Source organism: Theropithecus gelada, chromosome 3 (genome assembly GCF_003255815.1).
Source record: "Theropithecus gelada isolate Dixy chromosome 3, Tgel_1.0, whole genome shotgun sequence".
In the NCBI taxonomy this organism is placed as follows: Eukaryota; Metazoa; Chordata; class Mammalia; order Primates; family Cercopithecidae; genus Theropithecus; species Theropithecus gelada.
This window is the reverse complement of record NC_037670.1, coordinates 110,860,482-110,932,570: the sequence shown is the minus strand read 5'-3', so window position 1 is coordinate 110,932,570 and position 72,089 is coordinate 110,860,482. Positions and strand designations below refer to the sequence as shown.

At 37.0% G+C, this 72,089-nt stretch overlaps 1 protein-coding gene across 2 annotated transcripts; it reads right to left on the bottom strand.

Moving 5' to 3' along the window:
- Positions 1 to 51,145: 51,145 nt before the first annotated feature.
- On the bottom strand, positions 51,146 to 69,761 carry SAMD9 (sterile alpha motif domain containing 9). Of its 2 annotated transcripts, none has more exons than XM_025379807.1 (2): positions 69,600 to 69,761; positions 51,146 to 57,744 (listed from the first exon to the last, which is right to left on the bottom strand). In XM_025379807.1, the coding sequence occupies exon 2, from the start codon at positions 57,734 to 57,736 to the stop codon at positions 52,970 to 52,972; it is 4,767 nt and encodes a 1,588-aa protein (XP_025235592.1). In that variant the 5' UTR covers positions 57,737 to 57,744; positions 69,600 to 69,761; the 3' UTR covers positions 51,146 to 52,969. The 2 variants fall into 2 exon arrangements, with proteins under 2 accessions (XP_025235592.1, XP_025235593.1); XM_025379808.1 differs by lacking the exon at positions 69,600 to 69,761 and adding an exon at positions 66,514 to 66,602.
- Positions 69,762 to 72,089: the final 2,328 nt, after the last annotated feature.

The following is a 72,089-nucleotide window of genomic DNA, read 5'->3' as shown; positions in this document are numbered from 1 at the left end:
CAGCTGACAGTTCCAGTTTCCACACAGGCAAAAACAAAAACAAAAAACAAAAACAACAAAAATAGCTGCATTTAAATATATATTTAAAATTTATGATGTATATGGAAGGATGTTTATGGCAGCATTATTGATATTACTGATGAATTTAGGATAACTTTAATGACCGTAAATATGGGAAGGATTAAATAAAACACCATACACTGATATTCTGGAATATTATGGAGCTACTAAGAATAATATAATACTGGTATTAAAGGCTATTCATGAGTATATTTCTGAGTAAAAAGAAGGAAGTTATAGAATAATATGTTTAACAAGATCCCATTAAAAAGAAGTGATCCTCTCTCTATAGGTATATTAAATATATATTGCATGTATACAAACATATGCAATACACACATATATTTTATACACACATATATGTTATACAGTATATGTATTTGTATGTTTTAAAAGACTGGAAAGATACTTGTTGGATTTGTAAGTGATCATTCCAGGGGAGTGGGAATGGGGGTAATTTTTACTTTTAATTTTAAACATTTCTGTATTGTTTTTTCTTCTTTAACAAGGAGGTAATACATTAATAATTTAAAACTTTTTTTAAAGATAGGGCATATCTGCTATTGAGAGTGTACTTTATAAGTGATGTCCACTTTTTTTTCTCTTTCTCTCTCTCTCTCTTTTTTTTTTTTTTGTAGAGATGGGGTCTTGCTATGCTACCCAGGCTGGTCTAAAATTCCTGTCCTCAAGCAGTCCTCCTGTCTTGGCCTCCCAAAGTGGTAAGATTACAGGCATGATCCACTACACCTGGCTGGATGTCCATTTTTATGTATTCTCTCTAAAAATGCATTATGTGTACAACTGGGTCTTCAGTATCTGACTTTTCATCCCAGGCTCATATGTTTCCTAGACTCTTAAACCTGCCATCGTCACTTCTGAAGCATAGAAAAGGCACAGAGCGATAAAATGATTTTAAAAAAAGGCATCATCCAAGTTCTTGATAGTGGTAAGTCAATAAACTAAATCATAATTAATATTTTGCTTAGCTACTGATGCAGTGATATCAAATTTTATTAAATATGATTAATTAAAATATTGTTGTAAATAAACACAAGTCGCTGACCCCCTCAAAGTCTTTGCAGCGACTTTTGAGAAGTGCAGCTCCAAGACTGACTTGGGTTTTTCCACTCCCAGTCTCATCCTCTGACAGCCCAATTACTGGGAAACACAAAGCTGAATTTGAAATTATTTTATGGGGGCGATTTTTCTGTCCCCCTACTCCCACTTTCAACTCAATTAAGAATGCTTTCTTGTTTGGCGATTGCCTGATTGTGGGATATCTTCATGTAAACCCCCCCGAAATGGAATCATGGATAGATATGTTGTAACAAACTGTACATTCCCTGATGTTTGCTTTTTTCGAAAATGAGTTAGTTCTACCTTCTTTTAAAAAATTCATTAATTCGTTTATTTCTGCAAAGAGGGACTGCCTTTATCTAAGTCAACACACACACAGACACACACACACACACACCCACACCCACACCACACACACGAATACCCAGGTATTCAGGCCCATGCAGTCAGTCATTTACTAAACCAATCTAGGCCGGAGAGACTGTCATCCTTCAGCTCTACAGAGGGGCTCAGTGTGTGCATCTTGCGCGGAATTAGTGCAGGCAAACAGTTCCTGGAAGGGTGAACAGCTAGCTCATGTGTAAAATGATCGCACATCAGTTCCCCAGCTGCCGCAGCCCAGCGCCGGAGCCGGAGAGGCCAGGGAAGAGCTTTCCCCCTAGCCAGCCAGGCAGAGACGCGGGAACATAAAACACATTCCAGCGGTTGGCATCTGGGCGCGCAGCTGCCAGGCGCAGCCACTGTGTGGCCGCCGGGGCTGCGGGGCGGGCGGGGGCAGAGCAGGTCCGGCGCCAGGCCTGCAGAAAGCGGCCTGCGGGCCAGTTTGGCTCTGCAGGCTGTGGCCTCATTACTGAGAGCAACAGTTTTATCTAGAAAGTGTGCTGCAGGGGGTTTTGGAATCCCTCTCTGGGGCGAGGGCTTGGGGAGTAGCTTTGGCACTCCCAAGGCTCTGGGGTCGGGGAGCATTCCATGTACTTTGGTGTTCATGACTCAGGCAAAAGGGAAACCCCAGAATTACCACAAAGCCATCCCAATCCTGGCTTGGCATCACCAATCAGCTAAAAGCAATGTTTTCATTTAGCATTTAGGAGTGCACGTTTGTATCTGTGTATGCGTATGCATATTTTTAAGAATGAATTCTACTCCCGATTTTCATCTTTGCAAATAGATTGGGGGTTGGGGGTAGATGGCCGGTAATGCCTATTAGAACTTCAAGGGATTGGTTTTCACATGAGAGAGCTTCAGAAATGAGAAATCGCTGAAATTATCTGGTAGCAGCTTCTGAGGGACATTTACCGTGGATTCACTTTTACATTTCAGTTCATTTGAAAGCCAGTATGGTTAAATTAACCAAAATCTAAATTAAAAAAAAATTCCACGATTCTTCCAGGCCTACTTCACATCATCAAACCAGGCCCTGCTGGAGGCCCCATTAAAATGGCAGCTCCCACTGAGAGAGAGACAAAAGCCCCCTCTCTGAATGGGGATGCTGAAACAGTGATGGACTCTCAGAACTGCTTTTTTTTTTTTTTTTTTAATCCATTAAAAAAAAGTTACCTCTGCATTGACTGTGAGAGAGTATTTATTTCGCTCTCCACACTGTGGGAAACAGAGGCGATCTCCCTTATAAGGACACCCAGACCTTCTAGGGAGAGGAGAGAAATATGAATCCATAACATGGCTGAACAAATTCCTCCTCGCAACTGAATTCATGGAATGTTTCGGACGTGAACAGCTTAATTTTGGTGTGGTCTGGGACAAATTAATATGACTCAAATCCCACCTCACAGAGGAAGCATCTCCTGATGAAGTGGGTGGAGTGAGTACACTCACTTCCTTCAAAATTCTGTCGAACAATCATCTCTATTAAATTTAAATATGTCTCACCCTCTTCCCCAGCAAGAAAAAAAAAAAAAAACTAAAAAAGAAAAAAAAATAGGGAAATCAAGAACAAACTGAAAATATATCTAAAAAGCCTAACTGCAAAGTGTTCAGCAAATGATTATGTGAAATTTTAGGCTATATGAATGATAATGAGTTTGTATACAACAGAATAAAAGCTTCTAGAGGGTAGTCCAGAAACTTTGTATTTTGGGAGTGAATACATTAAACAAGATTACTCTTCTAGGTTCTCACGAAATCCCAATTATTGTTATTCCAACCCGGAAGGCTTAGGGATGAACAAAGACGTATCACTCTCTTCTTCCAGAAGATGAACTGGACTTTTCACTTTAACACTTAATCGGACATCACTCTTCTCCCATGGAGATGCTCAGTCTCTAGCAGGGAAGGACATTTATATATGAAAATGAACTGTGATGTTATCCTCTCCAGGACTAAGTTTATTGACTTTTGCAAAATGGGAATAATTTCTTCACTCTTTCAAAATGGAAAAATGATTTCTAGCACATATGGGAGTAGGTTCTCGAGTGAAAGTTACCGTAAATATTAGATAGACAGTGGGATTTAGGAACCCACTTGCATGTGGCTCACACACATTACCTTGTATTTATAGAAGGCAGTAGTGAGGAAGATTACTTTTCAATGATCAGAAATAGAAATCATGTTTATTTGACTCTGAACTGCATGATATGCTTATTCTTTCTACATATTTAGGCATGTAATTATGTTTGGGTTTGGTTAGTGTTAAAAATTAGATTACATTTCCTGAACCGCTGATAATCAGCAGAAGTTCTTCAAGAAGCAAGATGGGTTGTTAGGCACTTTGAGGTGGAATGCCAGCCAAGATGACATTTTTGAGATGCCCTTGGGCTGCATAAGCACATGAGATCATTAGAGACCATGAAATGCCGACAAACCCAGTGCGATAACAGAGTGTGTGACAATCTCTGTAGTGGTAAAGGCTGTATACGTACTCTCGAACAGTGCTCCCATTCTAGAGTGGGGTTCTCAGAATGCATGTCCCTTTCCAGATGCATCTGCTATACTGAGTTTTTCTATAAGAACACTATTTTGATCAATAATCAATAGGAGAGACATTTAATTTAATATCAGTGTTAAGAGCCTTTGAAAATGCTTATTAATAAAAGATACAAATTTATGCATTCCCTTTTCATTACAAGAATCATACACCATCAGAGGTAAAAGGAACATCCTTCAGAATCGGTTTTCAAATTTTTTTTTTTTTTGCTTGAAATAGACTCCTTTTAAAAATGGAATAAAAAGAAATAAAAGTCTACATGGCATTCCAATATGTAAAATAATACCAGTATGTCTTACTGAATGGGGGAAATAAATAGAGTTCCAGAAGTTCATTTTGAAAATCACTGTGTTAACATGTTTCCTAAACTTCCTGAAGAAGAATCTGTATGAATCATCTGAGGATGCAAAGGAATAGTAACAAACACAGAAATCGTAAAATATCGGGGAAATGGTATCATTGTACTAAGATGGCACCTACTCGTATACAGATGAAGAAATGGGAGTCTGATTGTTTGTGACAAATGGCCAAAGGTTGCACAGCTCCTTTAGGACAAATTCAGGACCCAAATTCATTGTTTTTTCCCCAGCTTGCAGTTCACTCTCTGATGCCACCTCTGGAGTCTGGAATGCCTTTGAAATCAGGCTGTATGACACTCTAATCAATTTTAATGATCTAAAGCTTTTATAAATTGGTGAAAAATTTTATAGCACAAAACAACTTTCTACATTGTTCTGCGCTGCCACAAAATCAGTCATGATTCTCAGGGATATTTTTATGTCCATATGTTGATGATAATCATTCCTTATATTTATGTGGCTCAATATGCATGGCTTAAACACCACCACATGCATTCTGGAATTGGACATAGGACATGACATCCCTGACCAGTAAATCCCTTGAATGAGTGCATTTTCCCCCTCTGTGCATGTCTCCTTCTCGTCCATTGTCTGTCTCCTTTTCATGCCTGTCAGGCGGTGGCCATGACTGTGCACTTATAAAGGTCAGTGACCCAGCAGAGAGGGCAGGCCCTGCAGAAGGCGTGTTGATGAAGCATTACAATGCACACTGAATTTGTTAGCTCTCTGGCTTACTCCCAGGGGCAGGCTACAATTGTTTCCTGTGTGGCATGGCACTCACCCGGAACTCTTATGGTATGGGCCATTCCAACCAGGAATCTCTAAACCACATCCTACAAAATAAACACCCATATTTCCCAGCTCACTAGATTCTTATACCTGGCTCTCCTTCCCTCAATTTGTACACTATACCCAGTGAAATGAATTAAAACAGAGTTATCTCTTATTTATATAAACAGTCAGCCACAGGGAGGTTTTTAAGGGATTATCTGCAAAACTGGGAGGCCACATAGATGATAATAAACTCACATCTTTCAGGTTGAAAATTTTAGAAGGCTGAGGTCCTAAGCCTCTTTATATTACAAATACTAAATTAAACAAAAACAGACATGGCATTTCCTTTGAGATTGTCTTAAGGAAGGCGAGCATTTATTTCTCTCTTTGGAGCATTTACCTTTTAGTAAAGCAATGATGATCTAGAAATGAAAACTTGTAATTCAAAAGTAAAAGTTTCACTTAAAATTTCAAACTTGCTGTAATTTTATGCTACATGTGAAAATCTTTTTACTTAAGTGAAATAGAATGAAAAAGTTGCCTGCATATGTTCTGGTTCTGGTTATGCTGCAGTAGTTTATATCAGACTGCCCTTCCTATAGATAACAATTGTGAACTCTGGACAAAATATTAAAAGACATCAATTTAAACATACTGGGGAGACAACAAAGCAGCCAAAAACTAGAGAGAATTTGATCCTTGAATTAAGGAACCAAATTAGATAAAATCAATGTATTTATTGATGTTTTTATAGGTGCTCTACAGTCCACTTGGTGCAGGACAGCTAGAATTGAAGCAAAAAGTTAGTCTTATTGACCTGAGGAGTCAAAGGATAGTGTTTGGAGCTATCACAACATCTGGAAATTGAGGGGTAAAAATCCCAGAGAGAAAGATCACAGAGCAGATAGGTAGGCCCCAAATCTGCTCATCATCTCCTCTCTAATCTTTGGTGAGCCTCACCTGCACATGTGAAAGGGAAACTCCAAGGTGACCAGTGAAAACCCGTAGCTGAGAGACTGAAGGAACAGAACAGAAATTTTTAAACTCTTGTTCACTGCACCAAGACAGAGTTTAGAGTTTGAGTCCTGCCAAGTTTGAGGAGCTTGGTAGTTTTTCAAGATTACCACTTAAACTCTCGAAAAGTCATGCTTTAGTTATAAAGGCTAGTTATCAGATTCCAGAGATTTGCTTTAGGACTAATAACACAATGGAAACAGACCCCATCAAAGCATAAAATCAAGCCTCTAAAAGTTCATGGTGAGCTGCTAGTAATTTAAATGCTATGGACCACAAGATTCTGTACTGTTGAGAGGAAGAAACAGAAACTAGAGTTTATAATGTATTCTTTACGATGTCCAGTATACACTAAAATAGTACTAGACATACATATGAAGAAATGGGGAAATGTGACCAAACAGTAAATGATCCAAGATGACTTGGATGTTACAAAGACTTAAAATTAGCTATTATATATTTGTTTAAGGAATTAAAGAATAAGATAGTTATAATAAGTGGACAGATGGAGTATTTCAGCAAAAAAAAAGGAAACTAAAAAAGAATGAAATATAAATTTTCAAGCTAAAAAGCACAGTGTTTGAAATAACATTTACTGGATGAATTTAAGAGCAAAGGATTAGGGAATTAGAAGACATCCATAGAAACTATCCAGTCTGAAGAATAGAGAGAAGAAAAATTATATGAAAAAGTGTGTGAAGAGAGCTTTAAGGTCCTGTGGGAAAGTATCAAATAATCCAATCTATATAAATTGGCTTCCTGGAAAAAGAAGACAGGGAAAAGGAAAAAATTTAAAAAATAATAGATGTATAATGGAAAATAAATCAAGTTATAAAGCCACGCAGCTCAGCAAACCCCAAGCAAGGCAAGTACAACAAAACAAAACAAAACAAACAAACATCTAGGCACAGTTTTGCCAAAGTTGTCAGAGGAAAAAGATCACATACAGGGATCAATGATATAATTAATCACCTTCTTTTCAACAGAAGCAATGAGACAGATACAATGTAACAACATCTTTAAAGTGCTGAATGATCATACCTGTCCATCTGGAATTCTACATCCAGCTGAAATATCCTTCAAAAATGAAAATAAAGGCTGACCTGCTAAAGGTATATTAAAGGAACATTTTCAGACCAAAGAAAATAAAACTACGAACTCAGATCAGCAGAAGAAATAACACCAAAAATTTTTTTTCAAAAGAGGGTAAATATACAATATTGTTTCTTCCTTTTTAAAAAAATGTGGCTCATTGTTTAAAGCAACATTTAATTGTGGCATTATAATATATGTTGATATATAGCATGTGCCTGGGAATTAATGGAATGCTACAGTTTCTGGGCTTTTACATTTCACATAAGGGGGTCAAACATTCACTCTAAGTAGACTGTGGTGAGTCAATAATGCATGTTATAATACCTAGAGTAATTACTTTAAAAATACAAAAATGTATAGTTAAATCCATGGGAAAACTAAAACGAATACTATAAAAATGTGATTAAGCAAAAATAATGTAGGAAAGGAGAAACAAAGGAAAATGATGGGGTAAATAGAGAATAAATAACAAAATGGTAAACCTAAATCCAACTATGTCAATACTTAACACTAAACATAAATGGATTAAACACTAACTAAAAGACAAATATTGCCAAATAATATAAAAAGCAAAATTCCACTATAAACAGTCTATCAGATATGCACCTTAAATATAAAGATACAGATAGGTTGGAAATAAAAGTAAAAATATATACCATGCAAACTGTGAGCAAGAGAAACGTGGTGTGACTGTGTTAACCCTAGAGAAATGCAGACTTCAAGTAAAGGATTATTAGTAGAACTTAAAGGCATTTCATAATGCTAAAGGATCAATTCATCAGAAAGACGTAATAATTATAAATGTATATGCAGTTAATAATAAAACTTCAACATATAAGGAGCAAAAACTGACAGAACTAAAGAGGGGACTAAAACAATCCACAATTATAAAGACCTAACATCACCCTCCCAGTAATTGAAAGAATAACTACATGAAAAATTAGGCCGGGCATGGTGGCTCACGCCTGTAATCCCAGCACTTTGGGAGGCTGAGGCGGGCAGATCACGAGGTCAGGGGATCAAGACCATCCTGGCTAACATGATGAAACCCCCGTCTCTACTAAAAATAAAAAAAAAAATAAGCCAGGCATGATGGCAGGCACCTGTAGTCCCAGTTACTCAGGAGGCTGAGGCAGGAGAATGGTATGAACCTGGGAGGTGGAGCTTGCAGCGAGCTGAGATCATACCACTGCACTGCAGCCTGGGCAATAGAGTGAGACTCCATCTCAAATAATAATAATATGGGAGATTTTGATACTAAGAACCATCTTGACCTAACTGACATTCACAGAATGCTGTAACCAGTAACTTCAGAAGATATATTCTTTTTAAGTACATAAAGAGCATTCATCAAGATAGACCATATGCTGGGCCATAAAATAAGACTCAAATTTCAAAGGATTGGCATTTTACAAAGATGTTTTCTTACCACAGAGGAGATAAATTAGAAATTAATTACAATAAGATCTCTTGAAGACTGCTAAATGAACTGTAGGTTAAAGAAGAAATCACAAGAAAAATGAGAAACTTTCAAAATGAATGATAATGAACATATAACATATCAAAATTTGTGGAATGCAGATAAATCAGTTCTTAGAAGAAATACACTTTGAAATGTTTATATTTTAGTTGGGCTGGGAGCGTGGCTCACACCTGTAATCTCAGCGCTTTGGAGGCCTAGGTGGGCAGATCCTTTGAGGTCAGGAGTTTGAGACCAGTCTGGCCAACATAGCGAAACCCTGTCTCTACTAAAAATACAAATATTTTTATTCTGGGGCATAGTGGCACATGCCTATAATCCCAGCTGCTCAGGAGGCTGAGGCAGAAGAATTGCTTGAGCCGGGGGGAGTGGAGGTTGCAGTGAGCTGAGATCGTACCTCTGCACTCCAGCTTGGGAGACAGAGCCAGACCCTGTCTCAAAAAAAAAAAAAAAAACTGATAGTTTAGTGAAAGAAAGATGTCAAATCAATGATGTAAATTTTCATTTTAAGCTACTACAAAAAGAACAAATTAAACTCAGTTAAACCATATATATGTAAATAATAGAAATAATAAATGTGGAAGTATAAATCAATGCAATAGAAAAGAATAAAGAAAATTAACAAAAGACACAAGTTGTTTCTTTGGAAAGAGTAATAAAATTTATAAACTCCTAGCAAACAAATTACTAATATCAGGAATAAAATAAAACTATAGAGCCTATAGACCAGCAGTCCCCAACCTTTCTGGCTCCAGGGACCAGTTTTGTGGAAGACATTTTTTCATGAAACAATTGGGGAGTGCGTGGTTTCGGGATGAAACTCTTCCACCTCAGATCGTCAGATATTCAATTCTCATAAGAGGCGTACAACCTAGATCTCTTGCATGCACAGTTCACAATAGGGTTAGTGCTCCTAATGAGAATACCACCGCTGATCTGACAGGAGGCGGAGCTCAGGAGGTAATGCTTGCTTGCTCACTGCATGCCTTCTGCTGTGTGGCCCAGGTTCTACACAGGCCACGGACCAGTACCTGTCTGTGGCCCGGGGATTGGGAACCCCTGCTATAGGCATTAAAAGAATAATAAAATAAGGGTGACTTATGTCTTTATGACAGTACTGGAAAAATTGGGTAAATGTATAGTAAACACGATCCTCAGCTTCTACCTCACATAATACACAGAAATTAATCAGATGGATTATTACAGATCTGAACCTAAAACCTAAAACTTGACCATTACTAGAAGAAAACAGGACAATATTGGATCCATTAATTAAAAACGGTAAGCCACAGACTGTGAGAAAATATTTATAATACCCATATCCTACAAAGGATTTATATAGAGAATACATAAATAACTCTTACAAGTCAACAATTGGAAAAAAAAATAAGAAGTATAATAGATAGACAAAATACTTGAACAGATACTTCCCAAAAGATATGTACAAGAATAAATGCTCAAATATCATTAATTGTCAGGGACATAAAAACAAACTATAATAATATATCATTTTATATAAAATGTTGGTGAGACGGTGGAACCCCTAGAAATTTCATACAGTGCTGATTAATATATAAAATGGTACCGTTTGGTAATTTCTTATGAAGATAAACATAGAACAGCCTTATCACTCAGCATTTCTACTCCTATAAACTTAGCCAAAGGAACAGAAAATATGTCCACAAAAATATGTACAGGAGGGTATTCATGGAAGCTGGGATTTATTGAAGAGAGTATATGGGAACTTTCTGAGGTGATAGAAATATCCTCTATTATATTTAGCAAAACTCATTGACTTGTATGTATACTTAAGATCTGTGACCGTCACTGTATGTTAATTTTAGCTCCAGCCATCACAAAGCCAAGAAACAAACCTCATGAATGCCACTATTTCCCCTTGAGAAAAAGCAACAATGTCACAAAACATTGATAAAAAGGAGTGGAAAGTATTCTTAAATGAAGATCCTGAAACCTTTGTGTACTTTCTAGTCATTGCTCCCATTTGTCTTTTTTGTGAGATTTATGACAAGGTTTAAAAGAAAGCTAAAATAATAACTGGTAGAAGCATAACTTCTAGAACCTTAGGAAGACAACTTAGCAATGTCTGAAAACTCAAATTGCTCTTACCTTTGACCAGCAACCCCCCTTGTTGACACCTATTCCACAGAAATATTCACATTAAATGTATAAAGATAGACATGGACAAAAATTTCACTGTAGCATATCTTGGAACAGGAGTGAACTAGAGACTGCTAAATGTCTACTGATAGGGGAATAGTTAACAAATTATGGCACATCTATGCTAACAAATACTGTGCAGCTGTTAAAAGAAAATATAAATATTAGATGTCTACAAGACAGTCTTGTGTGAAAGAAGCAGGCTGCAGAACAAAATGCACAATATTATCTGTTTTGAAATAACTTCCTCCATTCTCTCTTCTTTTTCTCTGCTTTTCTCCTTCCTTTTGCTTTGTGAATGCATAGAAAATGACCCAAAGGATACACATTAAACTTTTATCAGTGGTTACCACCTGGAGGGAGGGTGTGGAGAGATGGTGAGAACTTTTTTTTTTTTTTTTGCTTTCTATATGCCTATATTGTTTGATATACACATAATGGATGTGTGGTTGTTTTGTAATTTAAAAAAGAAAAGAGTAGCTTGCACCTGTAGTCCCAGCTACTTCTTCGAAGGCTGAGATTGGAGGATCACCTGAGCCAAGGAGGTGGAGGCTGCAGACAGGATCTCACCTCCATACTCTAGCCTAGGTGAGAGTGAGACCCTGTCTTTAAAAAAAAAAAAAGAAAGAAAGAAAAGAAGAAGAAAAAGACAAAAGGAAATGAAGGAAAAGGAAAGTAAAGGAAGGAAGAAGAAAAAACAGAAGGAAGGAAGGAAAGAGAGGGGAGGAGAGAGGAAGGAAAAGAAGAGCCGGGAGAGGAAGGAGAGGAGGGAAACATAGGAAGGGAGACTGCAGGCCTCTGAAATGCAGAAGCAGAGACAATCATATGGTCAATGTTCTGAATTGCTCAGGGCTTGGCAGAATGATCCCTCTAGTCTATGGACCATAGATTTGATCTCTGCACCTTGAGAAGGTAATTAATATTTCTTAATTTTAAAGACAGAGTAGTCGATTCCACAACTTCCCTTGGTAACATTTTTATGTATACTGATCTTTACCTTCAGGTTATTACTTCCTTATATCTGAGGACTTCTGTCACCGGGCTAGAAATGGAATCACTGATCATCACATATCATTACACACAATGTTAACTTTCAGTTAATCTTGTTAATGTTAAAAGAGGAACAATGACTTGGACGAGGAAACTCCCCCCTCATAAATAAATAAATATATATATATGTGTATATATATCCTATCACATTATATATATATCATATATATGATATACATATGCATATGATATATATATATATATATATCCTATCACGTTAAAGCCAGAAGAACTTGAAGAACAGTGGTGTACTGTACCTGCATAGCCTTGGAGTCAGGCAAGAATGAAAGCCAGCTCTGTCTCCTACCAGCTGTTTGCTTTGAGCAAACTAATTAACTTTCTTGAGCCTCAGTTTCCTTATTTGGAAAATAGTTAGAATCATAATAGTAACGATGATAATAACAACTCCTAACTTGCAGGCCTTTTGTGAGGATTACAAATAATTAATTGGCCAGGACTTTGAGTATTATAAAGAATTAATTGGCCAGGTTCACCCCTGTTATCCCAGCAATTTGGGAGGGTAGGGTGGAAGGATCGGTTGAACCCAGGAGTTCGAGATCAGTCTGGGCAACATAATGTGACCCCATCTATGAACAACAAACAAACAAACCTGGGTGTGGTGGCACATGCTTGTGGTCCCAGCTACTCTAGAAACTGAGGCAGGAGGATGGCTTGAGTCCAGGAGGTTGAGGCTGCAGTGAGCCATGATTGTGCAGTGGCACTCCAGCCTGGGTGACAGAGTGAGATCCTGCCTAAGAAAAAAAAAAAAAAAGAATTAATGAAAGCACCTGTGTTTAATCATGATTATATTTAATGGAACCCCATAAGGTAACCTAAAATGCTACTGGAGATAAGAACCCATCTCTCTCTACTTCACGGTCATAACTCCGTAACTGTTCCAAGGTTGGATCTCTTTGCAACAGGCTTTTGTGAGATAGTCTCTTAATGATAACATTTGGGCTATTAGTAATTTACTGACAGTTGCTCATAGCTACCTGCCTTGTTGGGATCCACTTTAGAGTTCATAAGAGCCTAATATGCACCTATTCTGGGATGTGAAGGGTTATTCTCTAGATGAGGATTGTGGGCAGCAGATGTCCTTCAACCTCAGTGGAAAGGCCCACACTACAGGCAATGGGATTACACTTCATCAGGAGAGATTTAGGTTAGATGGGAAGAGAACTTTCTGACTGATGATTTCCTTCCTTGAAGTCTTTAAAAATAGACTAGTTCCTCGTCTGTCAGTTTTCAAGATGCTGGGGGTTAGAACAGACGGTTTTTCAAGATCCCTTTTAATTCCATGTGTTGCTTACGTCACAGGGCTGTATTTCTAAGAGCCATATGCTTTATTGCAAATGTGTATAGAGACAATTTAGAGACCTTTTATTTTTTTCCCCAAAGCAATGGGAAATGCTTTCTGTCTTGCCTGCCTCTCGAAGGGCCTATAGAATAACACAAAATTGTTTTAGCAAGTTAAAGAATAATTAATGGAAAATATGCAGAAAGAGATTTAAAATAACAATTGTGTAATAAAAATTTATATTTGCATTGCACATTAAAAATGTTACCGTAAGTATTATTATTTCCTCATTATTAGTTGTTTGAGTCAAACCTAAAACAGCATCGAACTGAGTCTGAAATCTAATTCGTTGAACGCCATTGAGTCTGACCCCACCAGGCTGAAAAATGAGAATAAATATAAAGTAACACTGCCATCTAATGGATTCTATGTGTTACTGCCATTGTCTGAGGTAGTATTTACACTCAGATCTAACTCTAATGAATCATTGATATATTCTACCACCTTATTTTGTGTTTTTAATTCACCGTTTTTTTCTTTGTATTTTTTTCCTATAATCTGTTGGATTGGTTTTTTAAATTCTTTCTTTTGTCATTTTAGGATATATTGTTATTACTGTTTTCTTTTATATTTTATCTCATACTATTTTTATTATTAAATAGTTCAAATATACAAATGAGTATATGGTGACCTATGTGCCCACACCTTAGCTTTATGGAGTTTTAATAAACCTAACTTCCTTCTATAAGTGCTTCAGATTTTTTAAAAGGAGAAAACATTACAGATTTAGTCGAAGACTGTATATTTCTTCTCAATTCTATTTCCCTGTCTCCAGAGTTAATCTTTCTCATGAGTTTGATGGTCATTAATTCCATACATGTTTTAAGGTTTTATTCTGTGTTTTCTAATTAAACAATATATTTCAGCAGTTTTAAATTAAAAAGTGTTTATACAAATATATCTGCTGCTGCATTAACGTTATATTTTTGACATTCATTCATGTTGATTCGTGTACCTCTGGCTGATCATTTTAATACCTGTATAGTAATATTTCATTTATATGTGTACATTTTTTCCAACTTAGTCCCCTGTTGATGGACATTGAGTATTTACCCCAAGTTTTCCTTTTTTCAAGCAATGTTAGAATAACGTTCTTTTACATTTCTTCCTGTACACGTGTGTGAGAATTTCTGTAAAGTGACACTTTTGCTTATGCATCCCCTAAAGTAATCTTCAAGAACTATGTAATTCCTTAAACAATTTATTTGAGAGACAGGGTCTTGCTATGTTACTGAGGTTGGAGTGCAGTGGTGTGATCACAGCTCACTGCAACCTCAAACTCCTGGGTTCAAGTGATCCTCCCACCTCAGCCTCCCAAGTAGCTAGGACTACAGCTGTATGCTATCACACCCAGTTAGTTTTTAAAAACATTTTTTGTAGAGATGGGGTCTTGCTATGTTGCTCACGCTTGTCTTGAACTCCTGGCCTCTTGTGAGGCCAAGTGATCCTCCTGCCTCAGCCTCCCAAAGTGCTGAGATTACAGGTGTGAGCCACTGTGCCTGGCTTCCTTGAACATTTTCAAGATAACATGAAAAATTTTTTATTTTACATTTCAATAGTAGTAAATGATGTGATTTTGGGTTTATTAAAATATTGATATTTTAAAACAATAGTTCAAATATTGAGGCAGCACCACCATCACTGTAAAGAAACATGAAGATGCTCTACTGGAATAGTCAAATTTTACATTGTTCCTTTTTCTCCTTACACTCACATTTCCATTTCACTCCACAGAGTTTTATCCCAATGCATTCCTTTAATGTATGGACATATTTTCTCAATCATCTTCATATTTCTCCATAATACACTATAAATCAAAAATTAACAAAACATTTTTTCTCTGTGATTAAAAGACTGAAAGGTAAAGCATTTTATTCTGTATTGAATTATTAGCACTATTATTAGTATTATAAAATTGGTCAAAGCAAGACAATAATTATTTTGATAAGTAGTTATTAGGCATAAATATTAAAACTGTAAATATTAAAAATATATTTTGATGAAATATATTTGAGCTTCTTTTTCAGTTACGGGCATACCTCAGAGATAGTGCAGATTTAGACAGTAGCATTCTGTCTGAAAACCAATGTATATACTTAAATTAAAATACTTTATTGCTAAACAATGCCAACAACCATCTGAATCTTCAGTGAATTGTAATCATTTTACTGGTGGAGGGTCTTGCCTCGATGTTGATGACTGCTGACTGTTCAGGGTGGTGGCTGTTGAAGGCTGGGGTGGCTGTAGCAATTTGTTAAAATAGGATAATGAAGTTTGCTACATCCATTGACTATTCCTTTTATGAAAAGTTTCTCTGTCATACAATGCTCTTTGATAGCATTTTACCCACAGTAGAACTTCTTTCAAAATTTGGGTCAATCCTTTTAAACCTGTTGCTGTTTTATCAACTAATTTTATGTATAATAATATTCTAAATCCTTTGTTGTTATTTCAACAATGTTCACAACATCTTCACCAGGAGTAGATTCTATCTCAAGAAACCACTTTTTTTGGCTCATCCATAAGAAGTAACTCCTCACTGTTTCATCATAAGATTGTAGCAATTCAGTCACATCTTCAGGCTCCATTTCTAAATCTAGTTCTCTTGCTATTTCCACCTCATCTGCGGTTACTTCCTCCACTGAAGTATTGAGCCCCTCAGTCATCTACCAGGGTTAGAATCAACTTCTTCCAAACTCCTGTCAGTGCTGGTATTTCAGCTTCCTCCCATGAATAACATACGTTCTTTCTTAGTGGCATCTAGTGTGGTGAATTCTTTCCAGAAGGTTTCAGTTCGCTTTGCCCAGCTCCATCAGAGGAATTGCTGTCTATGACTGCTATAACCCTACAAAATATACTTTTTTAAATAATAGGACTTGAAAGTCAAAATTAGTCCTTGATCTGTGGGCTGCAGACTGACTGTTGTGTTAGGCATGGAAACAGCATTAATCTCCTTGCATATCTCCATCAGAGCTCTTGGGTGGCTAGGTGCATTGTCAATAAGCAGTAACATTTTGAAAGAAATTTTGTATTCTGAGCAGTAGGTTTCAACAGTAGGCTTAAAATTATTCAGTAAACCATGCTATAAACAGATGTGCAGCCATTCAGGCTTTGCTGTTCAATTTATAAAGCCCAGACAGAGTAGATATAGTACAATTCTTAAGGGCTCTAGGTTTGTTGGAATGGTAAATGAGCATTGGCGTCAACTTCAAGTCACTAGCTGCATCAAACCCTAACAAAAGAGTCTGCCTGTGTTTTGAAGCTTTGAAGCCAGGGATGGACTTTTTGAAGGCTGTTTGATCTACATTGAAAATCTGTTGTTCAGTGTGGCCACCTTCATCAGTTGTCTTAGGAAGATCTTCCAGTTTACTTGCTGCAGCTTCTACAGCAGCACTTGCTGCTTCACCTTGTACTTTTATGTTATGGAGATAGCTTGTTTCCTTAAACCCCATGAATCACTTCTTTTTCAGCTGCTTCACTTCTCAGCCTTCATAGAATCGAAGAGAGTTAGGCCCTTGCTCTGGATGAGGCTTTGGCTTAAGGGAATGTTGTGGCTGGTTTGATCTTCTATCTGGACCACTCAATTTTTTTCCATATCAGCAACAAGTCTGTTTTCTTATCATTCATGTATGCACTGGTGTAGCACTTGTAGTTTCCTTCAAGAACTTCTCCGTTGCATTTACAAGTTGGCTAACTGGTGCAAGAGGGCTTTTGACATGTCTTCCTCACTAAGCTCAATCATTTCTAGCTTTTTTGAAAGTGAGAGATGGGTGCCTTCTTTTCACTTGAACACTTAGAGGACATTTTAGGGTTATTAGCTGGCCTCATTTTAATGCTGTTGTGTCTCAGGGAATAGGGAAGCCCAAGGGGAGGGAGAGAGGTGGGGGAATAGCCAGTTTGTGAAGCAGTCAGAACACACACAGCGTGTATTGATTAAGTTTGCTGTCACGTGGCACCCCAAAACAATTACAATAATAAGGTCAAAGATCACAGATCACCATAAAAGATATAAGAACAATGAAAGAGTTTGAAGTATTGCAAGAATTACCAAAATATGATGCAGAGACGCAGTGCGCATATGCTGCTGGAAAAATGGTGTCAATAGACTCACTTGATGCAAGGTTGCCACAAACCTTCAATTTGTAAAAAATGCAATACCTAGAAAGTGCAATAAAGCAAAGTGTGGTAAAACATGGTATGCTTGTAGGTTGTGTAGTCATGAAAGTTCAAAATAAATTATATTTCTGATTGTTATTGGTATAGCCAAAGCTGCTAAGAAATCTTGTTCACATAAATAAGTGGATGGGGTTGGAATTATTTTGCTAAACTATGTCAATTATTTGAACTCATGATGAGTCATATTGTTAAAAATTAATGTAATTCTCATTAAAATTATGTTAATGATCTGTCAGCTGACAACTCAGTTAGGTCTGCCTTCAATTATATTGATAACAAAGATTTGGAAATGACTTGCAAAATATTTTGTTATACAGACAGTGTAAATACTTTCCCAGTTTCTTAGAAATATACCAAAAAAGGGTTTAGCAGTTTAATGGAAAAAATGTTAATTATATCTATTGCTGTTTTATTTAATGGCACCTTGTTTAACTGAATATAATCAGAAAGTTTTGGGAAAATAAATATGTTTTTAATTTCAGTACAGCTTTGCTAACAAAGTAATTTTTGATAAAATTGTGTAATCTCGTGTACAGATATTTTCATCAAAATCTTAGAACTACAGATTCATCTAATTTGATTCATTGAAACTGGCAACTTGAAATTTAATTTGCATAGTTAGTCCTCATTGTCAGGCTTATCAGTCAAATTATACTTTCTGTCAAAAAATGTAATTATTTTTAATTCAAGTAAATGTGTTAATACATATTTCAAGGTACATTATAAAATCCTATGAGAAATAAAAATGTATCTTGTAAAGTAGACTAATAAAAGATGTTAAGATAAAGTTAATGTGATGTAGCTCTAATATAAATCATTCATTTTATAAAGTCATAAAGTAGGACTGTAATGGTGTTTTCATTACTTAATCTGAAATAACACAATGTATTATGTACCCCAAATTACATTCTTTTTGTGAAACAAGGGGTAAGCAAGGACATGGGATTTCTTTTGGTAAGAAAGTGTGACCCTGAGTGTGTGTGTTTGAATGTGTATTGAATTCCAGTTTAACTTTTGGAAGTGATTAAGAATCATGTAAAAATTAGAAATAGCTTCAGTAATTTTAATAGACATTATAACCAAACATTACCTATCCATTTAATTTAAAAAAGGGCATATTTGCTGTAAATATATTGGACCACAATCTAATGGGAAATGAAAAAAATTAAACATGTTATAAGGTGGTATCAGATCATCTTATATAATCATATATATTTGTTATCATATGATTATGTAATTGTTATAACTCATAATTTGATAAATGTGCTTTAAGTATTTCATGGAATATTTTACTAATGTATTTATTATTTAATAAAAATAGCATTTACTGTGCTCCCAAAACTCTGAGAATATTAACTGATCTATTTCTTATAACAACTCTATGAGGTAGCTACTCTAACATATTTTATAACTGAGGCACACGGATGTATCTTAAATACCAACATAGGTAGTGAGAGGCACATTCTAAGTTTATACCAAATAGCATACATTGAATCTGAAAGATAGCCATAAAATTTTCATCCTTAAATTTTATCCAGCTATTAAAATATTAAATATATTAGCTATTTCTGAAAATCTTTTTTTCAGCGCAATTCATTTCAATTTCTTTGAAATGAATCAGCATCACTAACTTGTCTTGTTTCAGTTGTTCAAAGACTCTTTTTTTTTTTTTTTTCAGATAAGGGCATGTTTTAGGATTTTGAGACTGGCTGATAAGAGTTTATTACAATTAAATATGTGAAAAGGTCCTTTTGGCATTATTTCCTACTAACCTTCTCCTTGCACTGCTCTTATGGGACCCCTCCTCAAGAAGGATTGTTTGATAATAAGAGAGAGATTGAAGAGATAAGGTCACTAAATGAATGTTATCTCTCCTATTTCCCCACAGCACAATATATTTCTATTCACAATGACCCAACATGGGCCAAAATACTCTGTTCCTAGCACCTTGTGTCTCAATCTTAAAAGAAATATGTACAAGACAGAAAATAACTTTGGGTTATAGTGCATTGGTCAATTACTAAAGGAAAAACCAATATTTCTAATTGCTTCTTTGTTTGGTGGCCCTGAGGTTTTTATACAAGGGGCAACATAGTATAATAAAGTTTAGAATGGCTAGAAGCATGTCTCTGTATCAGTCAGGATAGGTAATTTGTGCTGCAGTAACAAACAACCCCCAAATTTCAGTGACTTAAAGTGGCAAAGCTTAATTATTTTTCATTCAGCATGCCATCTTGCATTAGCTAGGCGCTCTGCTGTACTTTATCCCCACTCTGGAAACAAGACTGATACAGCTACCTCCAACCAGGTTGTTGTCATTTATCTTAGCAAAGAGAAAAGATCTCTGGAATGGTTTGCTCTGGTAGTTCAGTCCTCTGAGAACTGTAAAGTGGAGAGGATATTTGTAAAAGGGGAGGAAGGAAAGGACTAACTATATGAGCCTGAGAGTGAATGGGTCAGGCAGTTTTCCAGGTAGATCATTTTTAGGAAGGAAAAAATATGAAAGCTGAAAGTCTAAAGCTGATTTTTTAAATCCCAGTTTAAAACTCAGCGTCTTCACTTAGATGTCTAATATGAATCTCAGAGCTACTATGGGCAAAAATGGAATTCCTGATTTTCCCCCTACATTGCCTCCATCAACAGTACCCCTGTCTCAGTTATTGGCATCTCCATCCTTCCAATTAAGTTAGGCTGAAACTCTTGGAATCAATATTCACTGTTATTGTTCTCTTTCAATCCATATCCAATCTGCCAGCAAATTCTGATGATTATACTTTTAAAAAAATGCCAGAATCTGACTACTTTTTGCCATCTCTATTGCTTCCATCCTGGTGAAGGCCACCATCATCTCTAGCCCGGAGAGTCACAATAGCCTATAACTTATCTTCCCATTGCCTTCCTTGACTGCCACCCTCCTCCCTACCAGTCTATTCTCAAAATAAAGGTTTGGGATAAAAAATTTCTAATTTCAATAAAGCTTTGCTAATATAATACTTTTTTTGATAAAAGCAACCTAAGAGGTACATTGGTTCCCATCTTATCCAGAGTAAAATCCAGTGTCACCATGGCTTATAAAAAGTTATGAAGTCTAGCCTCTGGCTACTCTCCAACTTCATGGCCTTTCACTTTCCCACTTGCTTATTCTGCTCTTGCCACACTGGCCTTCTTTTTGTTCTTCAAACGTGCTAAGCCAATTCTCACTTCAGGGCCTTTGCACTCACTGTCTTCTCTGCTTGGTGAGTTCCTCGTGGCCTGATCCCTCACCTCCTTCAAATCTTGCTTTGGATCATCTAATTATCTTTTCAGTAAGGCCTTTGCTCAGCATTCTGCTTTAAATTGTAACTGATTTAATGTCTAGAACCAACCCAGAGGTAGAAACTCAATAATCTTGATGAAATTAATGAATCAACCAACAATATTTTATTTTTATACAAATATATGCATATTTTCTTTCATAGCTTCCAGTTTATTGTCTTGTTTGAGTAGATTCTTCCTACACTTAGATTGCACTTTTAGTATTATAGATTTTGTTTCTACCTTTTAATTACTTTGACATTTATTTTGTATATGGTATGAGATAGAAATACAATCTAATTTAATTCCAAATGAATGACCACTTATGCTAGCATCATTTAGTAAACAATTCATTGTTTTCCTACTCAATTGAGCTGATGCATGTGTCTCATATTAAAAATTTCACATATTCTGGAATCTATTTAATGAATCTTTGTTCTCAATTATCTATTTGTTTATTCCCTTACCAATATAATATTGATTTGATTAAAATCACTTAATAGTATATTTTGATATCTATTAAAACAAATCTTCCAACATGATCCTGTTTTAACATTGTTTAGGGGAGGGTTTTGAGGGGATATTTTCTCTTCCATATTAATGTATCAATCAAAATAATTGAAGTTTTAATGGTATTACATCTTTACATCCAAGAATGTGGGTTTTTTTTTTTTAACATATTTCAGATCTTATATTTTGTCCTGCAATAAATGTTACAGTTTTTAAAAGTGGTGAAATATTTTGTATATGTGAAATATCTTATTGATCTTATCCTTTCTTGTTAAACTTATTCCCTAGTATTTTAAGTTTTTAGTTTTAATCACTTTGCATTCAACAGCATCCAGCAAATATTTGTTGGGTTTTCTGCCAACTGCTGTTAGTTCATAGAACAATACCAGGCCAAAAAAAAAAAAAAAGAAGAAAGTCTTCACCCTCATGGAGCCCACATTCTAGTAGGAAAAAGCAAATTAAAAAAGCAAAGTCAACAAAAATATATAATATGTTAGAAGATGATAAAGTTAATGGAGAAAAATCACTGTGTTGGGAGGGGATGACAGTTTTCAGTGGGGAAATTTTTACTGAGAAGATGATGTTCTGGTAAAGATTATAGATAAGGGAGATAGTCATCTAGGTTTCACAGGGAGGGGCGTTTCAGGTAGAAGTCTCTGCAAATGGAAAGGCCCTGAGAAGAGAGCTGGCCAGGTGTGAATGAGGAACAGTGGTCATTGTATGTGGAGCAGAGTGAACTACATTAGAAGGAGAAGAGGTGAAAGTAATGGGAGTCAGACCCTACAGGGCCCTGGGTGTCTCCATAAGAAGGCTGGCTTTATTCTGAGTGAGTTGCAAAGTCATTGGCGGGTTTTGAACAGAAGAGTGGCATGATCTGACTTAGGCTTTCATGGAATCCCTCTGATTATACTGAGAATAGACAAAAAGAGGAGTGAGGTTGGAAGCAAGAAAGCAGCAATCCAGATGAGAGGTAATGGAGACTTGGCCAGGGCTGGGAGCAATGAAGGTTAGGAGATGCGATTAGATTCTGGATACATATAGAAAAAAGAGCCAAAGGAATTTGCATATAAATTAGATGTTGGGGGTGAGAAAAGGAGGGAAGTTAGAGATGAATCTATGGTTTGACAGACTGGAAGAGTAGAATTGTCAGCAATTGATTTGGAGAACACTATGGAAGGAGCAGGTTTGGAGGAAAGCTGAGGAACCTAGTTTAGATATGTTTGAGATTTGCCATGCCTGTTAGACATCTAAGAGGAAATACTGGGAAGGAAATAAGAAGAAAGGTCCAGGATGCAGATATAAGTGTGGAAGTCATAGGCATGTAGATTTAGTATTTAAAGCCAAGAGCCAGGATGGCATCATTGAATAAATGAGTGTAAGATAGAAAAGAGAGGAGGTCCCAAGACTTGAGCTCTGGGACACTCTAACTTTAAAAGGTCTTGGACTTGGGAGCTCTTAGGGTGATGGAAATGTCTATGTTGATAGGTGTGCAGGGCATATGCTTATATATGTTTTTCATCATATTGGACACAAGAATTGTGCATTTAACTATATCACTGTCTATGAATTTTACAAAAAAATTATTAAGCATACAAACAAAAGCTCTCAAAGATAAGGAGGGACAACCAAAGCAGTCTAAGTATGAGCAGCCAGTGAGGTTGGGAGAAAATCGAGAGAGTGAGATGTCTTGATAGCCAAGTGGAGAAAATATTTCAGGAAGGAGGAAGGGATCATTTGTGTTAAATGCTGCTGAGAAGCAATGTTATAGCAATATTTCCAATGGAGTAATAGTGGTTATAGATTAAAGTGTGTTCAAAAGAGAATGAAAGGAAGGAAGACAGACAGTGAATTTCTACAAGTTTTTGAAGGAGTTTTTCAATAAAGGGCTGTAAAGGTTAGGAAAGGCATGGATATGTTATTTGGAGAAATAAGTCAAGACAGGATTTCTATTTAAACATTTCTCATAAAATTTCAAAATATATATACCGAAAAGAGTATTACACTTATATATATAGTTTTAAACTAGTTATAAATATAGTACTCATCTCACTACTAGCTCAATCAAGAGTAGAACATTTCGATACCAAGAAAATATGAACGTCCTATTTTTCCCAAACTGTGCTTACCCCCGTAGGAAGATTTACCTTTATAGTAGTCATTTCCCTGCTTTCCATTACTTCCTGCCCATGTAAAGATCCCTAAAACATATGCTTTTGGTTTTTTTCTTATATATAATATATATGGGATCATAATGTATATTCTTTTTTGTAAAAACACAGGATTTTTTTTTCACCCAATATAATGTTTGTAAGGCCTATATTGTTAATGAATCTAATTTAAAAAATTTTAATTGCTATATAGTAACTAGAGTTTGTATGTTCTACACTATAATAATTTATTTCATTTTTGATTAGCACTTGGATTGTTTTGTGATTTCGGCAATTAGAAATGATGCTTCAGGAGACTGGTTCTCAACTAAGGAGATTTTGCTTCCTAGGAGACAATGGTCAATGTTTCGAGACTTTTTTATTGCAACAACTGGCAAGTGCTACTGGCATCTAGTAGGTAGAAGTTGGCATCCTGCTACACAACCTACAATGCACAGGACAGCCACCCATGACAAAGAATTAACACACCCATTAAGTCAATAGTGCTGAGCCTGACAAACCCTGCTCTGGGTTATATTTTTGGGAGAGAAATTGCTGGCTGATAAAGTATATTTATCTTCAAACTTATACAATACTACCATTCTGTTTTCTAGAGTGATTGTACCAATTTACACTGCCATAATCAGAGTGGGAGGCTTCCCGACGCTGTATATCTGCACCAATGCTAAATATCACCAGCTTAAAAATATTTTGCTCCAGGCACGGTGGCTCACACCTGTAATCCCAGCACTTTTGGGAGGCTGAGGCGGGTGGATCACAAGGTCAGGAGATGGAGACCAGCCTGACCAACATAGTGAAACCCTAGTCTCTACTAAAAATGCAAAAATTAGTTGGGCGTGGTGGTGCACGCCTGTAATCCCAGCTACTCAGGAGGTTGAGGCGGGAGAATCGCTTGAACCCAGGAGGTGGAGGTTGCAGTGAGCCGAGATCGCGCCACTGCACTCCAGCCTGGGTGACAGAGCGAGACTTTGTCTCAATAAAATAAAATAAAGTAAAATAAAATAAAATACAAAACTATTTTTCCAATCTAAAAAGGACATGAACAGACACTTCTCAAAAGAAGACATACAACAAACATGAGAAAATGCTCAACGTCACTAATCATCAGAGAAATGCAAATGAAAACCACAATGAGATCCCATCTTACGCTAGTCAGAATGGCTATTACTTAAAAAGTTAAAAAAGAACAGATGCTGGTGAGACTGTAGCGAAAAGGGAACACTTACACAGTGTTAGTGGGGATATAAATTAGTTCAACTCTATGGAAAATAGTTTGGAGATTTCTCAAAGACCTTAAAGCAGAACTATCGTTTGACTCAGCAATTGCATTACTGGGTATAAACCCAAAGGAAAATAAGTCATTCTACAAAAATGACACATGCACGTGTATGTTCATTGCAGCACTATTTGCAATAGCAAAAACATGGAATCAACCCAGGAGCCCAACAGTGGTGGATTGAATAAAGAAAATGTGGTACATATACACCATGGAATACTACACAGCCATAAAACAGTGACATTGTGTACTTTGCAGCAATATGGATGCAGCTGGAGGCCATCATTTTAAGATAATTAACATAAGAACAGAAAACCAAATAGTGCATATTCTCACTTCTAAGTTGGAGCTAAATATTGGGTAAACATGGACATAAAGAAAGGAACAAATAGACACTGGGATCCATGGACTGGGGGTAGCAGGGAATGGAACAAGGGCTGAAAAACTACCAATTGGGTGCTATGCTCACTACTTGAGTGACAGGATCATTTGTATCCCAAACCTCAGTGTCAGGCAATATACCCATGTAACAAACCTCCACGTGTACCTCCTGATCTAAAATAAAAGTTAAAATTACATGAATTAGGCCGGGCGCGGTGGCTCAAGCCTGTAATCCCAGCACTTTGGGAGGCCGAGACGGGCGGATCACGAGGTCAGGAGATCGAGACCATCCTGGCTAACACGGTGAAACCCCCTCTCTACTAAAAAATACAAAAAAAAAAACTAGCCGGGCGAGGTGGCGGGCGCCTGTAGTCCCAGCTACTCGGGAGGCTGAGGCAGGAGAATGGTGTAAACCCGGGAGGTGGAGCTTGCAGTGAGCTGAGATCTGGCCACTGCACTCCAGCCTGGGTGACAAAGAGAGACTCCGTCTCAAAAAAAAAAAAAAAAAAAAATTACATGAATTATTTTTGCCAATCTAATTATATTTCATCAGAGTTTTAATTAGTATTTCATTATTAGCTAATGGAATTAATCACTTTTTCAAGTCTTTGTTGGCCAAGTTGATGATTTTAAAACATTGGCTTATCTTCCTCATCCTCATTTATTTGTAGGTATTCTTTATGTAATCTGGCTCCTGGACTGTTGTTGGTTATACCTTGTTCATATCTTCTCTGTGGCTTGTCTGTGTATTCTTATGTGATATTTTTTAATGTATAGAAATTCCTAAGTTTAAATAACAAATATTTCTCTTTAGTGCTTTTTGTGAGGTGCTGAAGAAATCCTTATGTACCCCAGATTTATGATGATTCTTCTAAAATCTTTGGCATTTTACCTTTTTCATTTAGATATTTAAATCACCTGGAAATGATTTTTGTGTAGGGAGTGTGATATAGGGTTCAATTTCACTTTTTCCATACAGATAACAAATTTACCTTTCATGACTTATTGGAAAATCTGTGCTGCTCTTCCATCTTTCTCATAAATCAAGAATCCATATATATGAGAGGCTTGGTTTCTGGGCTGCTGAATCTGTCCCATTGGTCTTTTTGCAGGTTCAGCCCTCCAGGAAGCAGACTTTGAGACTCTGATAGAAGGGAGTTTATTAAGGAGGGTGATCAGGATCAACACATGTGGAAGGGAAGGAGCAAAAGCAAGATTGAGCAGAGAGAGAAGCTGGGCTGCAATTGAGTCTCAACAAAGCCTCAGTTGACCATATGGGAAAGTTGTTCAGAGTCGGGATGAGAAGGGCATGTTTATATTCCATATCAATTATTGGATACAAGCTCTCTTCAGCTGAAATAAATCATTTACTCTGGCAGCACCCCCGGCTTCTGGGAAAATAAGTTCTTTGATCTCAAAGGGATTTCAGCGGTACATCACAACATTCACTACAGCCCACCTCTTGAGATGTTTGGATTTATTTCTTCATTTGTAGGAGCAGATCTTCCAGGATTCTGGAAGACCTCTTTTAGAAACCAATAAGAGGAAAGCGAATGGGACAAACCACAACCTTTGCAATGTAGGCATTCTTAGGACTGAAACTGATACTCATAATCTTCCCTCTCTGCTCTCTATTCTAGATTTTCTCACTCTCATCTAGCATCTCTGCTGGTCTTGGTGGCTAACTTGGTGTCACAAAACCTTAAACCCTGAGGGTTCTGAATCCTTGGTTACCACGCCCTTCTCAGGCCATGACTGCTGCAATTGTTCACCTACTGTCAAAATTGACAAGAGAATACTGATTCACCCAAAGGTATTACTTACATGTAAAACATTCTTCTCTGCTATCACTGTATAACAGCAGCTTCACCTCTCCTGAAGGCAGGGTCAATAGCTGTTGCTGTAACTCCTCTCTTACCTGCTGACCTTTGACACAGATGTTCAAGTGGCTTGAGCAGCAACCATAGCTTGTGTTTCAGTGGTACTCTTGCTGTGTGTCAAGCACTGTGGAGGGTCTGAAATTTTACACTACTTGAAAACTAACAAGTTAGCTTGCTGTAGTTTCACAGACCATAGTGGAAGACTTAAGACTCCAATTCTTAAAGGGCAACATGAAAAAGACCAGGTGACACTTGCACATGCTGTAGGTTGCATTCTAGGAGAGCAATCCCAAGTGTAGGAAATCTGAATCTTTTATAATAGTTAGCAAGCCTCCTGAGGGAGACACTATTTCCAAAACTACTCACTGTAAAAATAGTCTTAAAAAAATATTCTGGATCAAAGGAAATTAGTGCCACTTCTCAGAACAGCTTCAGAAACATGAGATACCCATGGAGAATTTTCTCCTGGCACTATTGTTGTTTTATGTTTTGCTTTTACATGTTATAAACCCCACAGTATTTTTGTCATTATATTTGCTAGGAAAAGTAATTTTCTTTCAAAAATGTTTTAAAATTCTCTTATATTACCTATTTTAAAAATTATTTTTGGTGCTCCCTGTATCTTTCTGTAAATCAAAATTTGCATTTGGTATTATTTCTCTTTAGACTGAAGAATTCTCTTAGCCTTTTTTTTTTTTAGTTTTGAGTCTGCTGGCTATGGATTATTTTAGATTTCATTTACCAGAAAATGCATCTCTTTGGATACAATTTTGAGGATTTTTTTTTACTGGATATAAAATTCTAGATATAGAATTCTGGATATAGATTTTTTCTTTCAGCATAAAATTTTTTAACCTAATAATTTATTTAATTCTTCTCAAGTAGAGATCATTTTTCTCCCTTTCATTTTTAGTTGACATGTAATAATTGTACATATTTGTGGGATACAGAGTGATATCTCAATACATGTAAACGTAATGATCAAATCAGGGTAATTAGCATATCATCACCTTAGACATTTATCATTTCTTTGTTTTGGAAAGATTCAAAATTCTCTCTTCTAGCTTTTTGAAAATACACAGCAGATTATATTACAGTTAACCGTATTTGCCCACCAGTGCTATAGAACACTAGAACTTATTCCTCCTCTCTAGCTGTAATTTTATATCTGTTAACTCTCTTCCTATCCTCCCCTCCACCCTACCCTTTCCATCCTGTAACAACCACAATTCTAGTCCCTATTTCTATTAGCTCAACTTTTTAAAACTACCATATATGACTGAGAACATGTTGTGTTTATCTTTCTGTGCCTGACTTACTTCATTTATCATAATGTCCTCGAGGGTCATCCACGTTGCCATGAATAACAGGATTATATTACTTTTTATGACTGAGTAGTATTCCATTATGTGTATATAACACATTAACTGGATTTGTTTGTCTATTGATAGACATTTAGGTTGATTCCATATTTTGGCTATCGTGGATAGTGTTTCAATAAACATGAGGGTGAAGATATTTCTTCCATATACTGACTTTCTCTCCTTTGGATAAATACACAGTCATGGAATTACTGGATTATATGGTAATACTATTTTTAGCTTTTTGAGAAAACTCCATACTACTTTCCATAATGACTCTACTAATTTACATGACCAGCAACATTGTATAAGGATTCTCTTTTCTCCACATCCTCAACAGCATTCATTATTTTTTTGTATTTTTGATAAGAGCCATTCTAAATGAGGTGAGATACTACCTCATTGTGGTTTTGATTTACATTTACCTGATAATTAGTGATGTTGAGTATTTTTTCATATACTTGTTAGGCATCTGAGTATCTTCTTTTGAAAATTATCTATTTAGATCCTTTGCCCATTTATTAATCAGACTCTTTTGTTATTGAATTTCATTAGTTCCTTGTATGTTCTGGATATTAGACTCTTGTTGGATAAATAGTTTGCAAATATTTTCTCCCATTTTAGGTTATCTCTTCACTCTATTTGATTATTTGTTTTCTTGTGCAGAAGCCTTCACATTTGATATAGTCCTATTTATTTCTTTTTTTGTTGCCTGTGCTTTTGAAGTCTTACTCATAAAATATTGCCTAGGCCACTGTCCTGAAGGGTTTTCCCTATGTTTTCTTCTAGTAGTTTTATATTTTTGAATATTATATTTAAGTCTTTAATCAATTTTCAGTTGGTTTTCATATATGGTGAGAAGTGGTGGTCTAGTTTCATTCTTCTGTATAGGGATACCCAGTTTTCCTAGCATCATTTATTGAAAAGGCTGTCCTTTCCCAAATGTATATGTTCTTGGTGCCTTTGTAAAAAACATGTTGGCTGTAGATAGCATGGATTTATTTATGGGTTTCCTGTTTTGTTTCATTGGTCTATATATCTGTTTTTATACAAAATACCATGTTGTTTTAGTTATTATAGCTTTGTAATATATTTTGAAGTCAGGTGGTGTGATGTCTCTAGCTTTGTTCTGCATACATAGTATTGCTTTGATTATTCTGGGTCTTTTGCAGTTCCATATGAACTTTAGGTTTGTATTTTTCTATTTCTGTGAAGAATATAATTAGTATTTTTATAGGGATTGCATTGTATCTGTAGATTGCTTTGGGAATTAAAAGAATTAATATTGTTATAACAACTTTACTACCCAAAATAATCTACAGATACAATGGGATGTCTTTCCATTTGTTTATTTCCCCTTCAATTTATTTCATCAGTGTTTTATAGTTTTCATCATGTAAATCCTTCACTTTCTTAGTTACATTTATTTCTAGGGTATTGTCTGTTTTTTTCTTTTTTTGTACAGGTACTGCAAATGGGATTGATTTCTTGATTTCTTTTTCAGCTAGTTCATTATTGGCGTATAGAAATACTATTGATTTTGGTATGCTAATTTTGTGTTCTGCAACTTTACTGACTTTATCAGTTATAAAAGTTTTTTGATGGAGTCTTTAGGTTTTTCTATATATAAGATTATGTCACCTGCAAAAAGGGACCATTTAACTTTCTCTTGTCTAATTTGGATGCCCTTTATTTCTTTCTCTCACCTAATTGCTCTGGCTAGGACTTCCAGCATTAGTTTGAATAAGGAAGGTAAAGTGGGCATCTTTGTCTTGACCCAGTTGTTACAGGAAAGGCATTCAACTTTTTCCCATTTAGTATGATGTTAGTTGTTGGTTTGTCATATATGACCTTTATTGTGTTATGATATACTCCTTTTGTTCCTAATTTGTTGAAAGTTTTTATCATGAAGGGATGTTGAATTTTTCAAATGCTTTTCCTGCATCTATTGAGATGATCATATGGCTTTTGCCCTTCACTCTGTTTATGTGATGTATTACATTTATTGATTTGTGTATGTTGAACCATCCTTGCATCCCTGGGATAAAGCTCATTTGAGCATTGTATATTATCTTTTTAATGTATTATTGGATTGATTTTGTTGCAAATTTTTGCATCTGTGTTCATCATGAATATTGCCCTGTAGTTTCTTTTTGGTTGCATCCTTGTCTAGTTGTGATGTTAGGGAAAGAAAGAAAGAAAGAGAGAAAGAGAAGAAGGAAGAGAGGAAGGAAGGAAAGAATCAAATAGACACAATAAAAAATGATATAGGGGATATTACCACTGACCCCACAGAAATACAAACTACCATCAGATAATACTATAAACACCTGTATGCAAATGAACTAGAAAATTTAGAAGAATGGATAAATTCCTGGATACATAAACCCTGCCACCCTAAACCAGGAAGAAATTGAATCCTTGAATTGAATCCAATAACAAATCTGACATTGAGGCAGTAATAAATAGTCTACCAACTAAAAAAAGCCCAGGACCAGACAGACTCACAACTGAATTCTATCAGAAGTACAAAGAGGAACTGGTATCATTCCTTCTGAAACTATTCCAAACAACTTAAAAGGAGGGACTCCTCCCTAACTCATTTTATGAGGCCAGCATCATGTTGATACAGAAACAAAGCAGAGACACAACAAAAAGAAAACCTCAGGCCAATATCCTTGATGAACATTGATGCAAAAATCTTCAATAAAATACTGGTGAACCAAATCCAGCTGCACACCCAAAAGCTTATACACCACGATCAAGTTGGCTTTATCCCAGGGATGCAAGGCTGGTTCAACAAATGCAAATCAATAAATGTAATCCATCACATAACCAGAATCAATGACAAAAACCACATGATTTTCTCAACAGATTCAACAAAGGCCTTTGATAAAATTCAAAATTGCTTCATGTTAAAAACTCACAATAAACTAGGTATTGATGGAACATATCTCAAAATAATAAGAGCTATTTATGACAAACCCCCAGCCAATATCATACTGAATGGGCAAAAGCTGGAAGCATTCCCTTTGAAAACCAGCACAAGACAAGGATGCCCTCTCTCACCACTCCTATTCAACATAGTATTGGAAGTTCTAGCCAGGGCAATCAGGAAAGAGAAAGAAAGAAAGTGTATTCAGATAGAAAGAGAGGAAGTCAAATTGTCTCTGTTTGCAGATGACATAATCCTATATTTAGAAAACCCCATCATCTCAGCCCAAAAGCTCCTTAAGTTGATAAGCAACTTCAGCCAATTTTCAGGATACAAAATCAATGTACAAAAAATCACAAGCATTCCTATACACAACAATAGACAAGCAGAGAGCCAAATCGTGGATGGAATCCCATTGACGATTATTATAAACAGAATAAAATACCTAGGAATATAGCTAATAAGGGACATGAAGGACCTCTTCAAGGAGAACTACAAACCATTGCTCAAGGAAATAAGAGAGGACACAAGCAAATGGAAAACAATTCCATCCTCATGGATAGGAAGAATTGATATTGTGAAAGTGGCCATACTGCCCAAATTAATTTATAAATTTAACACTATTCCCATCAAACTAACATTGACATTCTTCACAGAAATAGAAAAAACTACTTTAAAATTCATACGGAACCAAAAAATAGTCTGTATAGTCAAGACAATCCCAAGCGAAAAGAATAAAGCTGGAGGCATCATGCTACCTGACTTCAAACTATACTACGATGTTACAGTAACCAAAAGAGCATGATACTGGTACTAAAACAGACATATAGACCAATGGAACAGAATAGAGACTTCAGAATAAGACCGCACATCTACAACCATCTGATCTTCAACAAACCTGACAAAAACAAGCAATGGGGAAAGGATTCCCTATTTAATAAATAGTGCTGGGAGAACTGGCTATCTATATGCAGAAAACTGAATCTGAATCCCTTCCTTAGACCTTATACAAAAATTAACTGAAGATTGACTAAAGACTTAAATGTAAAACCCAAACCCATAAAAGCCCTAGAAGAAAACCTAGGCAATACCATTGAGGACATATGCATAGGCAAAGATTTCGTGGTGAAATTGCCAAAAGCATTTGCAACAAAAGCTAAAATTGACAAATGGGATCTGATTACACTAAAGAGCTTCTGCACAGCAAAAGAAACTACCATCAGAGTGAACAGGCCACCTACAGAATGGGAGAAAATTTTTGCAATCTACCCATCTGACAAAGGGCTAATATCCAGAATTTACAAGGAACCTAAACAAATTTACAAGAAAAAAACCCAAACAACCCCATAAAAAATGGACAAAGGGCATGAACAGACACTTCTTAAAATAAGACATTTATGTGACCAACAAACATATGAAAAAAAGCTTAACATTACTGGTCATTAGAGAATTGTAAATCGAAACCACAATGAGTTACCATCTCACACAGGTCAAAATGGTGATTATTAAAAAGTGAAGAAAAAATAGACACTGGCAAGGCTGTGGAGAACTAGGAATGCTTTTCAACCATTGGGGAAGACGGTATGGTGATTCCTCAAGGATCCGGAACCAGAAATACCATTTGACCCAGCAATCCCATTACTGGTATATACCCAAATGAATAGAAATCATTATATTATGAAGATACATGCACATGTATGTTTATCATGGCACTATTCACAATAGCAAAGACCCAACCCAAATGCCCATCAGTGATAGACTGGATGAAGAAAATGTGGTACATATACACCACAGAATACCCATAAAAATGAATGAGATCATGTCTTTTGCAGGGACATGGATGAAGCTGGAAGCCCTCCTCCTCAGCAAACTAACACAGGAACAGAAAACCAAACACTGCATGTTCTCACTCATAAATGGGAGCTGAACAATGAGAATATATGGACACAGGGAGGGGAACAACACACACTGGAGACTGTTGGAGAGGGGTGAGGGGAGGGAGAGCATCAGGACAAATAGTTAATGCATGCGGGGCTTAAAAGGTAGGTGATGGGTTGATAGGTGCAGCAAACCACCATGGCACATGTGTACCTCTGTAACACACTTGTGCGTTCTGCACATGTATCCCAGAACTTAAAGTAAAATAAAAATCAATCAATCAATCACTCAATCAACCAGTAAAATAATCAAAATCATATCAAGTATTTTCTTGGACCATAGTGGAATAAAATTAGAAATCAATACTAAGAGGAACTCCAAAACTACACAAATAATGGAAGCTAAACAATTTGCTCCCGAAATATCCTTGGGAAAACAACAAAATTAAGGCAGGAATCAAGACATTTTTCAAAACAATTGAAATTGGAGACACAACATGTGAAAACCTCTGAGGAAACAGCAAAAGCAGTGTTAAGAGGGAAGTTTATGGTGTAAATGCCCACGTCAACAAGACAGAAAGATCTCTTATTAACAACCTAACATCAAACTTCAAGGAACAAGAAAAACAAGAACAATTTAAACCCAAAGCTAGTAGAAGAAAGGAAATAACCATGATTTGAGCAGAACTAAATAAGTTTGAAAGTAAAAATCCACAGTATAATGGATCAATGAAACAAAAATTTGATTTTTTGAAAGGATAAACAAAATTGACAGGCTACTGACTGGATTAACCAAGAAAAAATAAAAGAAGATTCAAATAAGCACAAGCAGAAATTAGTAAGGGGGCATTATAACTGATACAACAGAAACAAATGGATCATCAGAAGCCCACCTATGAACACCTCTGTGTGTGCAAGCTAGAAAACCTAGAGGAAACTGATAAATTCCTGGAAACATACAACCCCCCAAGATTGAATCAGGAAGAAATAGGAATCTTGAACAGACCAATAATGAGTAATGAAATTGAATCAATAATAAAAAAAATCTTACAATAACAACCCAAAAATCTCAGGACCGGATGGATTTATAACCAATTTTTACCAGATTCACAAAGAAGAACTGGGACCAATCTTACTGAAACTATTCCAAAAAATTGAGGAGAAGGGAGCCCTTCCTAACTCATTCTACAAAATCATATTACCCTGATACCAATATCAGGCAAGCACAATTAAAAAAAAGAGAGAGAAAAAGAAACTACAAGCCAGTATCCCTGATGAACACAGATGCAAATTCCTCCACAAAATACTAGCGAATTGGCTCCAACAGCACATTAAAAAAAAATAATAATAATCCAAGTGGGTTTTATTCCAGGGATGCAAAGATGGTTCAATATCCACAAATCAATAAATGTGATTCATCAAATAAACAGAACTAAAAACTAAAATCATATGATCATCTTAACAGATGCCAAAAAAGTATTTGATAAAATCCAACATCCCTTAATGATAAAAACCCTCAACAAACTAGGCATCAAAGGAACACATATCAACATAGTAAGACGCCTATGGGAAACCCACAGCCAACCTAATACTGAATGGAGAAAAGTTTAAAGTATTCTCTGTAAGAACTGGAACAAGACAAGAATGTCCATGGTCACCACTCCTATTCAACATAGTACTGGAAGCTCTGACAAGCGCAATCAGACAAGATAAAGAAACAAAAGGCATCCAAATTAGAAAAGAGGGATTCAAATTATCTCTGTTTACTGATGAAATGATCATATACCCTAAAACCCTATAGACTCCTCCAAAAAAACTTCTAGAATTGATAAACTCAGTAAATCTTCAGGATACAAAATCAAACTACAAAAATCAGTAGCATTTCTATACACCAATAACGTTCAAGCTGAAAATGATATCAATAACTCAATCCCATTTATGAAAGCCATAAGAAAATAAAATACCTAAGAATACATATAACCAAGGAGATGAAATATCTCTACAAGGAGAATTATAGAACACTGATGAAAGAAGTTGAAGATTACACAAATAGAAAACTTCCCGTGCTCCTGGATTGGAAGAATCAGTATCATTAAAATGACCGTACTGCCCAAAGCAATGTACAAATTCAATGCGATGTCTATCAGAATACCAGTCTAATTTTTACAGAGTTAGTAAAAATAATCCCAAAGTTCATATGGAACCATAAAGAACACTAAATAACCAAAGCAATCCTAAGAAAAAAGAATAAAGTCAGAAGCATAATACTGCCTGACTTGGAATTATACAACAGATCTATATTAACAAAAATAACATCATACTGGTGTAAAAATATAGATCAAAGGAACAGAATAGGGAGACCAGATGTAAAGCCACACACCTACAACCAGCTGATCTTTGACAGAGTCAACCAAAATAATGGGGAAAAGACACCCTATTAAATAAATGGTGCTGGGAAAATTGGCTAGCCATATGCAGAGTAATGAAACTGGACCCCTATCTCTCAACATATACAAAACTTAACTCCAAATGTTCGAAGGCTTAAAGGTAAGACCTGAAACTATAAAAATCCTATAAGAAAACCTAGGAAAAATGTTCTGAAGACTTAAATGTGAGATCTGAAACTATAAAAATCCTGTAAGAAAACCTAAGCCAACTCTATTGGCCTTGGCAAAGAATTTTTTTAAAGACCCCAAGAGCAACTTCAGGAAAAACAAAAACAGACACATAGGACTTAATTAAACTAAAAAGCTTTTGCAAAGAAATAAGCAACAAAGAAATAATTAACAGAGTAAGCAGGCCACCTACAGAATTGGAGAAAATATTAACAAATTATGCCTCTGACAAACGACTAATATCCAGAATTTACAAGGAACTCACTCAAATGACTCAATAAAAAAAGAAAAAAAAAAAGCCAAAAACAACCCCGTTAAAAGCTAGGCAAGCATATGAACAGATATTTCCTAAAAGAAGACATACAAACAGCTAACAAACCCATAATGTTCAGCATCACTAATTAGCAGATAAATACAAATTAAAACTGCAATGAGAATATCATCTTACACCAGTCAGAATGGCTATCATTAAAAAATTGAAAAGCAAAAGATGTTGGCATAGATTCAGAGCAAAGGGAACACTTACACATTGTTGGTGGGAATATAAATTAGTTAAACCTCTATGGAAAATAGTATGGAGATTTATCAAAGAACTAAAAATAGAGCTACCATTTGACCCAGTAAATCCAGTACTGGGTATTTACTCAAAGCAAAAGAAATCATTATGTAAAAAAGATACCTGTACTTGTATGTTCATTGCAGCACTATTCACAGCAGCACAGTCATGGAACCAACCTAAGTGTCCATTGACAGTTGAATCAATAAAGAAAATGTGGCATATATACACCATGGAACAATACTCAGCCACAAAAAGAATTAAATTGTGGTTTTTGCAGCAACATGGGTGGAGCTGGAGGCTATTACCTTAAGTAAACTAATTCAGAAACAGAAAGTCAAATACCACATGTTCTCAGTTATAAGTGGCAGATAAACAATGAGTACACATGAACATAAAGATGGAAATAATAGACATTGGGGACTCCAAAAGGGAGAGGGTATGATGTGAGTAAGGGTTGAAAAATTGCCTATCAGGTATAATGTTCGCTATTTGGGTAATGAATACACTAGATGCTCAATCCCAGTGTTCAGTATACCCATGTAACAAGCATATGTACCCCCAAATCTAAAATTAAAAAAAAATTTTTTAAATTCTTTTATATTTGAATTATCTTTTAAATAAAAAAGATTACCTTAATTATATTTTTATTATTATTCAACAAAGAATATATTTGTGGAATTTCTTATTGAAATTATGAATTATTTTCCCAATTCCTTTGTATGACCTGTGTTCTCTTGTATTTTACAGAGTTTCCTTAAGATCATTACCTTGAATTCTTTTTCAGGTATTTCATAGATTCTCATTTATTTGGGGTCTGTTACTAGAGAATTATTGTGTTCCTTTGTGGAGGTGTCATATTTCCTTGCGTTTTCTTTCCTTTCCTTTTTCTTTCTTTTTTTTTTTTTTGGTCCTGCACATTGATATCTGTGCATCTGGTGTAACAATTGCTCTTCCAATTTTATGGAGTAGCTTTGGCAGGAAAAAACTTTGCCCTATACATGTATCTATAGTGTCAGTTGGGTAAGGTGCTTTGGCTTTGGTTCTGGGGGGCTGCAGTGCAGTCCTTGTATGTTCTCTTGGGCTATAATCAATATCAGTGCTGTCTGTGAGTTTCTCAGTGACTTAAACTGTAGTTATTTGTGAAGGTTCTGATGCAGCTTTGATGGGGACAGGGGCATGAGGCAGGTCAGTCCTTGGGACCATGGGGAACCCACGAAGGTGTGTGATGACCCCATTTCTGGAAAGGGAGGGTTTGCCAGTGGTGGTGATGACAGACCCTGGATGGGCTGGTCCTCAGGCCCCTGGGTAGCATGTTCAGGTGCCAGTGGTTGTGGTGGTTGTGATGGGCCTGGGTAGGCTGGTTTTTGTACCCCTGGGTGGCACATGTGGGTGCTGGCAGTGGTGGCAACAGGTTTTGGGTGAGTTGATCCTTAAGACCCTGGCCAGCATGCATGGTGGGCCTGCTGCTGGAGGGAGTGAGGTCACTGGTGGTAGTGGTGTTATGCCCCAAGTAGTCCAGTGCTTGGGTCCCTGAGTGGTGCTTTTGGCCCTGCTGTTGAAGGGGTCAGGGTCACTGTTGACAGAGGTGGCTCTGGGCAGATGACTCTCACGTTCTTGGGAGTACATGTTTTGGCTCCCTATATCCTGGGGACAACTTCCCTGATGTGCAGGACGATGTTTCACAGGGCATAAGGTGCTACATGGGATTCGGTACTAGGGATGTGGCCGCACCACTGGGTCCAGGTGGTGGTGTAATGCTGCGTCCTTCTGGGTAGATTAGGGAGGTATCTCCATATATTTTCTTTATTTATTCATCTGTTGATGAACACTTACGTGGATTCCTCATCTTGGTTATTGAGGATAGTGCTTCAATAAGCATGGGAGTCTAGATATCTCTTTGATACACCAATTTCCTTTCTTTTGGACATATACCCAATAGTGGTATTTTTGAATCATATGGTAGTTCTATTTTTAGTTTTTTGAGGAACCGCCATGCTACTTACCATAGTGGCCATACTAATTTATCCACCAGCAGTGTATGAGGCTTCTCCTTTCTCTACATCCTCACCAAAATAGTTGGTTTTTGTCTTTCTTTCTTTTTTTCTTTCCTTTTTTTTTTTTTTTTTTTTTTTGAGTCTTGCTCTGTTGCCCAGGCTGGAGTGCAGTGGCACAATCTTGGCTTACTGCAGCCTCTGCCTCCTGGGTTCAAATGATTCTTGTGCCTCAGCCTCCTGAGTAGCTGGGATTACAGTCTGTACCACTACACCTGATTAATTTTTTTTTTGTAGAGTTGAGGTTTCACTATGTGGGCCAGGCTAGTCTCGAATGCCTGGTCTCAAGTGATCCACCAGCCTCAGCCTCCCAAAGTGATGGGATTACAGGTGTGAGCCACCATTCCCGGCCTGACAAATGTCCTTTTAACTGGGGTGAGATGATATCATGTTTTGGTTTTGATTTGCATTTATGTGATGCTTAGTAATGTTGAGCATTATTCATATATTTGCTGGCCATTTGCATATCTTCTTTTGAGAAATGTCTGTTTAGATCTTTTGCCCATTTTAAAATCAGATTATTTGTTATTTTGTTATTGAGTTGTTTGAGTTCCTTACATATTCTGGATATTAATCACTGTCAGTTGATTAGTTTGCAAACACTTTTTCCCATTCTGTAGGTTGTTTCTTACTCTGTTGATTATTTCCTTGCTGCATGAAGCTTTTTAGCTTAATGTGATCCAATTTGTCCATTTTGCTTTGGTTGCCTGTTCTTTTGAGGTCTTACTTGAGAAATTTCTGCTCAGATCAATGTTCTGGAGCATCCCCTCAATGTTTTCTTGCAATGATTTCATAGTTTCAAGTCTGACATTTAAGTCTTTATTCCCTTTTGATTTGATTTTTGTATATAGTGAGAAATAGAGATAGAATTTCATTCTTCTGCATATGGATATCCAATGTTTCCAGCACCATTTATTGGAGAGACTGTCCTTTCCCCAATGTACGTGCTTGGTGTCTTTTAAAAAAATGAGTCAATTGCAAATGTATGGATTAATTTTTGGATTCTCTATTCTGTCCACTGTGGTATATGTGTCTGTTTTTATGCCAGTACCATGCTCTTTTGTTAATACAGCTTTGTAGTATTTTAAGACAGGTAATGTGATGCCTCTAGCATTTCTCTTTTTGCTCAGGATTGCTTTGGCTATTCTGTCTTTTGTGGTTCCACATAAGTTTTGGGATAGATTTTTTTCTATTTCTGTGAAGAATGTCATTGGTATTTTGATAGGGATTGCACTAAATCTGTGGATACCTTTGTATAGCATGGACGTTTTAACAGTATTAATTGTTCCAATTTATAAACAGAATATCTTTCCTTTTTTCATTTCCTGGATTATTTTTCCTTCCTGTCCTCTTGATTTCTTTTATCAATGTTGTATAGATCTTTGGCTTTTTTGGTTAAATTCATTCCTAGTTATTGTATTTTATTTGTAGCTGTTATAAATAGGGTTGCTTTCTTAGATTCTTTTTCAGATTGTTTGCTTTTGGCATATAGAAATGCTACTGATTTTTGTATGTTGATTTCATATTCTGCAAGTTTACTAAATTTGTTTATCAGCTCTAATAGCTTTTTTTTGGTGGAGTCTTTAGGTTTTTCCAAATAAAAGAGTATATCAGGGCCAGGCGCGGTGGCTCATGCCTGTAATCCCAGCACTTTGGGAGGTCAAGGTGGGTGGATCACGAGGTCAGGAGATCAAGACCATCCTGGCTAACATGGTGAAACCCCGTCTCTACTAAAACTACAAAAAAATTAACCGGGTGTGGTGGCGGGCACCTGTAGTCCCAGCTACTCTGGAGGCTGAGGCAGGAGAACGGCGTAAACCCAGGAGGTGGAGCTTGCAGTGAGCCGAGATGGCGCCACTGCACTCCAGCCTGGACGACAGAGTAAGGCTCCATCTCAAATAATAATAATAATAATAATAATAATAATAATAATATATTATATATATTATATCATCTGAAAACAAGGATAATTTAACTTCTTCCTTTCCAATTTGGATACCATTTCTTTCTTTCTCTTGTCTTATTGCTCTATGACTTCCAGTACTATACTGAATAAAAGTGATGAAAGTGGGCATCCTTGTCTTGTTACAAATTTCAGAGAAAAGGCTTTCAGTTTTTCCACATTCAGTATAATAGCTGTGGGTTTGTCCTATATGGCCTTAATCATGTTGAAGTATGTTCTTTCTATAACCAGTTTGTTGAGAGTTTTTATAATGAAAACATGTTGAATTTTATTGAATGCTTTTTATAGCATCTATTGAAATGACAATATGGTTTTTGTCCTTCATTCTGTTGATGTTGTATATTATGTTTATTGATTTTCATGTCAAAGCATCCTTGCATCCCTGGGATAAATCCCACTTGATCATGGTGAATGACCTTTTTAAAGTGTCATTGAATTTGGTTTGGTACTATTTTTTTTCAGAATTTTTGCATCTATGTTCATCAGATATATTGACCCGTAGTTTTCTTTCTCGGTGTGTGTGTCTTTGTTCTGGTATCGGGTAATACTGGACTCATAGAATGAGGTCAGATGTATTCCCTTTACCTGTGTCTTTGAATAGTTTATGGAGTATTCATATTAGTTCTTCTTTAAATATTTGGTAGAATTTAGCAGTGAAATCATCAGTTTCTGGGCTCTTCTTTGATGAGAGACTTTTTTTTTTTTTCAATTATCATAGCTTCTATCTCATTACTTGTTTTTAGTCTATTCAGGTTTTGTATTTCTTCATGGTTCAATCTTGGTAGGTTTTATGGTCTAGAAATTTAACCACTTCTGGGTTTTCCAATTTATTGGCATGTAGTTGCTCACAATAGACTGTAATGATCCTTTGAATTACTGTGGTATCAGCTGTAATGTCTCTTTTTCATCTCTGATTTCATTTATTTGAGTCTTCTCTCTTTTTAGTTAGTCTGGCTAAAGGTTTGTTGATTGTTAATTTTTATAAAAACCACCTTTTCATTTCATTGATCTTTCGTATTTTTAGTCTTGATTTTATTTATTTCTGCTAAGATCTTTATTATTTCTTTCCTTCTACTAATTTTGGGTTTGGTTTGCTCTTATATTTCTAGTTCTTTAACATGCATCATTATGTGGTTTATTTGAAGTCTTTGTACTTTTTTGATGTATGCCTTTATTGCTATAAACTTCCCTCTTAGCACTGATTTTGCTGTGTGCTCTAGGTTGTGGTATATTGTGTTTCAATTTTCATTTGTTTCAAGAAATTTTTAATTATTCTGCTTAATTTCTTTATTTGCTGAACAGTCATTCAGGAACATGTTATTTAATTTCCATGTGTTTGTATAGTTTTTAAATTCCTCTTGTTTTCAATTTCCGTTTTCTTCCATTGTCATCAGAAAAAAATACCTGATACAATTTCACATTTTTTGAATTTTTTGAGATGCATTTTGGTACATCCTTGAAAATGTTTTATGTGCGGAGGAGAAAAATGTGTATTCTGCAGCTATTTGATAAAATGTTCTGCAAATGTTTTAGGCTTATTAGGTATATATTATAGATTATGTCTAATATTTCTTTGTTGATTTCTGTCTAGATGATCTGTCCAGTGCTGAAAGCAGGGTGATAAAATCCCCAGCTATTATTGTATTGGGATCTCTCTGTCTCTTTCTCTCTCTCTTTTTCTCTGGCCCTAATATTTGCTTGTTATATCTTCTTGCTGAATTAACCCCTTTGTCATTGTGTAATTACCTGCTTTATGTCTTTCACAGATTTTGTCTTGATATATATTTTATCTGATATGAGTATAGCTACTCCTTACCTTTTTTCGGGTTTACATTTATAGGGAATATCTTTTTTTTTCTATCCCCTCATTTTCCGTCTATGTGTGTCTTTATAGGTGAAGTGAATTTGTTGTAGGCATCACATAGTTGGGTTTTACTTTTTAATACATCCATCCACTCCACCTTTTAATTGGGTAATTTAGTCAATTTGTACTCAATGTTGTTATTGATAAGTAAGGACTTACTACTGTCATTTTGTTTTCTGGTTGTTTTATTAGTCCTCTCTTCCTTTCTTCCTGTCTTCCTTTGTGTATACGTGGTTTTCTCTGGTAGTATGTTTTAATTTCTTGCTCTTTATGTTTTGTATATTTAAGTAGGTGTTCTCTTTGTGGTTGCTATGAGGCTTGCAAATAACATTTTATAACCAATTATATTTAACTGATGATAACTTTGTTCACAAAAAAGAAAAGAAAAAACAAACAAGCAAAGAGAAAATTAAAGAACTCTACACTTTATCCCCTCTACTTTTTGACGTTTTGTTGTCTCTGTTTATGTCTTTTTATATTGTCTATCTCTTAGCAAATTGTTGTAGTTATTATTATTTTTTATAGATTTGCCTTTTAGTATTCATACTAAAGATATGAGTGGTTTATCCACCATAATTACAGTATTACAGTATTCTGTATTTACCTGAGTACTTAATTTTATCAGTGAGTTTTGTACCTTCAGATGATTTATTATTAGACATTAGCATCCCTTTTTTTCAGATTGAAGAACTTCCTTTAGCATTTCTCATAAGACAGGTCTGGTGATGACTAAATTCTTCTATTTTTGTTTATGTAGAAAAGCCTATTTTTCATTCATGTTCAAAAGATAACTTCACCGGATACAATATTCTAGTTTAAAACTTTTTTCCTTTAGCACTTTGAATATGTCAATCCATTCCCTCTTGATCCGTAAAGTTTCCACTGAGAAGTCTGCTGCCAGATATATCGGAGCTCATTTACATGTTACTTGCTTCTTTCCTCTTGCTGCTTTTAGGATCCTTTCTTTATCCTTACTTTTGAAAACTTAGTTTACTTCTTGAGGTAGTTTTATTTGGTTTAAGTATGTTTTGTGTTCTTTGATCTTCTTGCACCTGGATATTCACTTTTTTTTTTCTCATAGGTTTGCAAATTCTTTGCTATTTCTTGGAATAAATTTTCTATCCCAATCTCTTTTGTTACATCCTCTTTAAGGCCAATAACTCGTAGATGTGCCCTTTTGAGGTTATTTTCTAGATATTGTTGGCATACCTCATTCTTTTTTCTTCTCTGGTGGTATATTTTCATATAACCTGCCTTTGAGCTCACTAACACTTTCTTCTGCTTGATCAGTTCTGCTGTTGAGATATTCTGATGCATTTTTCAGTTTGTCAATAAAATTTTTTAGCTTCAGAATTTCAGTTTCAATTTTAAATTATTTCAATTTTTTTAAATTTCCCTGATTGAAAATTCTGAATTCCTTCTCTGTGTTATCTCGAAGCTCATTGTGCTTCCTCAAGGGAGCTATTTTGAATTCCCTGGCTGAGGTCACATATCTCTGTCACCCCAGGGTTGATCACTGGTGACTTATTTAGTCTTTCTGATGAGGTCATGTTTTCCTGGATGTTTCTGATGCTTGTGGATGTTTGTTGATATCTGGGCATTGAAAAGTTAGGTGTTTATTCCAGTCTTCACAGTTTTGTCTTGCTCATACCAGTCTTTCTTGAGAGGGTTTTTCATGATTTCAAAGGGTTTTGAGTATTGATACTCAAGCCTATGGTTACTGCAGTCATTTCAACGCTAGGGAGTGCCCTAAGCCCAGGAACACTGAAGCTTTTGCAGACTCCTAGACACACCATCTTGGTGGACTTGGGGAAGAGAAAGGAGAATTCCCTGGGTTCCTAGACAAAGTCTCTTACTCTCTTCCCTCTCTTTTGCTTAAGCAAAAGTCTCTCTTTCTGCACTGGGCCTTCTGGAATTGTTGGAAGGGTGACATGGGCACTTCTATCTATGGCCACCCCAGCAGACACTGCTCTGGGTTGTGCCTGAAGCCCATGGTCTCCCAGACCAGCACAGTTTTGGTGCTTGCCCAAGGCCCATGGCCACTACTGCCTGGTGGCCACTGATGTTTATTCAAGGCCCACAGCCACTTTAGTCAGCAGGTGGTGAATCCGTCAAGGACTAGGTTTATCCTTGGTTCTCTACACTACAGAGCCAAACCATATCACCAGGTCACTTTAGTTGGCTGGTGGTGAAGCTGGCCAGGACTCAACTTTCTCCCACTGAGACAGAGAATTTCTCTCTGACTCAGGGCTAGTCTAAATGCAGAATTCTACTTGGTGTTGTGTTCCACTGTGACAGAGTGGCACTGATTTCAAATGCAAAGTTTCTCGCTCACTTTGCTCTTTCTCCTTCAAACACACAGATTATCTCCCCACATTGTGCTGCTGGGGTTTGGGGAGATGTGGTGTAGGCAATGTAAGACTGTCCTTCCTACCTTCTTCAATGCCTCTTCCCTTATCAGTATGCTAAAACCAGGTACTAAGATCACTCATCTGATTTTATGTTCTTATGAAGGTGGATTTTTATATGAACAGTTGTTCAATTTGCTGTTCCTGCAGGGGGATGATTGCTGGAGGGTTCATTCAGCCATCTTGCTCCTCTTCCTCCTCCAAATTACAGAATTTAAACATTCTATAATTAAGTTTGTGAGGCCAGCCATGGTGGCTCACATCTGTAATCCCAGCACTTTAGGAGGCTGAGGCAGTTGGATTGCTTGAGCTCAGGAGTTCGAGACCAGCATGGACAACATGGCAAAACTCTCTCTCTATAAAACATACAAAAATTAGCTGGGCACAGTGGCATGTGCCTGTAGTCCCAGCTACCGGGAGGCTGAGGTGGGAGGATTGCTTGAGTCTGGGAGGCAGAGGTTGCAATGAGCTGAGATCATGACACTATACTCAAGCCTTAGCAACGGAGTCAGACTCTATCTCTCTCTCTCTCTCTCTCTCTCTCTCTCTGTGTGTGTGTGTGTGTGTGCATCTCAAGTCTGTGATCCTTCTAGAGTTAATTTTTGAAAAAGATGTGAGATTCAGGTCGAGGTTCATTGTTTGGCCTATGGATATTTAATTGCTTCATACCATTTGTTGAAAAAGTTATCCTTTCCCCATTGAATTGGTTTCATATCTTTGTCAAAAATCAATTGAGCATGTTGTGTGGGTTTATTTATGGAGTCTCCATTCTATCCCATTGTGTCTGTCCCTCTGCCAATACCACACAGCCTTGATCACTATAGCTAAATAATAAGTCTTGGAATCTGGTAGACTGGTTTTGTCTACTTTCTTCTTCCGTATGTATGTATGTATGTATGTATGTATGTATGTATGTATGTATATATTATTTTAGAGACAGGGTCTAGCTCTGTCACCCAAGCTAGAATGCAGTAGTGCAATCATAGCTTCCTGCAATCTTGAACTTCTTGGCTCAAGTTATCATCCCACCCCAGCCTCCCAAGTAGCTGGGACCACAGGTATTTCCCACCACTCCCAGCTAATTTTGGAAATTTTTGTAGAGAAGGGGTCTCACTCTGTTGTCCATGCTGGTCTCAAACTCATGGCCTCAAGCAAACCTACTGCCCCAGCCTCCTCAAACATTGGGATTACAGATGCGAGCCACTGTGCCTAGCTAAGACACACACATACAAACACACACACACACGTCTTATATAGAGTGACACATATATATAACATATATATAACATATATATGACATATGACATATATATGTGATATATACACATATATATCACGTTATATATACACGTTACACATATATATGATATATCATATATATACACATATATATGAGTCACTCTCACAAACAGACTGTTATATCTCCCAAATACACACACACACACACACACACACACCCCGAGAGAGAGAGAAAGCATGATTGGATTCTGGTAAGACTGAGAGAGCCATCAAACTGGGATGAAAATCTGACCCAAGTGAAGGAGAAGTGAAGCATCCTTGACTTACTAGATCTCCAATTTTTACTCCTAGGCTTTCTTTCTAATAAAATCTTCACACATTTAATCATTTCTTGGTATCTACTTCTTGAAGGACCTGGAGTAACAGATTGAAAAAACACCTGGCGAAAAGGGGAGATAAAGTGTTAACCTTAGAATATTTGTAGCATTCCCAAGGGAATGAGAAACATAATCTACAAACAGAAAACAACAACAACAACAAATAATAATAGTAATAATAAAAGCATCAGTGCAAGAAAACACAGTTGAGATACAAGGGATAGAACTCTCTCACTGCCCACCTTGGTCAGTTTACATACCATGTTCACACATCTTTGAAAACCTGCCACGTGGTTCAAGGTATGATCGAAAGGATAGCGCCTGTTTTGGAGCTTAAAGTTCTTCTGAAACATACACAAAACTTCCATAAATTGGAAACAGATATATATTGGGAGTAATAGTTAAGAACGAAGGCAAAATTAAATCAGTTCTCAAGCATGTACCCATTAAATAATTCTCTGTAAGTCCTCTTCAACTGCTTTCTTAAAAAACAGAAAGATTAGGTGAATGGACAAAGACTAAAATCAAGTTAAGATGTCACTGTTATCACCTTGGAATAGTGAAAGAAATTTGCTTTTTAAGGTCATGTGTCAATGTCATTTAAGTTTCAAACTTAAATGGGTACTGGAGATGGTTGTAGGAATTAAAGAGTTTCAGGGATACCATGCTGGATATCTTGTTTGTCCCTCCATATACGCTTTCCTCTTTTCTGTACCTTGCTGATCTGTATGAACTGTATCAGGGGGTTCCCTTGTCCTCCAGTTTCTGGTTGAATTTGAACCAATGGGAAGCACAGGTGGGAGATTAAAGGGAGGAATAAGAGTAAAAGTACATTATTTATTCCCCTGGGCTTTCTCCCTGTGGGGTACCTCAGGCTGGCTGCATCCCTCTACTGAAGGTCGAAAGTACATTATTTATTCCCCTGGGCTTTCTCCCTGTGGGGTACCTCAGGCTGGCTGCATCCCTCTACTGAAGGTCGAAAGTACATTATTTATTCCCCTGGGCTTTCTCCCTGTGGGGTACCTCAGGCTGGCTGCATCCCTCTAATGAAGGTCGCAATTCCTATTAAGCAATCCTCTCCAGAAAGCACCCTCACCTTACTCCCACCACCATCCTGCTAACAGTTCCCTTCTCTTGCCCTTCAGGAATAAGGATAGTAGGTGCTCCTCATGCTACTAGCTAGTCTCAGGGCACTGCTTTATCCCTTGAGACTTCCCTACTCCCTATCCACACTTTCAAAAATAGTTCTTTATTAAACTCTCCTCAAAGGACTACTTTTAAATGTGTCATCTGTTTCTTACTAGGAATTTCACTTGCAGAGCATCAACTTCAGTGAATCGCTAAAACATGGGATTAAATTATATTTACTTCAACTAGGAAGAAATGGTGATAGCTTATCACTAAAGGGTAGATTTCTGGATTTCAAACTGAACAATTCCCTTCTTCCACTAATGAAAGGCAATGCACTTTTGACTTACCTGAGTGTTCTCAGAGGTGAGGTATGACTTTCAGGCCATAATGGATGCCATATAATTTAAAACTTAGCTATGATATTATGATGGTGGTGTACATACATATTTACATTTTAAAAATACATAAAAGAACAAAGAACAATAGTATATACATTTTAATTGGAGATCAGCTTCTTGACAATAGAGAAAGTGAAAAATCTATAATTATTTCAGTGTATATGAGCTCTTTTTTTTTTTTTTTTTTTAGCACATTTTTTTTTTTTTTTTTTTTTTTTTTGAGACGGAGTCTCGCTCTGTCGCCCAGGCTGGAGTGCAGTGGCCGGATCTCAGCTCACTGCAAGCTCCGCCTCCCGGGTTTACGCCATTCTCCTGCCTCAGCCTCCCGAGTAGCTGGGACTACAGGCGCCTGCCACCTCGCCCGGCTAGTTTTTTTTTTTTTTGTATTTTTCAGTAGAGACGGGGTTTCACCGTGTTAGCCAGGATGGTCTCGATCTCCTGACCTCGTGATCCGCCCGTCTCGGCCTCCCAAAGTGCTGGGATTACAGGCTTGAGCCACCGCGCCCGGCCTTTTTTAGCACATTTTAAGTTGTGCAACAGGGAGACCTTTGGAGGAGCAAGGGATATAAAAATAATGAGAAATTAAAATAATTTTATTGTTCTTAGAGAAATAAGTTAAATAATCTTCCCTTTGGTATTACTTTCTGAGAGCTTCTTTCTTTCTTTCTTTTTTCTTTTTTTTTTTTTTTGTTTTTTTTAACATCCTAAATAGCCAAAAGCAAAATTTGGCATGCTATAGTTTCTAAACTTCTTTTATTGAGGCTACCATTTGTTTTAGGACTGTTGATAAACATTTCTTTTTGAATGCTGAGTTTGGAAATTATTGTGTACTACAATGACCTAATTAGTGGTTTCCAAAGGGACAGTTAAAAAAAAAAATTCTGATGTCTTTCTACCCTAGGTTGTATTTGAACTGGGAAATAGAATGTGCAGCTTGAAAAGACCTTCAGGAGTTCTGTTCAATTGAGAACTGCTGGCCTGTGAAAGAGAAAATCATTAATATTTTAATCTCACCTTCTGTTACGGTCTGAATGTGTCTTCGCAAAATTTATATGTTGAAATGTAATCACGCTTGTGACAGTATTAAGAGGTGGAGCCTTCAGGAGGGGATTAAGTCATAAAAAGTTCAGGGAGCTGCCACAGGGATGGGGCTACACAGAGAGCCCCTACTAGGGCAATTTCTATTGGAGCAGTAGGAGTGGGGCCACTGCAGAAAGGCCCCACTAGGGCAATGCCCAACAGAGTTATGGCGTTGGGGTCACTGCAGAAAGCCCCCACTGTGGCAATGTTTAGTGGAATTGTGGAGGCAGGACGATCTCTGAGATCCCAGACTTGTAAAGCCACCAGTGTGCAATGTGCAGTGCCAGCCTGAGAGAGCTTCAGGCTTCACTTCAACCCCTAAGAGCTGCTGCATGGGCTGCACCCAGCAAAGCCATGAAGGCAGTGCTGTCTGAGGGACTGGGGGCCCAACCTCCACTCCAGTGAGTGCATGAGGCATGGCATGGAGTCAAAAATTATTTGCAAACCTCAAAATTTAATATTGTTTGCTTTGTGTTTTGGACTTACTTGGGACCTGGGATCTTCTTTCCTGTTTCTCCCTTTTGGAACAGGAATGTTTATCCTATGCTTGTCCCTCCATTGTAGTTGGAAACACAACTTGTTTGATTTTACAGGCTCACATTTGGAAAGGAATTTGCCTTATGAAGAGTCGTACCTTAAGTCTCACCCATAACTGATATAGCTGGAACTCTGGACTTTAGACATTGGAGTTGGTGTTGGAACAAGTGAGACTTTTGGGGCTACTGGGATGGAATGAATGTATTTTGCATATGAGAAGAATATAAATTTAGGGAGTCAAAATGTGTCTCCCTCAAATTCATAGTTCTAAGGAAATATAAAACTAATAGGTAAAGAGAATTATGATAGATCAAGGTGCCTGTTAAATTGATTCCGCACAATTTAGGAATTTTTAAATTTTCCAAATGAAAACTCACACACATTTATTACACTGGTGTTCTTTGGAAAAGTGGGTCTGAATTATTAAAATATTAAAATTGATTTGTTTTCTGTTAAAAAAATGTTAAAATTTAACTTTGGCTCTAAAATGATAAAAATCAGATACCAAAAGAAGTGATGAACCAAAATGCATATTTTCAAAGTAGGGTGTTTAAGAACCAATTTAACAGTTGACCTATAATAAAGACATAATAGAAGAGTTAACCGCATAGAGCAGGGGTCAACAAACTTCCTGTAAAGAGCCAGATAGTAAATGTTTTAGACTTTGTGGCCCATAGGGTTTCTGTGGCAGCTACACAGCTCTGTGTTGTAGTCTAAAAGCAGCCATAGACGATACTTCAACAAATGAGCAGAGCTATGTTTCAATAAAACTTTATTTACAAAGACAAGCAGTAGGCTTGATTTGTGCCACAGGCCGTAGGTTGCCCACCGCTGGCACTGAGGAAATGAGGGCTTATCAAGAGGTTCTTTTGGAGAAAGTTCTCTCATACCCCTATGAGAACCTTCTCTCAAGCCTTGAGATAGGGGGCCCTCAAAAGTTTCACTTGAAGCGCTTTACCTGTGTCCCTCTGAATTTACAACACATGTTGTTCCCCGAACTGGAAATTACCTTCACTCTCTACCAATGGCAGAACAAACACCCATAAGTGTTTCCTGTTCCCCCAAGGGAGATCACGGGGGACAGAACATCTGCTTAAACTGGCTTAATTTGAGTTCAAAAGAATCACCCGGGAAGGCAAGACTCCAGAAGAGACAATTCTGTGTAGAGTGAACTGAAACCTGGGGCAGACTGGGAAGTGGCTTCAGAGAAAAAGGTGACTGGACATTCTAATTGAAACTCCGTTTGACCAGAAGATTTCTTTCATGTTTTAAAAGTTGAGCTGAAGTGAAATGAGCCAGGCACAGAAAGACAAATACTGCATGATTTCACTTAGATGTGGAATCTAAAAAAGCTAAACTCATAGAAGCAGAAAGTTTAATGGTGGTTTCCAGGGTTGCAGGGGCAGTGGGGGAGGTAGTGGGAAATGAGATATTGGTCAAAGGGTACAAAGTTTTAGTTAGAAATAAATTTTGGAAATCTATTGTACAACACGATGATTATAGTTAATAAAAATGTATACTTGAAAATTGTTAAGAGAGTTGATTTTAAATGTTCTCATCACACACACAAGTGGGCTTGAGAGGTGATGAATTACCTTCATTTAGTCATTTCACAGTATACGCCCATATCAAAACAAATACGCCAAACAAAACGCCCAGGCTGAACACCGTAAATACATATAATTTTTATTTGTCAATTAAAAAGTAGCAATAAAGATTGAGCCCATAAATTATGGAGTTAAAATTTTATGCAGAAAAAAGGGAAAAACTTCCTCCAGTGAAAAAATTCTAATGAGATTTTGAAGACAGAAACAAATCACATTTTTTTGTTTTTGTTTTCCAAATGTTCTACAAGAGAAAATTTCAAAAGCACAATCAGTAAGAGAGAGAAAAGTATACATGTATCCAGCATGCAGCCATTGTTAACTCAGGACCAATCTTGTTTCGGTTCGACTTCCCTTTCACCACCCCTACACCCCAAACACAAAATTACTAATTCCAGATCATATTATTTATTTACAAATACTGTAGTATGTATCTCTGAATGGCACAAACTCTTTAAAAAATATAACCATGGAATCATTATATCATCTAACAAATCAATAATAGAGGACCTTAATATCCTCAAATATCTAGTCTGTGTTCAAATTTTTCTGATTGCCTAATAATTGATTTTAGATTTTGCTCAAATTAGGATCTAAAGTCTATGTGTTTCACTTTAGTTGTTAAGTCCCTTATAATGTATAGATTCCCTAACCTTTTTTTGGTCCTTTGCAATTTCTTTCTTTCTTTTTTGGTTGAAGAAACCAGGTTTTTGTCCTGTGAATTTCTACTTTCTGGATATCGCTGGTTGCATATTTGTTGTGGTGTTAGTAGGATTTTTTTTTTTTAATTTCTTTTGAATTGAAAATAAGATCCAGAGACCTGATCAAATTCAGGTTTAATTATTTGGCAAGACCATCTCATGGGTGATATGTGCACTCCTATAGTACTTCCAGACCCATAATGTGTGGTCTTCCTCTGTGATGTTAATATGTATCAGGATTTGTGACAGTTTGAGAAATCCGTTAGAAAGTTTTTTTTTTGTTTGTTTTTTGTTTTTTTTTTATCAGCTTTCTACTTAATGGTTTTGGCAGCCAATGATTACTGCCCATACCCATAATTTTATTAGGGAAAAATTACATTTTGATTACATATCTCTGGTTGTTTTTGTTCAAAACATAGGTTATATGTTAATCTGCCAGTACATTGGCATCTTCTGGATGAGAGACTCATTACTCTTCTCACAAGAGTCCCTTTTGTTCATTATCTTGTGGAATTTGAGTGTGAGGTTTTTTTTTAAATTGTTTGTTTGGAGGGGAGTTGATAAGCTAATTAGCTATAGAGACAAATTTTATTTTTGCTTAACTGACTCTCACTGCATGAAAAGGCAATCTAATTCTCCAGCCTACTTTGGTAAGGTCTGATGACTTCTGTGGGCATGACCTTCAGAAGACTGGTTGGTCCTCTGTTTTGGAAGATCCTTGAGTGCCAAGTACATGACACATTGATGATCTGCTTAGTAAGAATAAATGTTGCTACTCAGTTTGAGAGGTTTTTGCTCTCTTTGAGAAATATTTTCCCAGACATTCTAATGTCTAAATGCCATTTGAGTAGACAGTCTTCTTCAATCAATGCCTGGTAAGTAGTGGGGTTCTGTGTAGCCAGCTTATTACACTAACTTCTTCTGACTCCAGTCATAGCTCCTTATTATTTTGTCATCAATGGTGTTAACCAAACCAAGGAACACATTTGCTGCTTTTCATATATTTCACTCCTTCCATTTTCACTATTGTCTTTGTAGGACTCATAACATGTTTAAGAGGAAGTTAAATACTGCATGTACAGGTCTGAAGAGCTAGGGGCTGTATCTATAACCTTGCCAGTTTAAAGCATCGATCTTGAGTCTAAAAAAATTAGGTGGTACTGAGACCAAATTCTTGGAGGAACAATATCAGACCCTTAAACAATTTCAATGTCATAAGCAAGTGGGCCTCCAATGGAAAATCCCAGGTAAAAAGACACCTTTTCTATGCTTCTGCCACTTCTAAGTTGACCTAAAAAAGTGGGAGTAATGGGTATTGTGATTTTTTCATTGATTCCATACTCTATGTATAAACAATTATTTTCAGCTCGACCTTGTAAACGAAGCAAAAGTTCTTGGACTTTTTCCTCCTTCCACACATCTCCACTCTGCCACAAGGAATTAATATCTCTTGTGTTTTCAAAGCACTGATCAATTTTTCCTTTGTGAACAAGTCTTTTCAGTCTTCTACCTTTTCCAAGAAAGAAATACGCAATTGGTTGCTTTGTACGATGCATATGTTTATATTGCCCCTTGAAAGAATTTTCCAGTGCTTGAGCATACTCTTTCATTTGTTGAGAATGTTGATCTAGTTGTTGATTTTCTGGCCAGAATAAGAGGGAAGCTAGAAAATAAGGTTCTGAAAACCGGTAAGTCAGTCCTATTGGTTGCAAGACTTCTCGAAGCTGATCTTTCAGTTTTTCAACTGGCTTTACTAATGTCGAGGTAGGTTTGATACAGGAGAGAATAATGTTGGCCAAGATGAAATTTAACTTTTCTTTTGCCTGGATTTTGACAGTGCATTGTTCTAAGAGAAAAGCATATTTGTTCACTATATCTTCCATAGTGCTTATAGCATCCTCTTGACTTTTGATAAGATATTCCAAGAGCCCAGAAAACTTGTCTGCTTTTAAAGCTACTAGGCTTTTCCGACATCTCTCTATTTGAAGTGGCTCACTGAACTTTGATCCAAGACCTATGTCTTGTGATTCTTCTAAGAGACAAAATATATCTGTATATTTCTTAAAATTTACGGCCACCTTTTTCCGAGTTTTGGCCTCTTCATTTTGCTTAATGTTGTTCCTGGGTTTTAGCAGGACAAAGTATTCATCAAAAAAATCAAAGGACTTTTTCAAAGAAAATTTCAATTTAGTTAAATAAGGAATATAGTTTTTGAGGGCTAATTTATATTCATCATTTTGATCCCCTGGAATATCACCACTTCCTGATACAAAATTGACCATATCTCTTTTAGATAGCTCATTTTTATTATCAAAAAAAGGAATGAGCTGGAGAATTTGGATTGTGTAAAGCCCAACTTCTATCTCTCCTTGATAACCAGCGGTATTGTAAGTATCATACCTCCTTTTTGACTTCTGATACAACCTTTCCTTCACTTCATACTCTCTATATTCACTTTGCTGTTGAGATTCTTTGAATGCACTTGAGGCCTGTTCTGCTAAATTCAAAAGAGCAATTAGATCATCAACTGAAATGTTCCCATTTCTTCCGTTTTCCTCTATCCACCATCTTATTTTACTTTTGTAGACTTGACCCAGTGTATCTGAGATATAAGAATTGTCAGGTTCTATGATTTTTGCTTGTTTTGCCCAGTTTAGAGCATTGCCAAAGTCCTTCTTTTTAATGTAGAAATGTCTTGCCAACGCTTGGCAAATGAATGCATTTGGGTTGAATCGATGGATACCTTCAAGCAATACAGCTTCAACTGCTTCATTTCCTTCATCTTTATGTAATGCTTCAATAAATGGGGAAAACCAATTTCCTGTTTCACCTTCATGTTCATTGCGGTGTCTTGTGAGTAGGAGTGTGTGCATATCTTGCAAAAATTTGCTTTTTCCCATACCGGTATCGAAGAACAAATTCTCAGTTAGCATATCCAACATAATTTGACTTTTATTCAGGTGATAGCTTTTCTTCAATTCTTCCAGTGAGAACTTTGCAATCAAAGAGTGAATGATGCGTACTCCACAGTAGTTCCCACATTCAATGACCTCTGTTTTTATCAAAATTGTAGAGTAGGTGCCCATCTTGTCTTCAAATTTTTCTGTGCCCCAGAAAGCCTTCTTGTTTCCAATTCCTAAGAATCTTTCACACTGTGATAGTGAAATGGTGGTATCAGGCACATATGAATTAAGAAGAGCCAGAAAAGAAAAGAGCTTTGCTTCCTTGGTAAAAATATTCTGCCCTTTCAGGATATTCCGGACCACATTTTCTATGTATTCTTTATTAAAATTGGTTTTCATGATCATAAAGGAATAAAAATCCTCAAAATTTTTATGCTGTTCTTTGATTTCTTTCAATTTAAGCTCGAAAGCTCTCTGTTCTTTGGGAGAGAGTTGCTGTATTACGGCAATGCTGTCTGGGATCCTTGCGCTTTTTTCAGGATTTTGTGATCTCATACAATTTAGGATAATCACCAGAGGTTTTTCATATCGAATGTACTTTTTAGCTATAGCTGTTTGAATAGAGTACTGCAGAAGATAGACATTATCTTGTTCTTCAAAATCATCAACAAGGAGCAGTACAGGTACATAGTCCTGTCGGTTCATTGCCCCATAGGTGATTAAATTGGTTACCTGTTCTCCAATTTCAGAAAAATCCACTGTCTTGTTTTTTAGCACAGCACATCTGAATTTTTTCCTTAGGTCCCAGAGAATGTGCATAGCCAAGGTAGTTCCCCCACAGCCTGGATGATGATACAGGTGAATAATTTTGGTACATGTTGGTTTAGAAGAATCTGCGCAGTTTTGAATCATTGCTTCAAGTCTTTCATATTTATCCCTTTTGACAAAAGGTGAAGAATAACTTTCAGAAGAGAAGTAGAAGTTCCACCATGACACTTTGCCACCTCGATAGAAGTCTTCCTCTTTTGATGCCTTGAATTCAAGGAATTTATTTTTGTCCTTCTCTAACAGTGTACCCTCACATTCATTTTCACAGATAATTTCCAGAGAAGTCATGATATCTTCTTCTTTTTTCAGAAGGACAGTCGATAAACCAATAGATGGTAAAAGTCTTTTTGAAGATTGAGTCACAGATTTTAGTTTAAGAATAGTGCCATTGATCTCTTCAAGGCTTAAAGCAGAAATACATTGGCTTGAAATTTCATCTTGGTGTTTTATTAATCTTGCTTCAAGTAGATCTTTCCATCCCTGAAATATGTGTGGTTGTACACAAATACACAGTATATTTTCTATTCCTTTGAGATCCTGGTAGAAAGCACAGAAAGTCTCAATGAGGGGATCTCTTGGGTCATCCACAGAGGATAGTAATAGAAATACCACCAAAAACTTCCCTCTTGGCATTATGTCTTCATGTGTAAGAAATGAAATCAGTTTCCTGACATCAGAAGCTCTTTCTCTTTGCCAGGAACTTGGATCAAAGGGTTTATATTTTTCACTGTCAAGGTCTGACCTGCCATTGCAGAAAATCCAGCTCGGTTGATGGTAAAGATTCAGAGTAGAAATCTTCTCATTTGGTGTGGTTTTCCCTTCTACATATATACTTGGAAAGTGAAGGTTTGCTACTCGGCTTGCTTTGTAATCTTGGACCACTCCATTGATGTTAGACTCAGGATCGAACTCCAACACAGCAAACCATTTAATTTCCTTCAGGAAATCTAAGTGTTTTGTTTGATCTGGGTGACATTTATTCGTTACAAGAATGTACTGTTCATAGTATGAATTATCTAACAAATCTTGATTTCCTGTCAATAATTTAACCAACTTTGGTCCCTCCCTTTCTTTTTTATTTGTTTTTGCTCTGAATTTTTCTTCTGCTGCTTTTCTGGACTCTGCCAGTGTTTTAAAATCTGCTTTAAATGTTCTGAAATCAGCTTTATTTTTCATAATGTCCTTAGAGCTGGTCCCATCTCGCACAAATACTGAGAATTTTTTACTTTGTTCCCATGTTTTGTTGTTGTAATTTTGAATTTTAATCTGGAAATAATCATATTGGCATTCAGAGAACTGTGGAATAATGTCCACTTCAATAACAAATCTGTCAGATAAAGTACTATTTGGCAGTAAAACCTCCACAAATCTTGGCTCTCGAATGCACTTCTTTGCTTGTTGGACCTGATGGTCTTCAAAATACTTGTTTATCATCAGATTGAAATGGTTAATGAGGGCTTCCTTGGTATCACTGGTGACTTTGACGCCAACAATTTTCCCATGGGGTTTGTCTTTGACTCCAAAATGAATAGTGCCATTGGTACGTGAATTCATACAAGCTGAAGCAAATCGGAAAACCTCATTGCTAAATTTCATCTTAACATCCTCTTCTGTGGCTGTTTCTGTATTTGTGAAGGCTTTGAATTCATGTATTGGATCAATGAGATTGCCTGGTCCTGTTTCAGGCTGTAGAATAAAATCCAACTTGTAACGATATGGATTACTGAATTCATCAAATGGGTATGATACACATGTCAGGTCTATGGATGGTTGCCTTTCCTTTGTATAATCTATTTTATCTTCTATGAGCTCAACTTTTAGTGACTCAGAAACTTTAGCAATTGTACTCATTGTAGATGGATTAGCCATATCTGGGTTCTCTTTATCCTTTTGTTTTTGCTTTGAAGTTTCTCTACTTTCCTTTTGAGACACGGTTTGGTCTTTAGGAGCATTTTTACTGGGCTTTCTCATCTTAGATGTCTGAATTGAATCTTCAATGGCTGTTTTCTGCAATTCTTTGAATAGTTCTTCTATTTGAATAGCTGGTCCATGTGTGATGCCCATATCAACAAGATGTTCTTTTTTTAACCACTTCAAGACTGCTCCATTCACATCTTGTCCAGTCAAAATTTCCCTGTGTTTTTGGTCAATCTTGTGACTTTCTAACCACCGATTTACATCCTCTTTGGTCCAATCATCTGTATTTTGTGGAAGGTTCAGTTGCTTTGCCATTCTGATACCTACATGTAGAAAAAGAAAAATTATTTAGTATTATTAAAAGTAAAATTTTGACACAATCAATTTTAGTAGATAATATATACATAATTTTCAAAATTTAGAAAGTTAAATAGGATATGCCAATGAATTATCTCTTGAGAGAACATGACTGTTACCAGTTTCCTCTGCATCCCTCCAGAGAAAGAATACCAAATAGAACCACATGATCACCCTTTTCCCACATAAATTGTGGCATACTATACATAATTCTCTGGCTTCATTCACTCAGTAAATTTTGGGAATGCTTCCAGTCAGTATATATAGAGATAGTTTATCCTTATTAATGATTGTTTGCTATAATGTGTGTTTGCTGTATTATTTAAGAACATTCAATTCTGATATAGAAAATAAGAGGAAAAAGAAGGATATTTGAAACTGAATTAGAATCAAGTTTGTCAGATACATCATGATAGACATAGATAAGGTAAATAGAGCATATGAGTATTAAACATAGTTAGAAAGGGATGTAAGAACCAAATAGTAAATATTCAAGAGACACACGTGAAGCACTTGCTGTTTTTGAGGTCTTAATTGGGTTACTTATTTGGTGACACCCATTCTAATAATTTGTGTTCTCCATTGAAGAAATATCAGTAAAATCCATAGTAGCTTACCAGGCTAATGACCTTTATCTGTGGCCAGGCATACTAATCCCTCTGCATTTCTCTGATTAGAGCAAGTGTATGTCATTGACCCATGACTTCTTCCATCTGCCGAGCCCCTTTAAACAGACCTCAACTCTGGTTCTCAAAATTGAACAGTCAGTGGAGAATGCTGAAACATCAGAGAGGAAGAGAGAAGATATATTAACTAGCACAACTGAGATAATGAGATCCTTCTACTCTTCTTGTTCTTTATCCAAGATGTGTTGCCCACCTCTTTGTTGTTGTTGTTGGGTATTTTAATTTTTTTTTTTTTTTTAAGATGAAGTTTTGCTCTTGTTGCCCAGGTGGAGTGCAATGGTGCCATCTTGGCTCATTGCAACCTCTGCCTCCTGGGTTCAAGTGATCCTCCTGCCTCCACCTCCCAAAGTGCTGGGATTACAGGTGTGAGCCACTGCGCCTGGCCTTGTTGTGTATTTTAATTGATTTTAAAAAATATATCCTTCAAGCATCTTAATTTTGTCTGTGAGCTGTTCTGCTCTGTGTCATCTGGAATAGCTTGCTGAGTAGTGAACTTGTTGGCTACTGTTGTATTAAAGTAATTTTTCACATGATAATTGATAAGAGCTGATTCCTGAGCAATAACTCATGGCATAATTATTTAGTTTGCAAATTTGCAGACTACTATCCGAAAAATTAATGTCAATCTAGGCTACACAAATATAGCAATGGTTAGAAAAAATGAAATGAAAATAATAATAGTCAGCTTTAAGTAAAATCCAAAACTGTGAGTCATTTTAATGAACTAAACTTTCATTTGTCATGGGAGGCATCAAATTAAATAATGGAGGCAGCCTGGGGAATGATGGCAGATAAATTATTATATAGGACCATGTTCATGAAATAACACACAGAAATATTGCTTTCTAGGGGCAGAGACAAACTCAGGATTAGGATTTACGTTCCTTTCAAGACGTGAAGATGCCAGAGCCATGGTCCAAGGTTTAAGCTATTATTTTTTTCATTATGTAACTGCGGTATGCACAGAAAGTGAATAAGCGACATACCTTACAGGTATATCAATACAAAATAGGCAAAGATAGGCAATATCTTGGTTGCGATTTTGTACTATAATTTTATAAGATTTTACAATTGGGGAAGTTAGGTAAAGAGTACACAGAATATCAAATTATTTCTTGCAACTACATATGAATCTACAATAATCTCAAATAAAATGTTACTCAAAAAATAAAAAACTGCAATGGTATCCATTAAAGAGAAAAATATTTAGAACCGAGCAGTAATAAAAATGCTGCATATAAAAAGTTGTAAGGAACAGTGTCTACAATACTTGCAGAAATATGTATAGCCTTGTATGTATTTATAAAAATGGAAGAATGGGTGTGCCCTGCCGTGCACCTGTATGGCTAAGACCCCTGCTGCATGTGTGCATGGGTGTGACCCACGTCCGCGGATTTTGTCTGGGGGACCGCAAGTACCTTCAGCCATTCTCCCTTCACACGCACATGGACACAGTGTCACCTCGTCAAGCCATAGGGTGCCAAGTCTAAAGCACAGGGCCAGGTTTCGAGATGGCCAAATAGGAACAGCTCCAGTCTATAGCTTCCAGTGTGAACAATGAAGAAGATGGGTGATTTCTGCATTTTCAACTGAGGTACCAGGTTCATCTCACTGGGGCTTGTCAGACAGTGGGTGTAGTCCATGGAGTGTGAGCTGAAGCAGGGGAGGGCATCACATCACCCAGGAAGTGCAAGTGGTTGGGAAATTCCCTTTCCTAGCCAAGGGAAGCCATGACAGACGGTACTTGGAAAATTTGGACACTCCCACCCTAATACTGCACTTTTCCAATGGTCTTAGCAAATGGCACACCAGAAGATTATATCCCGCACCTGGCTCAGAGGGTCCCACACCCATGGAGCCTCACTCACTGCTAGCACAGCAGTCTCAGATTGAACTGCAAGGCAGCAGCAAGGCTAGGGGAGGGGCGTCTGCCATTGCTGAGGATTGAGTAGGTAAACAAAGTGGCCAGGAACCTCGAACTGGGTGGAGCCCACTGCAGCTCAAGGAGGCCTGCCTGCCTCTGTAGACTCCACCTCTGTGGGCAGGGCATAGCTGAACAAAAGGCAGCAGAAACTCCTGCAGACTGGGAGACACCTCCCATTAGGGGCCTACCGACACCTCATACAGCCAGGTGCCCCTCTGAGATGAAGCTTCCAGAGGAAGGATCAGGCAGCAACATTTACTGCTCTGCAATATTTGCTGTTCTGCAGCCTCCGCTGGTGATACCCAGGCAAACAGGGTCTGGAGTGAACCTCCAGCAAACTCCAACAGACCTGCAGCTGAGGGTCCTGACTGTTAGAAGGAAAACTAACAAACAGAAAGGACATCCACACCAAAACCCCATCTGTATGTCACCATCATCAAAGACCAAAGGTAGATAAAACCACAAAGATGGGGAGAAACCAGAGCAGAAAAGCTGAAAATTCTAAAAATCAGAGCGCCTCTTCTCCTCCAAAGGAATGCAGCTCCTCACCAGCAATGGAGCAAAGCTGGACAGAGAATGACTTTGATGAATTGAGAGAAGCAGGCTTCAGGTGATCGGTAATAACAAACTTCTCTGAGCTAAAGGAGGATATTCAAATCCATCGCTAAGAAGTTAAAAACATTGAAGAAAGATTAGACGAATGGCTAACTAGAATAAACAGTGTAGAGAAGACCTTAAATGACCTGATGGAGCTGAAAACCATGGCACAAGAACTACATGTTGCATACACAAGCTTCAGTAGCCAATTCGATCAAGTGGAAGAAAGGGTATCAGTGATTCAAGATCAAATGAATGAAATTAAATGAGAAGAGAAGTTTAGAGAAAAAACAGTAAAAAGAAACAAACAAAGCCTCCAAGAAATATGGGATTATGTGAAAAGACCAAATCTACATCTGATTGGTGTACCTGAACATGACGGGGAGAATAGAACCAAGTTGGAAAACACTCTTCAGGATATTATCCAGTAGAACTTCCCCAGCCTAGCAAGGCAGGCAGACATTAAAATTCAGGAAATACAGAGAATGCCACAAAGATACTCCTTGAGAAGAGCAACTCCAAGACACATAATTGTCAGATTCACCAAAGTTGAAATGAAGGAAAAAATGTTAAGGGCAGCCAGAGAGAAAGATTGGGTTACCCACAAAGGGAAGCCCATCAGATTAACAGTGGATCTCTTGGCAGAAAATCTACATGCCAGAAGAGAGTGGGGGCCAATATTCAACATTCTTAAAGAAAAGAATTTTCAACCCAGAATTTCATATCCAGCCAAACTAAGTTTCATAAGTGAAGGAGAAATAAAATCCTTTACAGACAAGCAAATGCTGAGAGATTTTGTCACCACCAGGCCTGCTATACAAGAGCTCCTGAAGGAAGCAGTAAACATGGAAAGGAACAACTTGTACCAGCTACTGCAAAAACATGTCAAATTGTAAAGACCATCGATGCTAGGAAGAAACTGCATCAACTAATGAGCAAAATAACCAGCTAACCTCATAATGACAGGATGAAATTCACACATAACAATATTAACCTAAAGTGTAAATGGGCTAAAACGTCCGGTTAAAAGACACAGACTGGCAAATTGGATAGAGTCAAGACTCATCAGTGTGCTGTATTCAGGAGACCCATCTCATGCATAGAGATACACATAGGCTCAAAATAAAGGGATGGAGGAAGATCTACCAAGCAAATGGAAAACAAAACAAAACAAAACAAAAAGCAGGGGTTGCAATCCTAGTCTCTGATAAAACAGACTTTAAACCAACAAAGATCAAAAGAGACAAGGCCATTACATAACTGTAAAGGGATCAATTCAAGAAGAAGAGCTAACTATCCTAAATATATATGCACACAATACAGGAGCACTCAGATTCATAAAGCAAGTCCTTAGAGACCTGCAAAGAGACTTAGACTCCCGTACAATAATAATGGGAGAGTTTAACACCCCACTGTCAACATTAGACAGATCAATGAGACAGAAAGTTAACAAGGATATCCAGGACTTGAACTCAGCTCTGCACCAAGTGGACCTAATAGACATCTACAGAACTCTCCACCCCAAATCAACAGAATATATATTCTTCTCAGCACCACATCACACTTATTCCAAAATTGACCACATAGCTGGAAGTAAAGTACTCCTCAACAAATGTAAAAGAATAGAAATTATAACAAACTGTCTCTCAGACCACAGTGCAATCAAATTAGAACTCAGGATTAAGAAACTCACTCAAAACCGCTCAACTTCATGGAAACTGAACAACCTGCTCCTGAACGACTACTGTGTACCTAACGAAATGAAAGCAGAAATAACGATGTTCTTTGAAACCAGTGAGAACAAAGACACAACATACCAGAATCTCTGGGACACATTTAAAGCAGTGTGTAGAGGGAAATTTATAGCACCAAATGCCCACAAGAGAAAGCTGGAAAGATCTAAAATTGACACCCTAACATCACAATTAAAACAACTACAGAAGCAAGAGCAAACACATTCAAAAGCTAGCAGAAGGCAAGAAATAACTAAGATCAGAGCAGAACTGAAGGAGATAGAGACACAAAAAAACCCTCCAAAAAATCAATGAATCCAGGAGTTGGTTTTTTGAAAAGATCAACAAAATTGATAGACCGCTAGCAAGATTAATAAAGAAGAAAAGAGAGAAGAATCAAATAGACGCAATAACAAATGATAAAGGAGATATTACCACCGATCCCACAGAAATCCAAACTACCATCAGAGAATACTGTAAAAACCTCTATGCATATAAACTAGAAAATCTAGAAGAAATGGATAAATTCCCGCACACATATACCCTCCCAAGACTAAGCCAGGAAGAAGTTGAATCCCTGAATAGACCAATAACAGGTTCTGAAATTGAAGCAACAATTAATAGCCTACCAAAGAAAAAAAGTTTAGGACCAGACAGATTCACAGTCAAATTCTACCAGAGGCACAAAGAGGAGCTGGTACCATTCCTTCTGAAACTTTTCCAATCAATAGAAAAAGAGGGAGTCCTCCCTAATGCATTTTATCAGCATCATCCTGATACCAAAGCCTTGCAGAGATACAACAACAACAAAAAAGAATTTTAGACTAATATCCCTGATGAACATCGATGCAAAAATCCTCAATAAAATACTGGCAAACCGAATCCAGCAGCACATCAAAAAGCTTATCCACCAAGATCAAGTTGGCTTCATCCCTGGGATGCAAGGCTGGTTCAACATATGCAAATCAATAAATGTAATACATCATATAAACAGAACCAAAGATAAAAACCACATGATTCTCTCAATAGATGCAGAAAATGCCTTTGACAATATTCAACAGCACTTCATGCTAAAAACTCTCAATAAATTCGGTATTGATGGGACATATCTCAAAATAATAAGAGCTATTTATGACAAACCCACAGCCAATATCATAATGGCAAAAACTGGAAGCATTCCCTTTGAAAACTGGCACAAGACAGGGATGTCCTCTCTCACCACTCCTATTCAACATAGTGTTGGAAGTCCTGGCTAGGGCAATCAGGCAGGAGAAAGAAATAAAGGGTATTCAGTTAGGAAAGAAGGAAGTCAAATTGTCCCTGTTTGCAGATGACATGATTGTATGTTTAGAAAACCCCATCATCTCAGACCAAAATCTCCTTAAACTGATAAGCATCTTCAGTCAAGTCTCAGGATACAAAATCAATGTGCAAAAATCAAAAGCATTCCTATACACCAAAAACAGACAGAGAGCCAAATCATGAGTGAACTCCCATTCACAATTGCTTTAAAGAGAATAAAATACCTAGAATCCAACTTAAAAGGGATGTGAAAGACCTCTTCAAGGAGAACTACAAACCACTGCTCAATGAAATAAAAATAAAATAAAAGAATAAAATAAAATAAGAATTAAAAACAGAATAAAATAAAATAAAATGTAAGAAAAAATAAAATAAAATAAATGAAATAAAAGAGGACACAAACAAAGAAAAGAACATTCCATGCTCATGGATAGGAAGAATCAATATCGTGAAAATGGCCATACAGCCCAAGGTAATTTATAGATTCAATGCCATCCCCATTAAGCTACCAATGACTTTCTTCACAGAATTGGAAAAAACTACTTTAAAGTTCATATGGAACCAAAAATAAGAGCCCACAATGCCAAGACAATCCTAAGCCAAAAGAACAAACCTGGAGGCATCACACTCCCTGACTTCAAACTATACTACAAGGCTACAGTAACCAAAACAGCATGGTACTGGTACCAAAACAGAGATATACACCAATGGAACAGAACAGAGCCCTCAGAAATAATACCACATATCTACAACCATCTGATCTTTGACAAACCTGACAAAAACAATAAATGGGGAAAGGATTCCCTATTTAATAAATGGTTCTGGGAAAACTGGCTAGCCATATGTAGAAAGCTAAAACTGGATCCTTTCCTTACACCTTATACAAAAATTAAGTCAAGATGGATTAAAGACTTAAATGTTAGGCCTAAAACCATAAAAAACCTAGAAGAAAACCTAGGCAATACCATTCAGGACATAGACATAGGTAAGGACTTCATAACTAAAACACAAAAAGCAATGTCAACAAAAGCCAAAACTGACAAACTAAAGAGCTTCTGCACAGCAAAAGAAACTACCATCAGAGTGAACAGGCAACTTACAGAATGGGAGAAAATTTTTACAATCTACCAATCTCACAAAGGGCTAATATCTGGAATCTACAAAGAACTTAAGCAAATTTACAAGAAAATATCAAACAACCCCATCAAAAAGTGGGCAAAGGACAAGAACAGACTTTTCAAAAGAGGACATTTATGCAGCCAACAGACACATGAAAAAATGCTCATCATCACTGGCCATCAGAGAAATGCAAATCTAAACCACAATGAGATACCATCTCACACCAGTTAGAATGGCGATCATTAAAAAGTCAGGAAACAACAGATGCTGGAGAGGATGTGGAGAAATAGGAACACTGTTACACTGTTGGTGGGACTGTAAACTAGTTCAACCATTGTGGAAGACAGTGTGGCGATTCCTCAAAGATCTAGACCTAAAAATACCATTTGTCTCAGTCATCCCTTTACTGGTTATGTATCCAAAGGATTATAAATCATGTTGCTATAAAGACAAATGCACACGTATGTTTATTGTGGCACTATTCACAATAGCAAAGACTTGGAAGCAACCCAAATGTCCATCAATGATAGACTGGATTAAGTAAATGTGGCACATATACACCATGGACTACTATGCAGCCATACAAAAGGATGTGTTCATGTCCTTTGTAGGGACATGGATGAAACTGGAAACTATCATTCTGAGCAAACTATCACAAAGACAGAAAACCAAACACCACGTGTTCACACTCACAGGTGGGAAGTGAACAATGAGAATACTAGGACACAGGGTGGTGAACATCACACACTGGGGCCTGTTGTGGGGTGGGGGGAGGGGGCAGGGATAGCATTAGGAGATATACCTAACGTAAATGATGAGTTAATGGGTGCAGCACACCAACATGGCACATGTGTACATATGTAACAAACATGCATGTTGTGCATATGTACCCTAGAACTTAAAGTATAATTTAAAAAAAGGAAGAATGACTGAAAAGTATGAACTAAATGCCAATTTGATAAATTCAAAGAACAACAGAATAAACCTGAAATAAGAAGAAAGAAAAAAATAAAGATAAAAGTAGAAATTTATAAAATGGAAAACAAAATGACAAGAGAGACTCAATGAAGTCCAAGAGATAAAAAGTAATAAAATTGACACATCCATGGAATGATTAACCAAAAAATAAAATAAGCAATATTAATTAATTTATTAATTGAATTATTTAATTGAAAAATTGCTAATTTAATTCATTAAATAATTCAATTAATAATTCAAATAGTTATTCAATTGATAAAATAAGCAATATTAGATACAAGTAAACAATATTAGATACTTTAAAAATGAAAGGGTTTGGATGTTATTCCAACCAACTTTAACTGAATAAATTGAAAACTGAGATTAATTAGCAAATTCTTAAAAAATATAGCTTACCAAACTGACTCTAGAAGAAACCAAAGGAGTCTCAGTTTCAGGATGTAGGAGATCACAAAAGGCCACCTACTCACCCACTGCAACAATGAGAACAAAATCCGAAAAACTGCAAAACTCATATTTTTAAGTAATCACAAAGTCATCAATAGACCAGATGACAAGGACAGGATGAACTAAAATTCCAGAGAGGAAAAGATTCCTGTCTAGGTAAGCTTTGGGGGCATTTGTTGATTTGGGGTTGGGTTTAAGGATTAGACTTGGCCTACTGGGAGGAGGAGAAACCAGTGGGGATTTTGGTAGTCACAGAGGCGGGTGTAATGAAGTGCAATTAGATTCCAAAATCTTTACTATAATGGATATGCAAAGTAAAATTACAACAAGATAATATTATATGCCTACCAGAATGGCTAAAATGAAAGACTGGTAACGCCAAATGTTGGTGAAGATGTGGAGTCAATGGAGCTCTCATACATTGCCTGTTGGAATGTATATTGTTTCAGCCACTTTAAGAAGCTGTCAGTTTTTGTGAAGTTAAATATATACCTACCCTTTGGATCTGCAATTCTCATGAAAACGATTAAAGTACTGATACAGGCAACAACATGAAAGAATCTCACATCATACTGTGTGAAATAAGCCAGTTACAACAGAAAACATATTGTAGAATTCTACTTATATAGTTTAAGAATAGGCAAAAGTAATCTGTCATAGAAGTCAGAATGATGTTGGGGGTAGATATTTTCTGGGAAGGAACACAAGGAAAACTTCTGGGGTGATGGAAATATTTTATATCTTGATATGGGTAGTGGTTGCACAGGTAAGTACATATAAAAATTTCATAGAGGCTTACCCTTAAGTTTGTTCATTGTATATAAGTTATGCCGTATTTAAAAAGCCAATAATGCCTCCAAAATACATTAGAAAATAAATAAACGGATGAATAAAATAAAAGAGACATTTGCATAAAAAAGATGATGGTGTGTTATGAACCAAGGATAATTGTGAATTCAATGGTATGTGAGGTCCTAAAGTTTTGCTAGGTGTTTATTATTGCAGCCCCAGATTATGAGCTTTTGACTTCTGCATCCGACTCAGTGTTGATTCATACTGGTTTTAGAGTTATCTAAAAGCTGACTACACCCTCGTCTAGTGACTGTTCTAATCTAAGTCACTTTCTTGTATCCATTTGCTGAGTCACATCTACTCCACCCTATGAAAGTATGTTCCCTTTTGTTACACCCACACTATTTAACATAAAGCAGGGGTCCCTGATTATCCTGCTGCTAGAGTGCCCTGGCTCCTGAGGCCTCATACCCATGACTCTCATCCCCCATCTCGCCCCATCCCACCAGTACCCTTTTCCTGGGGTCTCCCTGACTTCCTTCATCAACTTGAACCTTTCACAGTTTTACAGACACAGTCACAGTCCTTACTCTCTGGGTGATATGTCATAAACTAGATGATGAGAACGAGTGGTGAATTAGATGGATTATTTGATTTATGCAAGAACTGCATACCATTATATGTAAAAACATAAAGTCAAGTTCTCATATAAGAATGTGGGAGATGGAGAACTGGGCCTGAACATTTGGTTGGGAAAGTAAGCAAATAATAAAGAAGTGACCTTTGACTGTTTTCTCTACTAGAGAGATTATGAATATTTCAAATGTCATTGAACAGGTTACACTTTCACGCTTCTTCCCCTAAAGCTTTTGTCAGATTATTGATAGCTGTACCTTTCAATAAATTGTTTTTAAAAAATTGTTGATGATGTCACTCTTGGAGAAAATAATATGCCACCATTCATAGGTATTTATGCCACTGTTCATAGATATTTTACATATTTATGATTTCTTTATGTCCTCTCTTGTTCCAAAATGTTTTTTAGGTGAAATATTTAGAAAGTAATACAGGATCACACATATATTAAAACCGTTAGGTAAAGAAATCATGGGGAAGGCTAAATAATGGTAGGGGGAAAAAGGTGAAATCATGGAGTAAAATTAGTGCCCAAAATTACTGGTTTTGATACTGTATACTTTAAAAACTGACCTGAAAATTTGGTTCTGAGAATCTTAGCAGGAAACACTTTGTTACCGATTGAACCCACATACATTTTTTTAACTCTAGTTGGTGTTAAACTGTAGGGTTTGTTAACTTTTCTAAAGGGAGCTGAAGGTCAGCACTTCATTCAGAAATGTGATCCCCCAACCCTCTTGCATTATCTTAGTGTTTCCTTTGGGGAGAAATTAGACATAAGCCTAGTATTTTTGCCAGACACATAAAGCTGCCATAATTCCAAAGACTTCCCATAGTAGTCTATCTGTCTGTCTGTCTTCCTATACATGTCATCCAACAACAGTATTTGAGAAACTCTCAGAGAGCTTTGTTTTCTGGAAGCTACTTATTTCTTAGAGTAGATGGTGGAAGGTATGTTTGATTAAAGTACTTTTAAGTTTTCATTACCTGTTCTTTACCTATTTTTCCTTTTTCTTTTTCTTTTCCTTTTTTTTTTTCTTTGAGACACGGTCTCATTCTGTTGCCTATGCTGGAGTGCAGTGGTGCAATTATAGCTCACTGTAACCTTAAATTCTCGGGCTCAAGCAATCCTTCTGCCTCAGCCTCCAAAGCAGCTAGGACTACAGCTGCGTGCCACCACATCCAGCTATTTTTTTTTTGGTAGGAATCTTGCTAGGTAGGGTCTTGCTATGTTGCCCAAGCTAATTTTGAATTCCTGGCCTCAAACAATTCTCATGTCCTTGCCTTCCAAAGTGCTCAAATTACAGGCTACCACACCTGGCCTGTTTGTTCTTTCTGAAGATGCTGTTATGCCTTGGGAGATTTCATCAATAAAAGTGTCTGTAGTTTTCAACTGCATCTTTAATGAAACGTATGACTAATTTTTCAACTAATACAAAGCAGGCTCCTGTCAGAGCAACAAATAGTCTTGAATTTCTAGGCTTAGAATACTATTTTTTGTTTTGAGGTATATTTAAATCTTCTAATTAAAAAGTATATTTCTTTCTATTCAATAAAATGCTGCTATAGATAGTAAGAACAATATTAATAATAGATATTGTACTTACCCAGATAGTCTTGCAAATTTCTTTTACATGTATGTGGGGAAAACCATCTCTTTTGGTGCTGAAAATATCTGATGTGTTTGTTTTCTTCCTCCTGCGATGCTAGAGAAAAGTATTTTCCTCATTCTGATTTTAACGGAAGTCTATGTGTTATCTGCTTCTATCTCATAGCAAGCTCTAATTGGCTCAGAAACAACAGGGCATGCTTAACAATGGGGAAGTTGGGGGAAGGAAGAACGTAGGTTTTGTTTCAGTTTCATTTCTCAGATCTGAAATTATAACATGGCCTTTTCTATCTGAAATGCTTTTTTATAAGCTATGGCTCTATACCACCTTCTGGTCTGCTTGGTTAAAATCTGAAGGAATATCCCACAAACTGTGGGATATTCTGGCTTAATTGATCCCTTGGGAATATGAGTTTACATTGCAGTCCCAGCCTTGTGGAGTGCCGGGTTGGAGATACTCTAGGTCAGTATTTCACTGGCCTTTAAGGGTGGAGTTACTGTCCATTTCTGCTTTCCTAAAGTATAAAGAATGTCTTTCAGGAATGGGACTTCTTTGAGCACCCCAATAAATGCTAAATGCCTCTGGCTTAGTTCTGCAGAGCAGACCAGGGCTGCAGCAGACCTGATGGTCACATTGTAGAGATTTATCTTTTCTAAGATCAGTGTCAGGGCCAGGTAGAAAACTGCCTGGGTGAGAGCAACAAAAATAGCTGATATTTTAAAAACTAACATCAAGTACTAATATTTATTGTGTGTGCTCCATTAGCTTTTGGTTTCCACATCCCATAATTGATCCATACTGGTTTTAGATGAAAACATTTAAAAACATTTATTTTAAAATATTTATTGGGCACTTACCATGTACCAGGCACTGTTCTAAGTGTTTCATATTAACTTAATTACTTTTCACAACAATCTCCTGAGGTAGAGATTATTTTTATCTCAATTTTAAAGGTGAATAAACTGAGGCATAGAGATATTAAATAATATCTAAATAATATCTAAAGTTTGCACAACTAATACATGGCAGAGATTTGAACCCAGGTTTCAGGCAAGTGTGCTTAAATCCTGAGGTTTAGGAAGAAAGAAAGTGGCTGTGAAGGACAGCCTAGATATAATCATTACACTCATAACCCTCAGGAGCCCTCCTCGTAAGGGGACCCTGGGCCTGAGCTCTGAAACCTGGGTTCCACTTTGCATGGGGACCAGTGTGATGGTTAATTTAATGTGTCAACTTGACTGGGCCACAGAGTGCCTAGATATTTGGTCAAACATTATTCTCATGTTTCTGTGAGGATGAGGAGGCAGGACTAGCTTGCAGCTCCCACTGGGACAGACAGGACAGTATGTGGAGACTCACATTGTAAGCTTTTGCTTCAAGAATTACTGCAGCAACATACCAGGAAAGCCAAGAGAATCCACAGACCCTTTGAAGAAATTGTATCGCCACCGCGGATTCCCTGAGATGAAAAAAAAAAAAAAAAAAAAGCCATAAGTCTGCTTGCTTTCTCAGTGGGGAGGCTGATAGTCAGGGGCAAGTTCTCAGCCCTGGTCACCGGCTGCCTGGAAATAGACTCGGTGTTGTTGGTAGGGGCACAGTGGGAGTGAGACTGGCCTTTAGAACTGTGGGTTAATGGAAACGAGGTGAGGCCTGTGACTGCTGGCTTTTCCCCACTTCCCTGGTGTCCTGTGTCACTCAGTGGAGACAACCATAATCTCCCTGAGAACATAACTCCATTGGCCTGGGAACCACACCCCCGCCCTCACAGCAGCTGCAGCATGCCACACCCAATAAGAGTCTGAGCTCAAACACACCTGTCTCTGCCCCAACCTGGTGGTCTTTCTTTACCTGCTCTGGTTGCCAAAGACAAAGAACATAATTTCTTGGGAGCTCTATGGCTCTGCCCACTGCCTCAGAAACATGAATATATAACTAGATGACCCTAGGTCAAGTTTGCTTCCTTCCTATAGTACCACAGCTAATGCACTCTTGAAAATGCCACTTTCTCGCTGGAGGCCAACCAACACATAACCAGTGCACTTAACAAAAATACAACCAAGGACCCTTACAGAGGCCACTTCACTCCCCTGCTACCTCCACTGGAGCAGGTGTTGGTATCCACAGCCAAAAGACCTGAAGATGTATTATATCACAGGACTCTTTGCTGACACTTCCCAATACCAGTGTGGAGTCCAGTAGCTCTGCTGGATGACTAGGCCCAGAAGAGAAAAAATCATCACTGCAGTTTGGCTCTCAGGAAGCCCCATCCCTAGAGGAAGTGGGAGAACACCACATCAAGAGATCACCCTGTGGGACAAAAGAATCAGAATAGTAGCCCTTGAGTCCCAGATCTTCCCTCTGACACAGTCACCCAAATAAGAAGGAACCAGAAAAACAATTCTGATAATATGACAAAACAAAGTTCTTCAACACCCCTAAAATACCATACCAGCTCACCAACAATAGATCCAGACCAAGACAAAATCT

Bases quoted from the DNA above. Each gene is read 5' to 3' on its own strand.
- SAMD9 (XM_025379807.1), bottom strand. From the start codon at position 57,736: ATGGCAAAGCAACTGAACCTTCCACAAAATACAGATGATTGGACCAAA.